Below are 72,089 nucleotides of genomic sequence, written 5' to 3' on the forward strand. Positions count from 1 at the left end.
ACACAGTCTGTCCAAAGGTTCCGAGACTGGTTTTATTCGTCGCGTACCAGCGACATCAGCACGGTAACATCGGTGGCAGCTTCAACTAACAGTTGTGAACAATGCACATGCATTCAACAATCAGTTGCGAGCAGGTAGTATTAAGTAGTGGACGTGAGGCCCTTGTGTGTCAACGTTATCGCGTCACAAATCCAATGGAAAAACATCTCTAGGTCAAGCGTTCGTGTCATTCTCCAGAATGTTTTGAACATTAATTTAATTTAATATCAATTTTCTTTGTTTTTTACTAGCTTACCGGCCGCTACTTCGCTCTTGTAGGCTATATGGCTTGCAGAGATATGTTTTTTTTTTATTTAATCGAATTTTTATGTTGTCAATAAATTGAAACATCTTATCTTTTCACACTAACTAAGGCCATTATGCATCGCCTTTTCCGAATGAATTTGGGATGAAAAAGCCATTCTGCTGCCTGAAGTCAAAAGTTATTGTTAATATTCCTTTTGCGTTCTTGTGGAGATATATCCACAGCAACTTTCATCCCCTGAACTATATTTCCTTATATTTAACGGCGAAGCGAAGAACCAGTTTTCACAAATGTAGCTTTAAAATTATTTAATGTGACTTAATAATTTCTTAAAAATTTCCATCCACTATTGTACTCCTTTAGAGGTTCAAATTCCAGATACACTGAAATGCGTATTCTTTTATTTCTACCCGAGAAGTCAAATACCAGTTGTCGTAGATGTACCTGTAGTAGTTCTTATTTTCAAAACAAAATTCACCCACTAGTTCATCTCCTTCGTGGGCATTCCAAAAATGCTGATACAAGTGCTTCTCATTTCCTGGCTGAGTAACCGAGCGAGGTGGCGCTGGGCAATGTTGAGTCAACGAATACGTGTGACCCTATTTCACCCGCTTAAGGGCTGAATTTCTACTAACTCTGAAACACTTAGTTTTTCATCCCCAACCGAGGAGCCGAACACAAGTTTTCAAAGATTTAGCTTCAAAAATACTTTCGCTGTGAAATATTTTCATGAAAAGTTGCATCCCCTATTTCACCTCCTTACGGGATGAATATCCAAAGACGGTGGCATACGTATGTTTTATTTCTAGCAGGGGAGTCAAATGTTAATTTTCATGGATTTAGTTTCAAAACTGCTTGCACAATGAAATATTTCGGTAAAAACTTTCGACCACCATTTTACCCTCATATGGGCTGAATTTCCAAAAACTGTGAAATACCTATCTCTTTATCTGTAACTGAAAAGCCAAATTTAGATTTTCATACATTTAGCATCAAAAATGCTTTCATAGTAGAATATTTTTGTAAGAAATCTCATCCCCTATTTCACTCCCTTAGGGGTTCAATTTCCAAAAACGCTGAAACATATACTTTTTCATTTGTAAGTTAAATACCAATGTTCATAGATGTGGCTTAAAACATACTTTAGTAGTTCTTTAGTGATGACATATTTTTAAAAAAAGTTTCACCCACTATTTCATCGCAATAGGGTCAAATTACCAAAATTGCTGAAAAACGTACTTCTTCTGACCGAGAAACCAAATACAAATTTTCATATGTCTAGCTTCGAAATTGCCTTAACAGCGACATTAAAACAAAAACAAAAAATCTTTCATCCTCTATTTCACCTCTTTAGGGTTAGAAATTCGAAAAGACCCTTATTAAACAACAACTGCACCTTGTCCTTATTTCAGGCTACTATCCGCAGCTGTTTAGGCTGGGGGCATGATGAGTCAGTAAGTCAGTTAGTGAGGACATTGCCTTTTAAATGGAGATTACTCCAGACTCCTATTTTTTGGACTAGCGGGATTCTGCGCTTTCTGTCATCGCGTAGATACCGTAGATGTTTTTTATAGGTACACTGTAGGCTTGCTAGAGCTACGGCTGAAGCAAATTTGGGAGCTGGTTACTTATTCTTTGCTATTTGACTGTAACTGTCCACTTTAAAATGTTGCACAATGGTGACTGGGGAAGAAAATGGTTTACGAAAATTTTGTGTACATCGCAGAGAAAACTTCGAGTGGACCTCACTTTCCGGTGGCAGTTCAAATTATTTACAATTCTAATTTCTGTTGCGGTACCTGTGGCCTTACTCTTTTCTCTGAGAGGGTATCCATTTATTTTAGCATTGTATTACTCTCTCTACAGTTATCGGCAATACTAAGAAAAATTTAGCATTGGATTTGGATGAAAACTATGTAGATATACGAACCTGACCAAACGAACATCACTGAAACGTGTTCATGTTTGCTATTTATGTATTTCTCAAGTTCGACGTCAATGGAAAACTACAGAGCTGTGAGACACCGACCGAATAACCTCCAAGAAACTCAAGGTGTCGCAAGGAACCTTCCACTGGTGTAAGTTAATTTTATTGCACAGTCACAGCCCATAGAATGCCCGTACGACACATTTTCTTTCAAATAGGCAACTACCAACTGGCACTCTCGTAGTGCTGTACTAAGCAGTTGTTTCGATACTTGAATTCTTTTATGTCGCATAATTCTGTCAGCAACGTTAATACACTGGTTCACAAATATAACATTAAGACAACAGGTCAGTGCTGTGAGAAGATGCAGCATATGCACAAGAATGATATTACACGTCGTCTGAGAATCGAACTTGTGGAAAGACAGTAATGCATCTGGAAAAGTTTTAAGTAACAGAAGATGTCACGAAGTTTGAAATGTTGCAGGTGTTTTGTTGGAAAGTCTGCCTTTTAAAATGACTTAATGGAGCGAACATTTGGATGGGTTGTGAGTATGTAGTGGAAGTCCAGCAAGAAATCTTATAAAGTGATGTTATCTCAGCTGCAAGGAGTGTAACACGCTGAGTTTCTTCAGTCGGGAAAGTCATAGAAAGACGCACCTGCTGCTCTATGAATGGAGCCAGGAACACCCAGTTACGTACCGTCACGGACAGCTGCCACGTATAGTGAGCTGGGGCACACACAACTTACCGGGGTACGGCTAAGGATTATCTGTACGGGTTGTAAAAAATAGTTAACTTAAGATTCCAAGGTACCAACAGTGAGATGGAAATTCCGCTCAGATAACACACGAAACACCCCAGAGTTAAAGATCTGTCCGCTTCCGTAGCGTAGCGGTAGCGTTACCGCCTACCACGCAGGGGGCGCGGGTTCGATTTCCAGCAGGGGACTGGGTGTTGTTTGTCCTTCATCATCATTTCCATCGTCATTAACTCATAAGTTGCCGATGTGGCGTCACCTGAAAAGGACTTGCAATACGGCGGCCGAACTCCCCCGAATGGGGCCTCCCGGCCAACAATGCCACACGACCATTTCATTTATTTCTTTACCTTTAACCCACAAACCTTATGTCAAAGGAAGGTCTGCCCAGAATTCTTGCGCAAATATCTAACTAGTTCTGAAATAAGGAAATGGTACAGAGGAAAATATGCCCAATAGTATCTCGCATAGCACCTCAGTAAAACTGATAATCTGTACTTCCCAGCTACTTGACTTACCAGTTATGAAAAGACTGACGCTGCGATGACACAAACCATTAATTTAAAATGACGTTACAAAGAATTAAATCCTTGTGTCTTGTATAACATCGTATTAAAGTGGTTTCAGCACGCTATACAGGGTGGTCCATTGATAGTGACCAGGTCAAATATCTCACGTAATAAGAATCAAACGCAAAAACTACAAAGAACGAAACTTGTCTAGCTTGAAGAGGGAAACCAGATGGCGCTATGGTTGGCCCACTAGATGGCGCTGCCATAGGTCAAAGGGATATCAACTGCGTTTCTTTAATAATGATCCCCCATTTTCATTACATATTCGTGTAGTACGTAAAGAAATATGAATGTTTTAGTTGGACCACTTTTTCCGCTTGGTGATAAATGGTGCTGTATTAGTCACAAACATAATATAGCTCACATTTTTAGACGAGCAGTTGGTAACAGGTAGGTTTTTTAAGTTAAAATACAGAAAGTAGGTACGTTTGAACATTTTATTTCGTTTGTTTCAATGTGACATATGTACCTTTATGAACTTATCATTTCTGAAAACGCATGCTGTTACAGCGTGATTACCTATAAATACCACATTTATGCAATAAATACTCAAAATGATGTACATCAACCTCAATGCATTTGGCAATACGTGTAACGACATTCCTCTCAACAGCGAGCAGTTCGCCTTCCGTAATGTTCGCACATGCATTGACAATGCGCTGACGCATGTCGTCAGGCGCTGTCGGTGGATCATAATAGCAAACATCCTTCAACTTTCCCCACAGAAAGAAATCCGGATACGTCAGATCCAATACACCTGTCATGTAATATGCTATTCAATACCGCTTCAACCGCACGGGTGCTATGTGCCGGACATTCATCATGTTGGAAGTACATCGCCATTCTGTCATGCAGTGAAACATGTTGTCGTAACATCGGTAGAACATTACGTAGGAAATCAGCATACATTGCAATCAATGAAATGGGGGCCAATTACCCTTCCTCCGATAATGCCGCACCATACATTAACCCGCCACGGTCGGTGATGCTCCACTTGTCGCAGCCATCGTGGATTTTCCGTTGCCCAAGAGTGCATATTATGCCGGTTTACGTTACCGCTGTTGGTGAATGACGCTTCGTCGCTAAATAGAACGCGTGCAAAAATACTGTCATCGTCGCGTAATTTTTCTTGTGCCCAGTGGCAGAACTGTACACGACGGTCAAAGTCGTCGCCATGCAGTTCCTGGTGCATAGAAATATGGTACGGGTGCAGTCGATGTTGATGTAGCATTCTCAACACCGACGTTTTTGAGATTCCAGATTCTCGCACAACTTGTCTGCTACTGATGTGCGGATTAGCCGCGACAGCAGCTAAAACATCTACCTGGGCATCATCACCTGTTGCAGGTCGTGGTTGACGTTTCACATGTGGCTGAACACTTCCTATTTCCTTAAATAACGTAAATATCCGGCGAATGGTCCGGACCCTTGGATGATGTCGTCCAGGATACCGAGCAGCATACATAGCACACGCCCGTCGGCCATTTTGATCACAATAGCTATACATCAACACGATATCGACCTTTTCCGCATTGGTAAACAACCCATTTTAACACGGGTAACGTATCACGAAGCAAATACCGTCCGCACTGGCGGAATGTTAAGTGATACCACGTCCTTGTACGTTAGTGAGTATTACAGTGCCATCTAGGCCAATCACAATACGAAAAAAGTGGTCGAACTAAATCATTCATATTTCTTTACGTACTACACGAATATGTAATAAAAAGGGGGTTCCAATTTAAAAAAAAAAACGCAGTTGATATCCGTTTGACCTGTGGCAGCGCCATCTAGCGGGCCAACCATAGCGCCATCTGGTTTCCCCATTCAAGCTAGACGAGTTTCGTTCTTAGTAGTTTTTTCATTTGATGCTTATTTCGTGAGATATTTGGCCCGGTCACTATCAATGGACCACCTTGTATATACAAAATTATGACCACCTTTCTAATAGCCGGTACGTCCACTCTCGGCAGGGATAGGAGCGGTGACGCGTCGTGGCCTGGAACGAACGCGGCCTTAGGCCGTTGGAGCGAATTGGCAACACACTTGCACACAAAAGTCACATAATTCCCGTAAATTCCGCTGAGAGGGCGATGAGTGTAGACGCCATTTTCAGTCACATCCAAGATGTGTTCGATCGGATTCAGATCTGGTGAGTTGGGGGGGGGGGGGAGGGAGTTCGCACATCAGTTGAAACTCGCCACTGTGTTCCTCGAATCACTCCATCATACTCCTGGCTTTATGAAATGGCACATGATCTTGTTGATAAATGCCACATCCTTCAGGAAACATGATCGCCGTGTAGGGCTGTACATGGTCTGGATTCAGTGTACGATAGCCCTTGGCAGTCATGGTGCTTTTTACGAGCTCCACTGAACCCACAGATGCCAACGTGAATGTTCACCAGCGCATCAGGAGACGCCGCCAGCCGGTCTCCGTCCCGCGCCGCAGGTGTCAAGGAGCTGTTGCCCTGGAAGACGGTGGATTCGCGCCCTCCCATCAGCTTGATGAAGGAGGTATCGGAATTTTATTAGCCCATTCAATGCTCTGTCCCTGCGCCAACGTTCAGTGCCGGTGGTCAAGTATTCAGCCGTAGTTACTGATGTTGTGGTGTTAACATTCGCACATGCATGGATCGTTGGCTGCGGAGGCCCATCTTTAAGAGTGTTCGGCGAGCCGTGTGTTCTGACACACTTGTACTATGTTCACCATTAAATATCGATGCTACTTCCGATACAGTCCGCCACTAACGACGTCCGACATCGGTTACAAGGGGTGGTCGCCCGATCCGACGACATCTGGACGTAGTTGCACCTTGGTTTCGCCACGTGTTGAAGGCACTCACCGCAGGACACCAGGAACACCCAATAAGTTATGCAGTTACCGAAATGCTCATGACTAGCCTCCGGGCCATTACAGTCTGCCATCGGTAAAACTCAGATAGATCGTTCGGCTTCCCCATTCTACACACGGACAGCACGCTCGCTGTTACTGCATGCACCGTGCGGGTGTCTGACCAGCATTCATTCAATGCCGGGTGAAGCTGTTATCGCCTGGACGTCTTTAAATCGATGGTAGGTTGGTGCTCAGTACATGATGGTATTAGGGTAAATTGCCCAACGGGCTCTAAAATTGTCATTAGGGACAGAGCGGATGGAGAAAAGACAGTGAAAGTGACAGCCAGAAATTGATTAGGTAGTTGTGGTATTGAGGAGACACACAGGAAAGAAGGGTTGAACGAAAGTTATGGTTTGGGTGATGGGAAGAGATACTTCATGCTAGTAGATGGTTGACTGAAGACATAGTGTAGGGATACACCACTGGCAAGTTGGACGCCTTAGCGTTTGTGTTGTAAACAGCTGTACAGCGTAAAGCTTCAAATATTACTGGAGAATTCTGTGTAGGACTTACATAGTTTTGCAAAGCATTTTGTGATCGAACGTTACGAATGAAATGATAGGCGCAGAAAATAAACCTTGTTCTTTATTCTGTGAAATATTAGAAAACTACAAACTTCTTTTATTTAAAACTGTAAACTACTGTGTCGTCTAGTATAATCAACCATATCGACTCCACCTGTTACATTCATTTTTAGCTGTCGTAAACAATCTCTGGAAATAAACTGTATGAATTATAATTTACAGAATGAAACTATTTTGTATCGCTTCGCAGCTGCCACTAAGTCGTTATTTCTGGGCCACAGACATTATATCAAACCCGAACGTGAGGTCCGGCCGGTTCTCCATCCAGGTGTCAAGTCACAAATGAATGTATATAACAGACAGTGTTTAACTATAGATATACTAACGTGTATTCTAAATCGCGTACTAGCAAACTAGGTGGTGGTGGGGGGGGGGGGGGGGGGGGGAGAGAGGAGGCTTATTTATCTCCACCACTAAGAAATAGAACAAAGTGGCGTTAATTGCTGTTAACTTTTATGAACAACATGCTTTTGGAACAGGTGTTGATATGTATAAGGAGCGTCCTGAATCTGAAACATCACTTAGGACTACCTTAACAATAACAAGATACTTTTTGTAATGTGCACACCGTGGGGAAGGGTACTATACGGCAAAAACTTCTAATTTCGTTAATTGTCGCTGAATTTTATTCATAATATACTATTTAAAGATATGCAGATCTGTAAGAAGCGTCCTGAAACTGAGAATATGAATATTGTATCTGTTTCGAAAAGTCACATTTTTTGAGTTACGTTTCACTAATAAGTTCAAAACAATTACGGAATTTAGCATAAGAAATCACTGAAAACAATAAATACTTTTGCAAATTTTAAAATGAGAAGCACATGACTAGATTAAAATATTTGGAAAAAGTGGGCACGAAGCAGTCGCGTGTTTGCATCGTATTATTTCTGTGGAGAACTAAGGGGGGAAAAATGGATGGAAATATTGGTAGCGTAGAACATCTCACGTCACATATGTATGGGCTGTATCTCGTAACCTCAATCGAAGTATATTGGTTAGCTGCAGTACGGGAAGCCGGCCGAAGTGGCCGTGCGGTTAAAGGCGCTGCAGTCTGGAACCGCGAGACCGCTACGGTCGCAGGTTCGAATCCTGCCTCGGGCATGGATGTTTGTGATGTCCTTAGGTTAGTTAGGTTTAACTAGTTCTAAGTTCTAGGGGACTAATGACCTCAGCAGTTGAGTCCCATAGTGCTCAGAGCCATTTGAACCATTTTGCAGTACGGGATACAAATTTAACGTACGTCGATTTCTTCGTTGTCGTTCGGATTAATATCCCGTTGTTCAGTTGAACTATTTAGGTCAACTGAAACATGGGATGCAAATTTTATATGTGTTGTTTCTTTCGCCTCCGCTACCACTAATAGCCTGTTCTTACGTATATAATAGTACTACCGATGGCAGAAGGAGCTACGTGCGTAATATTTGTATTCCATGCAATCGTTGATCCATACATATGTACATGCAAACGAAAACGTGGAAATGGACGTACGTTACATTTGCAACTTGTACCTCAGTTGAACTACGCGAAGAGGCAACAAGATGACACATATACAATTTGTATACCGTGCTTCACTATGGGGTACAGTTCTTTTGCCTTCAATGCAAATAGCATCGACTGAAAGTTATAGTTTTGACCACAGCAGTGACAATAGTATCCCAATCTTTAGTTGAGCTATATAGCTATACTCAATAATTGTATCCTGCTCTCCAGTTGACATATATAGGTAAATCTCATCAATGTTACATACGTCGTTCTTTTCGAAGAGATAATGTCAGTGTAAAGGCCATCTGAAGGACGGGATACAAATTTTAGTTGTGTCGGGCATTTCGCCTTCAAGATTGCTGGTATAAATTCGAAAAAATCGTACTGATACTAGTGGTAGAAAACATCAGAAGAACGACAGCTGTGAAATTTCTATTACGTACTGGAGTACACGAAGACATACGTAATGGTGTAATGAAATACGCAAAAATAGTCAAATGCAGTAAAAGAAAAAAATGGAAAATTAACTTACCACACGGGAACTTCTTAGCTCGTCTAGAAAGACATCAACAAAACTCACATACCCACATACACAACAAACAAAACATTACCAAAACACACACACACACACACACACACACACACACACGTACACGCACAGACACACACATTCATTCCCCCCCCCCCCCCCCCCAATCCTAACGTGAAATTAGCTAACATATTTCGGACGTTTAACAAAACATTTAAACGGGCAATATGTTTGGGGAATGCTACGCCTCCATGACTATTCGTCTAGGTGACTTTGAAGTGTGGAAATCCGGCGTTTCCCTTTACCTACAAGAGATTTCACAGCCGACAAATAACCCCCTCTAAGCTATTTGTGCAATCCCCTGTGGATAATGATCTGAACTCAATATTGTGATTAACTACGAGACTGCTGATAACCCCTTTCCCCTAATTCCCTATTTGAAGAAAAACCATCTGAAGTTGCCCTCTGTAACGTGATCTTCAATTAAGCTGACCAAAACTTCCTTCCATCGATTGGGTACTGTAATGATACTTTGACTACCGCGCCTCCGCCAATACAAAGGTATAATTTACGATCGCGCATGTGGAAGAGCGCTGCGCCAGCGTCCGATTTTTATAAATAATTTTGATCTTTTTTTACTTTTGCATAAGTGTTTGTTTTTAACAACTAATTGATCAATCTCTCTCTCTTGTATTCATACGAAATACATGTATTTTTCGGCGCTGTGTTGATTGTGCTTTTGGGTAGAAATTAAAATTATATTACAAAGCGAGGTGGTTTCAATAGGTGGTTATCGCCCAATTTGTAAACTGATCATGACAGTGACAACTTGAAGAAGGTTTCAACAGACGGAGAAAAGTGAAAGACGAGTTGTCCTACAAGAGAATTAGGAGGACAGCCATGAAGACTATATTATAATTAATACTACGTTTCTAACAAAATTACAAGGTAAATTTCCACTAGTTTCTGATGCTATTTCCGTACAGTTGCTTTTTGTAGTGTTGCCGACCCGGTCTGCCATGCACGGTCAAATTACAGCACTATCTCAATCAATAATACGAAGTCCTCCTTATCCGTAACTTATTCCATCAAAATTCAAAACCCAATCAGATTTTCTATTTTATATTTTTCACGGCAGAACCCCGAGACAAGGAAACACTACAGTACTACTTGACCTGTACTACAGCCCCCCAAACCCATAATCCCACCACAGGTTTCCCCCTTCTAACAACCCTACCACAACAAAGGCCAATAATTATGGTTGTAGTGTTGCTCTCGCTGCTAAATACTGCATTTTCGGGCAACAACAAAGTTATTATGTGGCAGGTGTCATTAGAGCACAGTTAATAAAGTCATTTCACGTAATAATGAATAAACTAGGCACTCATCTTTCCGTGTTTCCCACGCTGGTCTCGTTGTAAAATCATGGCTCAATTGTCGAAAATCTAGGTGGTGATGATTCCAAGCTCGGATGCAAAGAGGCCTAGGTTATACTCTGCTATATTGAAAAGTTTTGTAGATGCGCTTCACAAACCATTCTTGAAGATTAAACCTTTCAAAGTTAGCACAATGGTGATGTAAAAAAATAATCAGAACTCCAAATTTAAGTTACAATTATTTTTCATTGCTTTTGTTGCGATAGCACGTAACACACAAAACATCACTCCACAATACAAAACATACATGAAAACATCTTCCTGACATTTTATAAGCCAACTACAATATGCGTCTTTCCAACATGACGTCCAAGACTTGACCCTCTCAAGGTCCGACTCTCTAACAACTAACTAACTAGTAATGATCGCTTAAGCTCCCAAAAATCAGAGTTACAAGTACGTCAAAGATCTTAGTGACAAAAGAAAGACTACATGTAAGAATAATATCATTGGAAAATAAACATATCGATGTATCAAAAAATGAAATCAAATCTGAATGTTGTCTCAGAAATATGTTAACTACTTTACAGTAACACAGTAAAATAATGCTGGTATCGAGAGGTTCAGGTGAGCTGCCGTAATGGTTACGTAACTAAAGTACCATTACACCCTGTCGTACTTCCTTTCGCCTAAATGCGACTTGTCAATTTCGACCAAAACACCCCCCCCCCCCCCCAACGGCCCCCTATGCTTCATGTATTCCCCACAAACGTCCCTACAAAAAGAGTAGCAATCCACAACTGTACGCTTACTCACACAACATTTATGGACACACAGCCACACAGGATAACTCAAACATCGACAGCAGGTGATTTTCACAATGTCTCTCAAAGCGAGCTTAGAGTTTTCGAACCACGTTCCTCGTCTAATGGACCGCCACAACTGATCTTTGCTGCAGCGCCACCGAATGACTTGCCAACAACAAATTATTTAAATAAATGCACACGAAGAATATTTTGAACAATATATAGCGATCTCTTTCAAAATCACAATTACTTTAACTCTTTTAAAATCGCAGTTACTTTAATGTGCAATGATAGCGCTTATCCGGAACACAGGACTGTTTCATTACCCATGGCTGCAAGTGAAGACATTATTATCTATGAGTAATGTATGACATCATTGTCAAAGGCGACGGGTTTTATCCCCTGCTTCACTGGATTCGCTATAGCGAGCGCGACGAAGTCTGCTCAGCGAACGAGTTAGCAGAAGACATACCGTCAAAAGTTTCTTCCCCGATATACGTTGACGTTCCGTGTCGAGACACGACAATCTGTTGACGATCTGTGTGAAAGCAGCCGTTTGAAACGCATTGTGGAATATTTTGGCGTGACGTGACGTGACGTGAAGCCAATGTGAGTTGGCCTTAACCAAAGAGCTTTGGCCTGAGATTCAGCTTAACGTTGGTAACATGCGCGGATTACAATGCTCATTCCAGAGATACTCTTTCCCAAAAAGTAGTTGTCAAAACGATGGACTAAATAAGAGCGTACAATCTTCGAACGAGTCGAACAGGGGCACGCCGAATGATGCAATGCAGATTCTTTCCAAATTCAGACTCAACAATTATTTGGTTCTGGAAATAGTATATTTCTAGGACTTTTCTTCTAGTCTGGGCCAGAACAAACGTGAATCATTGCGTATTAGTATTACATTGTTTGGCATTCGGGGTTTTCTTACTTCTAATCATCGGAAACATGGTTAGTGGGGAGGGAGGGTTGAATATTGTATTTTGTTTTCTGTCAGATTTACGAGTGCATATGCTTTGTTAGACTTTTGGCTCTCTTTAAGACTATTCGAGGTGTCCCTGTGTGTTGTTCTGTTCTGTGCGCTAAACAGAAAGTTTCTCTTTAAACCTTTTCTTTCTTGATTCTGTCTTTTCGCTTAGGGTTTTGTTCGGTTGTATGAGACACTGTATATAGAGCTGAATTTCTCACAGACTAATCATTTTTGTAACCTCTGATGGATTCTAAGATCAGTCTGTATGTCTACTGTGGAGTATTTCTTTCTTCAAGTAACATTATTAATTGATTGTACGTCACTTTTACTGCCGTGCTGGTATCATTTCGCTCGAACCTTTGTGTGTAATCCCGTTTCTTAGAAGGAGAAATTTTTCATTTCTTACAGCAACTCCTTTTCCAGTCAAAAGAGACTTTTCCAGTGCAAGATAAATTTTAATGTAGGTCTGGTAAAATTATAATGTTCATGTGAAAGTATGTCGCTGTCGCTTTCGATTAATAATACACGCATATCGTAGCTGTCAATTAACAATAACGAAACTTAGGGCTATCTCGTCCTTGTTTACTTTGTCCTCGTGAGTTCCATTAATACACGATTGCTGATTTGCAATTTAAAGCTGAAATTACGTATTCGACATGTGCCGGACACGTATTGTCATCACTGGGCCCATTCCCACGCAAGTAATTTTACGACTTTGCAGCGGTCTAGTCCCGTGGTAACATCAGCTTATGTCACGAGAAAATCCTCGTGTATTACTAACGCTCTGTGACAGTAGTTGTTCTTGTGTGATCTTTATCCTGTAATTCAGTTGGTTTGCTAATCGACGAAAAGGATTGTTTTGCAATAACTTAGGACACCAAAAAGGAGCCGATCATTACCAAAATAATTTACTTGTAACATATTACGAAGTATTGCTCAAAATAATATAGTCATGTAACTATAATACGTACTACACTTCTCATTTTTTTGGACAAGTTAGAATACAGCAAATAAACAAGCGATTTAAAGCTAACCAACGAAGCAGGGATAAATGGGCGTTATTCAAGGATTGTACATTATACGTATATACCACGTTGTTGTACTTAAAGTAAAGCTGCCCGCAGAGTTCAAGTGTTGATTGTAGTTACCGTATGACAGTGACACTTGGTAGATATTCTAATGTGTTAAGGAGAAACCGATTTACGGTGGAAAAAAAACTAGATCAATTTCTCACCACCATGGGGCAAATCTGGCGCTGTGAATGTAAGAAAGAAGTATAGATATATTGACCAGGAACGGCAAAAGAAAAGGTGAAGCAAGTGAGAATGGCATTATGTTCATTTTGCTATAAATGGCAGCTTACACAGTTTGTTCAATATGAGCGCTGGAGGACACGTCGACGAGATGCTGCATCCTCAAAACGATGTTTTTTTTTTTCCTATGATTTTCCGAGAGTAAATCTCACACAGATTCAGATCAGGTGACCATGCAGGCCGGTCATGTGGAAGAAACCCCAGGAGATAGCACGTTGATCGGAGGATGATTTACGTAGAGCTTTCACTGAGCGAGTGACGTGAGAAGTGCCCCGTCTTTCAGGGAAACAGTGGTTTTCACACAGTTGCGGTGTTCCAAGCGAGGGCAGCATGCTTTACAAGAAGGTCTCGATGATATGTAGACGTCACGGTACAAATTCATTCTTTTGTAGTTCCATTCTCTCTTGAGTTAGGCAGCAGAAAAGATACAGTTGTCAATAACAAAATGAAGATACTCTAGTAATACGGTTAGTGCGCCTCAGCCCCATTCTTGTGTGAACTTATAAAAGCAGAACTTGACATCTAGTGAAAGTGAAATCTCATAGAGCCGGTTGTAGCAAGTTTGGTCTTCTCCGCTGCTGGCGGATAAGATAAAAAAGAAGCTAACGTACCCTCAAATAATGTGGTGACTTTAAGATACTGAATTTCTAGATTATTCATTGGTAGTGCAACACCGAGGACGATACGGTTTCTTCTGTTATCGATGGCAAATGTTCCACAAATGTAGATCTTTTAGATGTATGTCTCCAATCGCCAAAATTCCTAAAAGTTCTAAATATTCCTCCTGGTCTTCAGAATTAGAGGTTGAACCAAAATATGTAAACAATGAGAAATGCTTGCTTCAACGTAAATGCATATTCTAACTAAGTATGCAGCTTGCGCTACTGTACCTGACCACGAACTGCTCCTGTGCGGTGTCCCCATTACGTTGCTAGCGTCAGTCGAGCTCAGAACAGTATTCTGTGTAGTCGCGCGTTCATTGCGTAGGATGTTAGTGCATTCGAACATGGGCTAATTGTACGGCGGATGCTCCCTTAACCAACGTAACCGAAGAGTTTTGTGAATCAAGAGGTACCCAATCGAAGATCTGCGCCGCATGGAAAGAAAGTAGTTCAAAATTGTCCACCACGTCAAACCGGGTACGAAATGTGTGTTAAGTGATTGTCACAGATGGTTACTGAAGGGGGCTGTGACGAAAAATAAGGAGACAACAGCTGCAAAAGTTATTACCGAACTGAATGTCGGAATTGCGAACCACGTCAACACCAAAAGAACACAAAGGGGGTTCCATGACCAGGAAAGTTCCTGGGAAACTGGAGTTCCAAATCATTAATCAGTGATTCAAATGCTCTTTGTAGGAAATCGAAGGGCGGAAGCCATAAAATTTTGGTCTATGGGGAAATGAAAGTAAGTTATCTCACTGGATCATTCTTATTTCACACGTCTCCAGCTTCTGGTCGAGTTTATGACCCGACCGTGAATTATTGCTGGGTTCGGTAATGATTTCAGCAGCGATACCGTGAAATTCCATGGGCCCGATGGGCGCTCTATAATGTCGCATTACCGCCAAGGTCAATAGGAACATTTTGGCTGATCAGGTCCATCTCGTAGTATAGTGTTAGTTCCTCAATAATGATGCTGTGTTGCAAGACGATAGGGCCCCCTTTCACTCACTTTGCATAGTCCCGGATTCATGAGCATGCGGATGAACTGTCGCTACTACCCTGGCCACCACAGTCTTCGCCTCTCAGTATTACTGAGTCATTGTCGTTTACTTAAGAGAGAAGGGTTTTGACAAGTAAGAAGCCGAAAGGTCTCCGGCGGAAGCTACAGCATATCATCCAGTTAAAGAACTCCGACCAATTGTGCGGTTACTAGCTTCAGAATCTTGATAAAGTCTGACATTACAAAGAATCTTCCTCTGATCGCAAAAACGCAAAAGGTTATTTGCCGCTTCGGCCCTGGAACTCGTGAGGCTGTGTCCCAGATTGAGCCAATTTGGGGGAGGAAGAATATAACCCCTAACACAGATTGTGAAAATGCTAACTCAGATGCAGGAATACCAACGTGGAAATCGCCTCTGTATTATCTGTCTAGGCAACAACGGCAACGACTGTAAATTCCATGCCGCCAGCAATCATATCTTCATTGGCATAGCCGAAGAAAGATGGACTAGTACTCCATCTCATGAGTCTTCGGTGCTACCGCTAGTGGTGCAAGCTTTGATTTTAAAGGAGATTCTCTTGAGGACATCGCTACGGTCGCAGGTTCGAGTCCTGCCTCGGACATGGATGTGTGTGATGTCCTTAGGTTAGTTAGGTTTAAGCAGTTCTAAGTTCCCGGGGACTGATGACCTCAGATGTTAAGTCCCATAATGCTCTGAGCCATTTGAACCATGCGGACATCAACACTATAAATCTGAAGGGCTTTAACAGATACACACTCGTCATGTGGCCTAGCATCGCTCTGAATCTCCTTCGATGGTCTCGGAGTCTGAGAGGTACAATTAATATTGACTTGTATAGATCACGTGATCAAGCCAATGTTCCATGGAATATCAGTTTATATCAGACTACTGTCATTCTAGACTGCCAGGAAAGCCTCCATATCACCGAGCACTGTCACCTAATTAAGAAAATACTTGCATATGGGCAACATGAGATATAACGATTCGATTAAACACTTGACTGTGGAGAGAACCAAAATGCCGGAGTAACGTATTAGGTACATAGGTGACAGCGACTGTAACCCAACGAATCACCTTACAGACGACGCAATTGTGTAGTGAGAAGTGACGTCAGCAGAAACATGTTATGATCTAGAGAGGGTCACGTACGTCACGGAATCAGTGACAGTCTTGAGATATCTTGAAATATCAGTTTGGAGATTCTTAAAGTTGGTCAACCGCGTCAACCTAGCTATAGGAATGGCTGATGACAAATTGAGATTTATTGGTATGATATGAAGTAAATGTGAGTCTTGAGCAAAAATGTCTCTAACAATAAAAGATGTCTCTTGCAAAAGCTTCGTTTGAAAAATTTGTGAAGCGTTCTCGACTCATACCATTTTGGATTAACGGGAGAGAGACAAAAGTTTTAAAAAAGATCCGCATAATTGTTCACTGATAAGTTAGCTTGAATGTACCCTATAAATATTCGCCGTGAGAGGCATTACAAGAAAAACGAGCTGAGAGCTGTACTCACTAAATACCAAGAGCCCACGCTCAAATACGCAAAAAGAATAGAAAAATATGCCGTCTGACAAAAAAAAAAAAAAACATAAACTACCTCATCAAAACTTTCCGAACCCCTGTTACTGGGGTATGACCACCCTACGCCTAGGATTGACCTCTGCAGGGGACACTTTCAGTGAGGTGTCAGAATATCTGTGGAGGAATAACAGCCTATCTGTTCTACCTTAAGAGAACCGGAGAAGGTAGTGGTGTTAGATTATGGAGTCTGGAGGGAAGCCGAGGTCCCGACTCATCCCAAATGAGTTCCACTGAACAGGGCTCTGAGCATGCTAGTCTATTTCAGAAATAGTTTTGTTCCTTTACGACGGTGCATTGTCATGCTGGTACATTCATCGTTTTCGCACTATTTCTGTAATGAACGCAATACACAATGCAATGAAATGTGTTCATATCCAACAGCATTATGCATTTTCTTAAGTGCAATAATGGTACCACATTTGTTGTTGCGGTCTTCAGTCCAGAGACTGATTTGATGCAGCTCTCCGTGCTGCTCTATCCTACGCAAGCTTCGTTCACCTCCGAGTATCCATTGCAACCTATATCCTTCTGAATCTGCTTATTGTATTCATCTCTTCGTCTCCCTCTACAATTTTTACCCTCCACGCTTCCCTGCAAAATAACGTTGTGATCCACTGATGCCTCAGAATGTATCCTGCCAACAGATGCCTTGTTCTAGTGAAGTTGTGCCAAAAATTCCTCTTCTCCCCAATTCTGTTCAGTACCTCCTCATTAGTTACGCGATCTACCTGTCTTATCTTTAGCATTCATCTGTAGCACCACGTTTCGAAAGCTGCTATTCTCGTCTTGTCTAAAGTACTTATCGTCCATGTTTCACCTCCATACATGGGTACCCTCCATTGAAATACTTTCAGAAAAAACTTCCTGACAATAAAATCTATACTCGATGTTAACGAATTTCTCGTCGTAATAAACGCTTTCCTTGCAATAGCCAGTGCACATTTTATATCCTCTCTAATTTCACCATCATCATTTACTTTGCTCCCCAAATAGCAAGACTCATTTTCTATTTTAAATGTCTCATTTCCTAATCTAATTCCCTCGGCATCCCAAGATTTAATTCGCTTACATTCCATTATCCTCGTTTTGCTTTTGTTGATGTTCATATTATATTCTCCTTTCAAGACACTACCGATTCCATTCAACTGCTCTTCCATTTATTTTGCTGTTTTTAACAGAATTACAGTGTCATCTCCGAACTTCAATGTTTTTATTTCTTCTCTATGGATATTAATACCTACTCCGAATTTGCCTTTTGTTTCCTTTGCTGCTTACTCAGTATACAGATTGAATAACTCCGGGGAGAGGCTACAACCGTGTCTCACTCCCTTCCCAACCAGTGCTTTCATTTCATGGTCCTCGACTCTTATAAGTGTCATCTGGTTGAAAGTAGCCTTAGCCTCCCTGTATTTGACCCCAGCCAACTTTAGAATTCGAAAGAGACTATTCCAGTCAACTTAGTCAAAAGCTTTCTCCAAGTCTACAAGTGCTAGAAACGTAGGTCTGCCTCTCCTTAATCTATCTTCTAAGATAAGTCGTAGGGTCAGTATTGCGTCGCGTGTTCTCATATTTCTACGGAATCCAAACTGATCTTCCCAGAGGTCGGTATTCTACCAATTTTTCCATTCGCCTATAAAGAATCCGACTTAGTATTTTGCAGCCGCGACCTGCTAAACTAACAGTTCGGTAATTTTCAAACATGTCAGTACCTCCTTTCTATGGGATTGGAATTACCATATTCTTCCTGAAGGCTGAGGATATTTCACCTGCCTCATACATCTTGCTCACCAGATGATAGAGTTTTTATTTGGCTGGCTCACGCAAGGCTACTAGTGATTTTAACGGAATGTCGTCTACTCTCGAGGCCTTGTTTCGGCTTAGATCTGACAGTGCTCTGTCAAATTCTTCACGCAGTATCATGTCTTCCGTTTCACCTTCATCTAAGTCCTCTTCCATTTCCACCATTTTGCAATCAATTACATCTCCCTTCCACAGACCCTCTGTATACTCCTTCCATCCTTCCGCTTTCCGTTCTTCGCTTAGGACTGGTTTTACGTCTGAGCTGTTGACATTCATTCTCTTTTCTCCAAAGGACTCATTAACTTTTCTGTTGTCAGTATCTATCACTACGTGATCAAAAGTATCCGGATATCCCCAAAAACATACGTTCTTCGTATCAGATGCATTGTGCTGCCAGCTACTGCCTGGTACTCCATTTCAGCGACCTTTGTAGTCGTTCGAGATCGTGAGAGAGCAGAATGGAGCGCTCCGTGTAACTCACGGTCATCGAACGTGGTCAGGTGATTTGGGTGTCACGTGTGTCATACCAATGTACGCGAGATTTCCACACTCCTAAACATCCCTAGGTCCACTGACTACGATGTGATAGTGAAGTGGAAACGTGAAGGGACACGTACAGCACAAAACGTACAGGCCAGCCTCATCTGTTGACTGATATAGACCGCCGACAGTTGGTCATAATGTGTAGTAGGCAGACATCTACACTATTACACAGGAAATCCAAACTGCATCAGGAGCCACTGCAAATGCTGCGGCAGTTAGGCGGGAGGTGAGAAAACTTGAATTTCATGATCGAGCGGCTGCTCCTATGCCACACATCAAGCCGGTAAACGACAATCGACGACTCACTTGGCGTAAGGAGCGTAAACTTTCGACGATTGATCAGTGGATAAACGTTGTACGGAGTGATGAATCACGGTACACGACGTGGTGATCCGATGGCACGGTGTGGGTATGGCGAATGCCAGGTGAACGTCATCTGGCAGCGTGTGTAGTGCCAACAGCAAAATTCGGAGGCGGTGGAGTTATGGTGTGGTCGTCTTTTTCATGAAGAGGGCTTGCATCTCTTGTTGTTTTGCGTGGTACTATCTCGGCACAGGCCTACATTGATGTTTTAGACACCTTCTCGCTTCCCACTGTTGAAAAGCAATTCGAGGATGGCTATTGCATCTTTGAACGCGATCGAGCACCTGTTCATAATGCACGGCATGTGGCGGAGTGCCTACACGGCAATAACATCCCTGCAATGGTCTGGCCTGCACGGAGTCCTGACCTGAATTGGAATGTTTTGGAACACGGACTTCGTGCCAGACCTCACCTACCGACATTGATACCTCTCCTCAGTGCAGCACTCCGTGAACAATGGCCTGCAATTCCCCAAGAAATCTTGCAGCACCTGACTGAACGTATGCCTGCCAGAGTGGAAGCTGTCATCAAGACTAAGGGTGGGCCAACACCATAATGAATTCCAGCATTACCGATGAAGGGCACCACGAACTTGTAAGTCATTTTCAGCCGGGTGTCCGGCTACTTTTGATCACATGGTGTATCTGATCCTTATTGATATATGCTTCTACATAATTACATTTGTCCTGTAGCCATTCCCGCTTAGCCATTTTGCACTTCCAGAAAATCTCATTTTTTAGAAGTTTGTGTTTCGTTTAGTCTGGTTAATTTATTGCATTTTTATGTTTCCTGTTTCATCAATAAAATTCAGTATCTCTTGTGTTACCCAACGATTTCTATGGGCCCTCGTCTTTTACCTGCTAGATCCTCTCTGCCTTCACTATTTCATCTTTCAAAGCTACCCATTCTTCTTTTACCATATTTCTTTCCCCTGTTCTTGTCAGTCGTTCCCTAATGCTCTCTCTGAAACTTCCGGTTCTTTCAATTTATCCAGGTCTCATCTCCTTAAACTCAAACCTTTCTACAATTTGTTCAGTTTTAATGTACTGTTCATAAACAATTAATTGTGGTCAGAGCCCACATGTGCCCGTGTAAACGTCATACAAATTAGAACCCGGTCCTAAACCTCTGCCTTACCATTATATAATCTATGTGAGGCCTTCAAGTGTCTCCAGGCCTCTTCAATGTATACAATGTAGAGGTTAATAAAAAAGAAAAAGAGAAGAAAAGAAAAGGTTGAAAATGTGGGAAGAAATGGTGAATAAAAAGGGTGTTTTAAAATCGTTAATGACCGTGAAAAAGGGAAAGAATGAAATGCAAATCGGACTTCGTATTACAGAAAAGTTATCGGATTTCGTGATTCAGAAAATCGATTGTTGGGGTGGTCCTTGTGGCGTTTCTGAGCAAAAGTCAAACCAATTTCCACTACAAAAATTATTGAAAGAGAACAGAGAATAACAAAATGGGATTAACAGGGGGAAAGGGCGTAGATAAGAGTTCATCCTTTGCCATGTTAACATGTCTTCTCTCGTTCGGCGTCCGGGTCTTCAAAAATCTCCTACTTCATTTCTATGTGAAATGTAGTAGCTGCTCCGAAATCTTGCAGTCGTCGAGGAATCACTAATTTATACAAATCAAAATCATCTTGATACTGAATGCAACTTATTTTACGTTGCTACTTCCATCCTTCGAATTTCATACCAATTTCCACTATACGTCTGCACATCAATAAGGTATTTTTCGTCTTAATCAGACCAAGACTAGCTAATAAGTTTTTACGTTTGCATTAAGGTTCCGCTCACGAAAGACAAAATACGGATAGAAAACAAAAAGCGTTACAATTTTAGTACCTTCATTTTCTTATACATTTTCTCTGCCGTCGAGCGCTCATACAGCTGCAACGGTATGATTTATATCTGACGGAACGAGTGTAGAGCGACGATTTTCAAAGTCCCGCTACAACAGTCTGCGATTAAGTTGTCCTCTGTGAAAAATTCTACCAGACGTCTTCCTCTTTCATTCGTTATCAACAGTCCATATTCACCTACTACTTCTTCTCTTCCTTTTCCTATTATCAAGTTCCTGTCCCCCATCAATATTAAATTTTCGTTTCACTTAACTATCCGAATAATTCTTTTTATCGCATCACACATTTCTTCAATCTCTTCGTCATCTGCGGAGCTAGTTGACATATAAACTTGTGCTACTGTGGTAGAGGTGGGCTTTATTTTTTTATACATTATGAAACCTACTCCTGCATTTGATTTTGTATTTATAACTCTGTATTCACCTGACCAGAAGTCTTGTTCCTCCTGCCGCCGAACTTCACTAATTTCCACTATATCTAACAATAACCTATCAATTTCTATTTTTAAATTTTATAACCCACCTGACCAATTAAGCAATCTGACATTCCACGCCGCGCTCTGTAGAACGCTTGTTTTGATTTACCTCATAACGGCGTCCTCCTTAGTAGAGCCTGCCCTGGAATCCGAATGGGGGACTATTTTACCTGCGCAATATTTTACCTAAGAGGACACCATCATCATTTAACCAAGCAGTAAAGCTGCATGCCCCCGCGAAGAATTACGGCTGTAGTTTCCTCTTTCTTTCAGCCGTTCGCAGTACCTGCACAGCAAAGCCGTTTTGGTTAATGTTACAGGGTCGATTAGTCAATCATTCACACTGTTGCCACTGCAACTACTGAAAAGGCTTCTGAAACCACACGTTGTGGCTGCACCTACAGTACGGCTATCTTTATCGCTAAGGCATGCAAGCCTCCCACCAACGACAAGGTCCATGGTTCATGGTTCTGGGACCACAAACTGACAACGAAAAACGCCCCCACACGGTGACATATCCAACCACCGTACTTTATTCTTGGAACTACACATGACGGCAGGTAAAGGTCTCCAGACTTGTCAAACTCAAACCCTACCATCTGACTACTACAGGGAGTACCGTGGTTCATCACTCCACTCGTTTCCTCTCATCCATTTCCAGTCATCGACTGCCCAGTAGTGCCGCTCTTTACAATAGCTCAAGCGTCTCTCAGACTAGACAAATGTGTGCCTGCTCCAACATTGTAATCCATTCTTTTGAACTCCTTGCGCGCATTCATTTTGGTAGCAGGATTGCTGGTAGTCCTTTGTAACTTACAGGTGATCCTTTCTTCTGAGCTCATGCGATTTTTACAACCATTTTTTGCCTTGCCTGAAGGTGGCTTTCCGTCAGTACATGATATCTGCCTGGTATTTTATTTGGCTGTAGCTCTTCGCTAACGTTTCCACTACACAGTCACGCCACCAACCCCTGATTTGGGCAGCTTTAGAATGGTTGAAATGTCACTGATGGATTTGTTACTCAGGTAACATACAGTGAATAGTATACATTTGAAAAACTAATCCCTCCTGACCGACCAATCTTGATGTTACTGCTTCTTTGCTGACAACACAATACTACCCCGCTTCTTTTTATACTGGCCGATCCGCCTCTCGCAATATCAAGATGTCTGTTCCGCATTACACAGGTGTGTCAGAATAGTTTTGATTACGTGCTCTACAACTCTCTTCAATTTCTGAAATTAAAAAACAGGAAAATATTCATTTCTTACAGCAGACTACCAAGGATGTTTCTTCCTGCCTCCATTATGGCTTTATGGTGATGAAAATGATGCACTGTGATACGCCTTGCTAAAAGCACAGGACAGGATAGGTAGTTTAAATTGTGGGAAGGGGCCAAAACAAGCAGCTGTCAGTTATACTCGAACATGCAACTTTCTTTATCTGACCAAACATTACTAGTGCCAAGAAGATTAAAAAAAAACAACAACACAGCATTAATTTACTGGTTGAATGCGACATACAGTCTCATGCCACTTTAATTTAAACTCGGCTGAAGGAAATAACTTAAGACTCAAACCAAAATCAGAATTTTTAAAGGGAAAAGGCTTTATTTTAAAGCAGTTCTTTAATTAGGCTGAAGGCGCAAAATATCTGATACCTTAGGAGCAAAACCACTTTAATTTAAAAATCTGCTGAAGGCCCATCACTCAATTTTTGAAAGGCCAAAGGCGTGATCTTAAAACAGTTCTTTTATTAGGCTGAAGGCCGAAACAGTCTGACACCCTAAGAGCAAAACAACTTTAATTTTCGAGTCGGTTAGAAGCCATACAAATACAAACAACAAGAACAAATAAGAAAAGGCAGTACACCCTACGGCGCTCAGAAGTTTCCGATAGTCGGCCTGGAATTCAAACACTAATGCACGCTTGGGTGAAACAGGCAGTCGGCCCAACCATTCTAGATCCGACGACAACCCAACCGACAGACAATCAACGGACCCACCGACAAGTTAACTTCTGCTCCATCCGACCAGCACACAACAGGGAGCTCAATGGAACAACGTAGAGGACACTGGCGCCCACAACCAATTATACATTGAGCTGTCAAACTACACACCGTGTCGGACAGCGACAACCCGATGAGGAAAATACTTGCCTGAATTTACGTCAACGGGCAGGGCAGGTAACCGGAACGTTAACGGCCATAAGGCAGAAGATTCCGATGTTGCACTTCAATTCAAAATAACCAAGTACAGTTAAACTCCACCGGAGGGTGGCTAAGATTTGCCAACTTGAAAACACACGTTGTTGCTCGTGGAAATGTCCCAAAAGCCGACAACGAAAGCCAAACAACACAATGTGAACAGTCATGACTTGCTGGTAGATTAACTCAAAAGTCAACTTTCGTGTCCAGGATCGGTGAGACACGGACCTCGTAGCAATGGGAACAGCACCTCACACTCCGACAGCGCGTGGACGCCGACAGCGGCCTCGGCCAAACTATGCGCCGAGGAGATTTCTTCGCTGCTCCACGCCAACCGACCAACTGCCAGGCCCAGAAACGGTGAAAGGACCAAATCTACGTCGGACGATGAGACGACCAGAACGACCAACCAACGGTCGTCCCGCTCCAATCTCCCTCCGTCGGACAGTTCATGTGTGTCGCCAGCGGTCGACGAGCACTGGCTGTCGGCGCCTCACTTGCGCTCCTTCCCCGACTTCACTGCTGCTGCGTCCCGACTGCACTGCTGGTGCGTCCCGAACTGACTGCCAGACACACGACGACCCGGAAATACTATCGGTCGCTCCAGAGATGGTACGACAGTGCACTTATCGATACGCGCTGCTGCTGCCGCTTAGGGGCAAGTAAGGCAGGAAGTTAGCGACGCCAGGAAATGGAATAAGAAAAGGAGGCGGCAGCACAGTAATAGAAGATGACCAACAATAAATGCACGGCTCACACTGCTGGGGAAACGTTAGGTATGAACGAAACCATTCCACAGCACTTGGCAAGAAATTTTGATTGCTAAGTTTGGCAAGAAAACGTCAAAGTCGACAGCGTCGAAAGCTTTGCTGAAGTCAGCGAAGAACATGATAGGTGCAGCTTGTGGATCAACGGCAGGCTTAAGGTAATCAGTTGCCTTTATTCAAGGACATGTGCTGCGATGTTTACGAAATCCTGTTTGATATTCGTCTAGAATGTTGCTTACATTTAGATACTTTCTTAGCTAGCAGTTGACTGCATATTCTAAGGCCTCGATGAAGAATTCAAATAGGTCACTGATCAGAGGCTACTGTGGCAAAGTCCTTTTTAGGTATTTAGGTAGTGTCTTAAGCAATACCTATTTCCAGGCCTCAGGGGAAACGTAGGTTCAGAGTGGCAGTAGTGGGTCAATAACGAGCTTCATTATTTGGACTGTGATACCGTTGTATCCAGAACGTGCTGATCTGATACGTACGATGGCTTTTCTGACGGTGTTGCGAATATCATGCTACAGGTGGAATTTTTCATGGCTACTGTTGTTTATCCCCTTGAAATAATCACTGAGCCTCTGTTTTGTTTACGGTTCAGTGTGACTGCACGTAATGTGAAGTACCGGTTCAGAACTTCGGCTGAGACAGCAGCGAATCCCCGATGATTGAGATATCACCTTGCCTGTGCCGTGCATTACACCTGTGCAGGCCAGCCTTGCCCATCTTGCCATATATCAATATCGTTGTCGCGTTAGTCCAAATGATCACACATCGTGATCGCCTAATACTGGTAGTTACTGCAACATGCTATGGCACCTGCTCTCAGATTTTGCCCTTAAAATGGTAGCAGCGTTAATGACTTTGGAATGATTCAAAAATGGTTCTAACCACAATGGGACTTAAAATCTGCGGTCATCAGTCCCCTAGAGTTAGAACTACTTACACCTAACTAACCTAAGGAAATCACACACATCCATGCCCGAGGCAGGATTCGAATTTGCGACCGTAGCAGCAGAGCGGTTCCGGACTGAAGCGCCTAGAACCGTTCGGCCACAGCGGCCGGCAACTTTGGAATTAGCAATCAAAACTCATATCTCATCACCGTATTCCTTCCCAGTCGTGTTTGTTGGACCCCAAAAAGAGAACAATGTGGGCATGAGCTCTGAAACATTAAATATTCTAATTCATTATTAACAATGATCATGACGTCCTCTTCCTCTATGCACATATGCCTGTATGCACAGTGTATGTTTAATTGAGACCTAATGTCGTTATCCGTTGGGTAGCTAATTTAAATCCATTTTATTTATTAATTTATTTGGGTTGTTTATTCCATCTGCATTTTTTCAATTACATTGACAGGCATACAAAGGTACCGACATGAAGCGCATGAGCGAGACGTAGCAACAGCACTGAATAAATATCAAAGTTAAAAATAAGAATTGGTGTACCGAGAAAAAATCGAGTTCACATTACACAAAATTTGTGCTCCTGGAGTGTGTACGCTGCTCATTATTTTTTTCACCTCACGTCAGTCAATGAAATCATTCACACAGATGCGCAAGAATATGTCACAGGTATGATAGGAACTATGGTGCCCCGAAACCAAGAACTCGAGTAATTTTTACTAGTTTCACGCCAAAATAGGCCGAAACCTCGTCAACAAAGCCGCTTTGCCAATCAGATCACATTTGATGAAGACCCGACTGGTGAGATTGGGGGTCTCTCTCTTGTGTTCCGAACTGCCGCCTAGAGGAGATGCTAAATGGCTTAGTCCGTCTATGAAACTTCCCTTTCCATTCGAGACGATTCTGAGATTACTGGAGTTCTTTTCTCTCGCCATCATATCAATTCGCGCCATGTAATCTCTCACCTCCCTCCCTCGCTCCCTCCCTCCCTCCATGACCAAATAAACCGATACTGTTTCTTTATCTAAACCTCAGCACAGTGTATTAACCATTTCACACACGCTACCTATAACTATGTACATTAACTATTACTGTGTCTCAACTACAACCTAAACATTTTTCCCAAGCGTAAACCTGAGGTGCAATTTGTGAATATTCAACTTTTTTCATCATGTGCAGTTACTGCCAGCTGTTGGGCATCACTATAAAAATACCGTCAAGTCAAAGTAGCTGTGTGCAGCGGCTCATGACCACCAGAATGCACCGATGTTGTTGGTTCGCCATATTTCACTGTATATTTGAATACTGTCTTTGCTATTTTGCATGGTAATTAATGAATAACTATTTTACTATTTATTATAATAGAGAATATTTCGTAATTTACTATTTTAGTCCATAAAATGAAGCCAAATATAGAAATCATGTTTCGAAGAGCGGTACGTATGTTTGTATAAATCTGGCATCTAAAACCATTAAAAATCGCCTAAGAGAATTACCGCATAAACAAAACTTTTCCTTCCTGCAGAAAAAAGTCAGGTCTGAGAGGATCCATTATAAGCCCACACCGCTTTCCAGTTATGATTAAACCGCCGAGGGGCTGTACAAACATGCGTTAGTCTCTGTTACACGGGGTTGTCCGGCAGCGAGCTGTGACGCAACAGACGAAGTGTACACATTCCGCTTTATCGTGCCAATGGTTACCTGTTCGCCAGGTAAGGAAATGACACATTGTATAAAGAGTAGGACAGACTGCTTTACTCCCATGTCGGCCGAGCTATGGCCAACTCATACAAGCAACTGGAGTGTTGCTTGTCTGCCAGTCTTCCCGCTGTGCTCCGCTACGTAGCAGTTTATTCTGTACTCGTTCGTGCAGTGTTATGTGAAGGGTGCGAGAGTTGATGAACAAACCCGATTATAGCATGACGATGGTTAAAGAAATATACACTGATTTTGCGTCATTGTAGGCAAGAGAACAGTGGATTTTATTTATCTGTGTTTGACTCTTCGGCCGGCCGAAGTGGCCGTGCGGTTAAAGGCGCTGCAGTCTGGAATCGCAAGACCGCTACGGTCGCAGGTTCGAATCCTGCCTCGGGCATGGATGTTTGTGGTGTCCTTAGGTTAGTTAGGTTTAACTAGTTCTAAGTTCTAGGGGACTAATGACGTCAGCAGTTGAGTCCCACAGTGCTCAGAGCCATTTTTCCTCTTCCGCTAATTTTGAGCTAATTTATTTATTTCTATATGAACCCTTTTCTGTGCAACTCCACCATCTTTCGACTAGTAATGGCTATTCTCAACTGGAACTGTCAACAGGCAATCTCTAACACACTACTGGCCATTAAAATTGCCACACTACGTAGATGACGTGCTACAGACGCTAAATTTAACCGACAGAACGAAGATACTTTGGTATGCAAATGATTAGCTTTTCAGAGCATTCACACAAGGTTGGCGCCGGTGGCGACACCTACAACGTGCTGACATTAGGAAAGTTTCCAACCGATTTCTCATACACAAACAGCAGTTGACCGGAATTGTCTGGTGAACCGTTGTTGTGATGTCACGTGTAAAGAGGAGAAATGCGTACCATCACGTTTTCGACTTTGATAAAGATCGGATTGTAGCCTACCACGATTGCGGTTTATCGCATCGCGACATTGCTACTCGCGATGGTAGAGATCCTATGACTGTTGGCAGAATATGGAATCAGTGGGTTCAGGAGGGTAATACGGAACGCCGTGCTGGAACCAAACGGCCTCGCAACACTAGCAGTCGAGATGACAGGCATCTTATCCACATGTCTGTAACGGATCGTGCAGCCACGTCTCGATCCCTGATTCAACAGATGGGAACGTTTGAAAGACAACAACAATTTTTACGAACAGTTCGACGACATTTGCAGCAACATGGACTATCAGCTCGGAGACCATGGCTGCCGTTACCCTTGACGCTGCATCACACACAGGAGCGCCTGCGATGGTGTACTCAACGATTAACCTGCGTGCACGAATGGCAAAACGTCATTTTTTCGGATGAATCCAGGTTCTGTTTACAGCATCATGACGGTCGCATCCGTGTTTGGCGACATCGCAGTGAACGCACATTGGAAGCGTGTATTCGTCATTGCCATACTGGCGTATCACCTGGCGTGATGGTATGGAGTACCATTGCTTACACGTCTCGGTTGCTTCTTGTTCGCATTGACGGCACGTTGAACGGTGGACGTTACAGTTCAGATGTGTTACGACCTGTGGCTCTACCCTTCATTTGATCTCTGGGAGACCCTACATTTCAGCAGGATAATGTACGACCGCATATTGCATGTCCTATAAGGGCCTTTCTGGATACAGAAAATGTTTGACTGCTGCCCTGGCCAGCACATTCTCCAGATCTCTCACCAATTGAAAACGCATGGTCAATAGTGGCCGAGCAACTGGCTCGTCACAATACGCCAGTCACTACTCTTGATGAACGGTGGTATCGTGTTGTAGCTGCATGGGCAGCTGTACCCGTACACGCCACCCAAGCTCTGTTTGACTCAATGCATAGGCGTATCAAGGCCGTTATGACGGCCAGAGGTAGTTGTTCTGGGTAGTGATTTCTCATGATCTATGCACCCAAATTGCGTGAAAATGTAATCACATGTCAGTTCTAGTATAATATATTTGTCCAATGCATACCCTTTTATCATCTGCTTTTCCTCTTAGTGTAGCAGTTTTAATGGCCAAGAGTGTACAAGTTTTCTGTAGTTATTTTAAACATTTTTGAAAGTCGAGTCCTTCGCGCCTACTATCCTGAAGATGACCTCAACTAAAATAAGGTTTTCGTAGACTAGTTTCTATAACCTTAGTGTCTTCCAGTCAAATATGACCAGAGTTACATAGATTTTAATTACTTTTTCCAGGAAGTGCATTGCGTGTTCGAAGAATTCATTCTAAGTGGCCAAACTAGTTCGTTCAAAATTTTCCAAATGCCTTTTAGCGAACACAGAGTTCGTTTTACATATATGTTAATCTAAAGGGTATATGCCTGAAAGAAGAAGCTCTCTTCTCGTACTAAGCTTTTTGCATATTACTTTTCTTACCACCAGAATGTGGTCTTTAATATCCACTAAGCCATATTGTTTTTCATCTTTCAATCAATGTTTGCTTTAATATAAAGCCTATATACTGCTAGATGTCCTGCCTGCGGCATACTTTTCCAAACACTTTTTGAAATTATTTATAAAGTGAGGACTCTGCTTAAAAAATTTGCAAACGGGTCGTAACATAGTCAAGGCTCCTGAAAGAGTGTTTAGTAACTTTTTATGTTATTTGCATTGCGAGAGTCCGACCGATTTATATGAAGCTGCCTGATAACTACACGGTAGCCTTTCCCCTGCTGTACTTGGGCTTTGTTGCGTGAATGTTATACATTACCCAGTTTTTAATTTCTCCTCAGTCCCCCTTAAGTATCCCCTTGTTCGGTTTGCTGCAGTGAAACTACCGACACAAACATATACAAGGCTGCTCACGTCGAACTGATAACGCAACTTGTTGTGAGGAGCAGCAAGCAGAACGGGTTCTGTGAAACTTGCTAGGCTAGTGGAAACCCAGGGTCTCCTGCTTTGACAACTCTGATACAATACACATACACGATGTGATCAAAAGTATACGGACACCGCAAAAAAACATACGTTTTTCATATTAAGGGCACTGTGAAGCCACCTACTGACAGGTACTTCTTGTCAGCAACCTCAATAGTCAGACATCGTGAGAGACCAGAATGGAGCGTTCCGCGGTACTCAAGGACTTCGAACGCGGTCAGGTGATTGAATGTCACTTGTGTCATACGTCTGTAAGGGGGATTTCTACATTCTTAAACATCACTAGGTCCACTGTTTCCGATGTGATAGTGAAGTGGAAACGTGAAGGGACACGTACAGCACAAAAGCGTACAGGCCGACCTCGTCTGTTGACTGACAGAGAGCACGGACAGCTGAAGAGGGTCGTAATGTGTAATAAGCAGACGTCTATCCAGACCATCACACAGGAATTCCAAACTGCTTCAGGATCCGCTGAAATTACTATGACGAGAGGTGAGAAAACTTGAATTTCATTGTCGAGCGGCTGCTCATAAGCCACAAATCACGCCAGTAAATGCTAAACGACGCCTCACTTGGTGTAAGGAGCGTAAACATTGGATGATTGAACAGTAGAATGACGTTGTGTGCAGTGTTGAATCACGGTATATAGTCTGGCGATCCGATGGCTGGGTGTGGGTATGGCGAATGCCGGTGAAAGTCATCTGCCAGGGTGTGTAGTGCCAACTGCAAAACTCGGAGGTGGTGGTGTTATAGTGTGGTCGTGATTTTCATCGCCGGGGATTGCACCCCTTGTTGTTTTGCGTGGCTTTATCACAGCACAAGCCTACATTGATGTTTTAAGCACCTTCTTGCTTCCCACTGTTGAAGAGCAATTCGAGGATGGCGACTGCATCTGTCAACACGATCGAGCACCTGTTCATAATGCACGGCCTGTGGCGGAGTGGTTACACGATAATAACATCCCTGTAACGGACTGGCCTGCACAGTGTCCTAACCTGAATCGTACAGTACACCTTTGGGATGTTTTGGAACGCCGACTCCGTGCCACGCCTCGCCGACTGACATCGATACCTCTCCCCAGTGCAGCACTCCGTGAAGAATGGCCTGCCATTCGCCAAGAAACCTTCCAGCACCTGACTGAACGTATGCCAGCGAGAGTGGAACCTGTCATCGAGGCTAAGGTTGGGCAAACACCACATTGAATTCCAGAATTACCGATGGAAGGCGCCACGAACTTCTAACTCACTTTCAGCTAGGTGTCCAGATACCTTTGATCGCATAGTGTACCTGTATACTCTTGTGTCTCCGGTGCGACAGGCTGAGCTGTTTGTAGATAAGTTGGAGAGACCCAATTGTTCAAGAACAGTCTTAATCGCATTTATTATTATTATACCGCCAACCGGTTTCAACCAGACGTAGGGGTCATCTTCTGGGCGTTTACACCATTGGTCGACTGCTGTTGGTGTCACTCCTGCCGTTATTTAGACAGGACTGACACCACCAGCTGCCGACCAATGGTGTAAACGCCCAGAAGATGACCCATACGTCTGGTTGAAATCGGTTGGCGGTATAATAATAATAAATGCGATTAAGACTGTTTTTGAATAATTGATTAATCATACTCACCTCCACAACCATGTTGTCCAAAAAGTTGGAGCTACGTTCAGGCTTGCGGGAAAGAGAATTTGTACACCTCTACCCCTGTTACCGCATTCTTTCCGGGCTGTCTACTGCAGTCTACCCAGAGTATCCGCCACTGCAGCCGCCGCCACTGCTACTGCGCGGGCCCAACCGAGCTCGCCCTTCCCCCTGTTGCCTTCTGACAAGGCCACGTCTCGGGTACGATGACCCAGCGCCACCCCGACGCCGGGCGTCGCTGTCGTGTCGATGCCCGATGTTGCCACGCCGTTCGTCGATCAATGAATACAAGCCTTGAGCTTCGCTTTTAGGAAGAAGACGCCACCGGGGTCAGATGCAGCCCCGAAAGTCCCCGAGAGCTGTTGCCGAAAACATTTCTTTGTTTCGATGCCTACGACCAGGTCACATGGACGGATGGAGATGGATCTTAGCAAGTTAGTAAGGCTTGAGGGTGGAGAACGAGGATCTGCAAAGCAGCCTTAACCCTAGGATGCATATTCAGGGCCTCCGAGGCCCTTGTATGTCTTCATTTTTTAAATAAATCTGTAATTTTTTGTTTGATTTCAAAATGCTTTCTAGTACTCTTTCACTAACACTGTGACATTCCTCCTATCAAGTCAGAACGAGATACCTTTTTAAGTTTTTTGTATAATTCAATGCGTTTACCTATACACCGTGAATGCATAAGCAGGGCTTCAGAAGCCCTGACACATTTATAAATGTTCTTTAGACTGTATTGTCTTCCACATTTGTTTGGGACCAATTATTAATTCAACAATAACTGTAGTGGTATTTCCAGCAACAGGAGTGCCAACAGCAGCAGTAGCCGTAGTAGCAGTAGTATAACTAAAAAACAATACACACTACTTTCACATATTGGCGATGTCGGTGTATTATTTATCTTTTTGCTATCAAATGTTTTATTATTGCATAGTATTGTTATCCTGTGCTGCTCTTGCCAGCCCCATTGTTACTGTAGTTTGTTTGTTGCTGCAAGGCCCATATTGTTACGAGCATGACTCGTTTAGTGCTCCACAAGCTGCTGTTCGAGAGACACGCCTTTTGCTATGGCTTCGACACGCAAAGCAAGAGAGTCAGTACGTGCAAATGCAGCTAATTTTGAAAGTGTTGTGGCTCAGTGGTTTGAAGAAGATGATTCTTGCGAGGAAGGAAATATTTTTGAAGATGCAAGTAGTGAAGAATCAGTGAATGAACCTGCAGATGTGAATAATGAGGCAGATGACAGCCCTTCCGATAATATTACTTCATGAGAGTCTGCAAATGAAGAACCACCACAAAAAGGTATAGAAGACCACACATACATTAGTCGGAAGGGAACGATTTGGAAATTAGATCCTCCTGCAACTTTTCGTACACCTGTCCATAATATCGTAAAGAAGGCACCTGGTCCAGCGTGTGGTTTGAAAACCTCTAAACCTAAGGATTTATGGGACTATTTCATCTCCAAGGAAATACTAGAGGAAATCATCAACTGCACAAATATTGTAGGCAGAAGAGTCGCTGCTTTACGTGGTAAAATGTGGAAAAAACGTTTTGCTTGCTGAAATTGAGGGTTTTCTTGGTCTTTTACTGCTTTCTTGTGTTGAGAAGAGTTGGGATGTCCCTATTAGAGAATAATTCTTGGATGAAAGGGCAAATCCTACATATAAGGCCACCATGTCAGTAAATAGATTCGAGGATATAAGGAGAATGATTAGATTTGATGACAGGTGAAGCTCGATCTGCAGATGACAAACTTGCAGCTGTTTGATATGTATGGGAACTATTTATTGACATGTGTAGAAATAGAATGATTCCCAATGATTCGCTCACAGTTGACGAACAGCTAGTCCCATTACGTGGAAGATGCAGCTTCACCCAGTATATGCGCTCTAAACCAGCCACATATGGCATAAAAATTTATTGGTTATGTGATGCTACATCAGCATATGCTTTAGACAGAATGGTTTACACGGGAAGGGAGCCTCATGAACCTATTCAGAAAAATATTTGATTGAATGTGGTGAAAGATCTTGCTAAAAGCATTGAAGGATCATCAAAAAATATTACTGTTGACAACTTCTTTACTATTGTGCAGCTGGCAGAAGGGATGCTTCAGAAGAAAATTACAGTGGTGGGAACAATCAAACAAAATAAACCAGAAATTTATAACGAGATGAAACCATCTGCCTCAAGAGCGATTCATTCCTCTTTGTTTGCATTTAGAGGTGACATTACAATGGTGAGTTATGCTCCCAAAAAGAAAAAGTCTGTAATTCTCATTAGCACAATGCATCACGACAGAAACATTGATGAAACTAATGCAAAAAAGAAACCAGATATAATAAAGTTTTATAACGCTACGAAGGGTGGAGTAGATCAAATGGACCAGAAAATTCTTTATTACACTAGCAAGAGACAGACAAGAAGATGGTCGTTTGCATTATGGATGAATATTATGGACATCGCAGCAATGAACAGTGACAATTTATTTTCCGCCCAACATCTGACATACCACAGTAGAAGAAGTGATAAAAGGCGTTTGTGCCTAAGAGATGTAGCAGAGGAAATGGTAAGACCACTAATGGAACTTCGTATTTAGACCCCTAATCTTCCAAAGAAAACGGTTGATGCCATGCAAAGATGTGGTGATCAAAAAAATGTCATAATGCCGAACAAACTACCTGTTTCAGGAAAAAGAAGAAGATGCAATTATTGTCCATATAATAAACACAGGAAAAGTGCTTCGACATGCATGAAGTGTAAAACTAACATTTGTAATGAACATAGTGGCATTCTTTGTACTTCTTGTTTGTCACACGTTGAAAACTAAGGACCATGCAATTTTATGTGAACAATGAATAATAACTTTTTGTCAAAATATTGCCTATATAAATAATATTGTGAATAATGAGTATGTTTTAATTGAAGAAATTGGATGTAATGAATGATATAAAATGTAAACTGCAACTTATAAGTGAATTAATAAAATTATTTGTATATGTTGTATGTAAATGAATGTAACTAATAAAAATTCACTCTTAGAGTTTTCTCAAAAAAATTAATAAAATGTTATCAGGCCCAACAGATCCTGTTACTGTATCTCAGGAATCTTTCAATATGACAATAAATTTGACAGAAATAAATTTAACTCCAAAGAATGATCATATGAAAAGAGGAAAATTTTAAATTAGGGCAGGGCCTTGGAGGCCCTGCATATGCATTCATATGTGTTTTCGGCACCATGCATCCTAGGGTTAAAGAGGCATTAGAATATTCTGCCCCGCGAAGCAATAACTGTGGCCACTTCCCCATTTCCATGGTTCCCACAGCTGGTTCCATCCCGACCTCTAATTGTTGCAGTGGGTTCGCTGGTTTCCACCTTCCTGGACAAACCAGAAGAAAACGTCCACACTGTCATGCAAAGTATAATAGGTGCCGAGAAAATGTAAAAAGGGAGTGATGAAGTGTTGGTGGATATCGCCAACCTGAAGTTGCACGTGTGACTCTACAACGCAGTCCTTGCTATGAATTTTTTCGCCTACTTAACACCTGAAACTGCGTGTATACGATGTATTGTCTAGTGTAAATATGTATTGTAAATACTATGTTTAAATTATGTAATATTTAACACTGGCAAGTCAGGGCATATTTGGTTAACGTTGAAGTCAGATTGTTTTGTCGTGACGCTGGGCGCGGGAGCGCGCCAGCGGGTAGTAGTAGCAGTGATGCCGTGCTCGGAGTAAGGGCCAGACCAGACAGAATGCGGCCTGGCCGTCTGGCCTGTGGCCTTGAACTGCAGCCAGCAGGCCGCACTGTTGAATCGCTCGTTACCGTATGGCGGCGGTCACACAGAGTGCGGCCTTGACACACCGGCATACGGCCTGCCGCACCGGCCGCCGCCGGGTTGTCACAGATTAAGGCCTGGCCAGACAGAATCCGGCCTGCCGCTGCGACGGACGGCGCAGCGGTGGGCGGGACCAGTCAGCTGCCAGGGACGCCACACAGGCAACGGCCAGCCACAGCGACTCCTGATGCGTCAGCTGTGTTACGCTGTGGAAGGGGCCGAAACCCATTATTATGCTTGCATGCGTAGTGCGATTGTCTTGCGTTAGACGATTTGGAATCTTCACGTGGGACACGTTATCTTTGTGCGAGTTTTTTTTAATTTTTATTTTTTTTTTATTGCAGAAATGAGTAGCTTACACTAGCGATACGAAATGGCACCAAGAAGAGGAGATGTTGGGTGCACGACATTGATAACAAGAGAGAAAGCTTAGGAGAATACCGTCGTCTGTGTATTGATCGAGAGTCTGACGAAGATAGGTTCTTCAAATATTTTCGTATGTCACGAGAATGTTTCTAGGAAATGCATCACCTGATAAAAAGGTAGCACCGAGAAGCACACAACGAACTGGAGAAAGCCAATGGATACAAGGCACAGACAAGCCGTTTGTTTGAGGTAAGTTTCACCGTTTGCGGCCTCTTTGTGCTTGAAATAGAAGTCATATAAATTATTCCATTTCAGTTTTGCTGTATCATATGAAAGGTTCGGCGGAAGAAAGTGCTAACCCACAACGTAGTTACGAGTGGAGTAATAAATTTACCTGCAGTGTTTACGAATACAGCAAACGATTGTAACATCTAGTTCCGTATGTCCCGCTAGAGAGAACTTTCTACTTAATAGATTGTTTTGTTTCATTGTATTCATAACATTGTCATTGAATTTAAACAAACATATCTTTGGTCGTTAACTTATCTATTCGTTCTATCGGCATAACTGATTTTAATCTTTTCCAGATACTTGACTACAGGCGACAGTCACCAAACCATAGCTTTTTCTTTTCGGTTAGAACGTTCAACACTCTCAGATATTGTGAAACAAGTGTGCCAGACAATAAGGACTGTTCTACAGCCCAAGTATTTTCCTACTTCTACAACAGAGATGTGGAAGAAATCTGAAGAAGAATTTACAGAACTGGGGTTTTCCGAACTGCCTTGGAAGCATAGACGGAAAGGCGGTCAGGTTAAAATGCCCGAAGGATAATGGATCCCAGTTCTTCTGTTACAACAGTTCTTTTCGCTAGTTCTCCTGGCGATCGTTGATCCATACCACCGAGTTTACAGCAGTTGATATTGGATGTTATGGACGTCACAGTGACAACACTATTCAGCTTTCTATCAAGAGTATATCGAGGACAAATGTATTCTACCTCCAAATCAGGATCGCGTGTATCATACAAAAAGTTGTACTCTCTCACCTGCTCTGCAAGTCTTTCTGTGTGCATGCACTACGAGCTGCAAGACAAAATCCGCCTCACGCCGCTGCTTCTAGTGTGACCACACAGCAGTTGAGTGCGCCAACAGAGGCAGGCAGCCGCTCCGGCTTGCGGCGAATCTGCAATCTGTGACAACCCGGCGGCGGCCGGTGCGGCAGGCCGGCTGCCGGTGCGTCAAAGCCGCACTCTGTGTGACTGCCGCCATACAGTAACGAGCGATTCAACAGTGCGGCCTGCCGGCTGCGGTTCAAGGCCACAGGCCGGACGGCCAGGCCGCATTCTGTCTGGCCAGGCCTTTACAGATTCGCCGCAAGCCGGAGCGGCTGCTTGCCTCTGTTGGCGCACTCAACTGCTCTGCTGTCACACTGGAAGCAGCGGCGTGAGGCGGTTTTTGTCTTGCAGCTCGTAGTGCACGCATCATGGACACAGAAAGACTTGTAGAGGAGGTGAGAGAACAACTTTTTGTATGATACACGCGATCCTGATTTGTAGGTACAATACATTTGCCCTCGACATACTCTTGATAGACAGCTGAATTCCCAGAATTAGTGTTGTCACAGTGACATCCATAATTTCCAATGTCATTTACTGTAAACACGTAGTATGGATCAACGATTGCCAGGAGAACTAGCGAATACAATCGTTTGTAACAGAAGAACTAAGATCCACTATCCTTAGGGCATTTTAACCTGATATGCTTTCCGTCTATGCTTCCAAGGCAGTTCGGAAACCCCCAAAGTTCTAGAAATCCTTCTTCAGATTTCTTCCACATCTCTGTTGTAGAAGTAGGTAAATACTTGGGTTGTAGAACAGTCCATATTGCCTGGCACACTTGTTTTACAATTTCTGAGACTGTTGAACGTCGTAACCGAAAAGAAAAAGTTATGGTTTGGTGACTGTCGCCTGTAGTCAAGTATCTGGAAAAGATTAAAATAAACTATGCCGATAGAACGAAGAGATAAGTTAACGACCAAAGATATGTTTGTTTAAATTCAATGGCAATGTTATGAATACAATGAAACAAACAATCTATGAAGTAGAAAGTTCCCTCTAGCTGGACATACGGAAGTAGATGTTACAATCGTTTGCTGTATTCGTAAACAGTGCAGGTAAATTTATCACTCCACTCGTAACTACGTTGTGGGATAGCACTTTCTTCCGCCGAATCTTTCATATGATATAGCAAAACAGAAATGGAATAAATTATATGACTTCTGTTTGAAGCACGAAGTGGCCACAAATGGTCAAACGTATCTCAAACAAATAGCTAGTATGTTCCTTGTATCAATTGGATTTCTCCAGTTGGTTGTGTACTTCTTGGTGCTACCTTTTTATCAGGCGATGCAGTTCCTCGAAGCATTCTCGCGACATACGAAAATATTTGCCAACCTATCTTCGTCAGACTCTAGATCAATAAACAGACGATGGTATTCTCCTAAGCTTTCTCTCTTGCTATTAATGTCGTGCACCCAACATCTCTTCTTGGTGCCATTTCGTATCGCATGTGAGAGCTACTCATGTCTTCGCACAAAGATAACGTGTCCCGCGTGAAGCTTCGAAGTCGTCTAACGCCAAGACAATCGCGCTACGCATGCAACTTAATAATGGGGTTCGGCCCTTTCCACAGTGTTAACAGCTGACGCATCAAGAGTCGCTGCAGCCGGCCGTTGCCGTTGCCTGTGTGTGTCCCTGGCCACTGACTGACCCGGCCTCCCGTTGCGCCGTCCGTCTCAGCGGCAGGCCGCATTCTGTCTGGCCAGGCCTTAAGACGTACGGTCGAGTGCTGCTAGTCGTAGCTGTGTTACATCTAACGACTGGTGTGTGGGTCTAAGTACGACGAGAAAGTAATGGTCGGCATATCTGGAAGCATGGCCGGACAAGTTATTATGGCTTAATGGGCATAGTGCTGAAGTAACAAGGACTTAAATGTGAAGCGCACTGTGGGCCCAATTCGCAACAGTAAAAGCCCGCTGCCACATTGTGTCGCTGCCGTAGACTTCCGTCGATCCACCGACTACGAGGGAAGTAAGATGTACGTAATTTTCGTAGGATAAAATTGTAGAAGGCTTGCCAGTTGAACAAATAATAACAAGCACTTTATAATCGAAGTGTTGCAGTTACATTCCACCCGACAATAACACCAAGTTGGCTCCTTCCGATCCTTACCTTATTGAACCGAGTGTGTCACGCCATTATCAAGAGAAAATATGTTAATCATCAAATTATTTGCACAGACGGTGAAGAGTAAATTTCAGACTGGTTTTCGTACTTAATTGTTGCACTTAATAAGCTTACGCCAACCGTAGTAACTTAATAATAGACTGAAGTAATAAATTTAATTATTAAGATTTATTTCAATGCATATTCAGCTGATGTTAGTTCAAGGATATTACATGAAACTATAAAGCTTATTCCACCTGGCAATCCCCCAATTAATGAATTATTACCATTCAAAACATATTCAATCAATGATTGGCAGTATATTTCATTATCAGTAGATTAAACTGTGCAAAACACCTAATTTTAAAGACAGAATGACAGTCCATTATTCAAAAACTCGATAGATAATTATCGGTGTTGTCAGCATTGCATTTAGCTGACAAATTATTAACAAAATAATTATCAAAATACTTATTGACAGTTAACCAAATGGTTCATATTGCTCTGAGCACTATGGGACTTAACATCTATGGTCATTAGTCCCCTAGAACTTAGAACTACTTAAACCTAACTAACCGTCGGCCGGTGTGACCGAGCGGTTCTAGGCGCTTCAATCTGGAACCGCACGACCGCTACGGTCGCAGGTTCGAATCCTGCCTCGGGCATGGGTGTGTGTGGTGTCCTTAGGTTAGTTAAGTTTAAGTAGTTCTAAGTTCTAGGGGACTGATGACCTCAGATGTTAAGTCCCATAGTGCTCAGAGCCATTTGAACCTAACTAACGTAAGGACAGCACACAACACCCAGTCATCACGAGGCAGAGAAAATCCCTGACCCCTGAAAGTTAACCATTAAAGTTTAAGTGTAGTTAGAGTTGGTTGGTTGGTTGGGGGAAGGAGACCAGACAGCGTGGTCATCGGTCTCATCGGGTTAGGGAAGGATGGGGAAGGAAGTCGGCCGTGCCCTTTCAGAGGAACCATCCCGGCATTTGCCTGGATTGATTTAGGGAAATCACGGAAAACCTAAATCAGGATGGCCGGACGCGGGATTAAACCGTCGTCCTTCCGAATGCGAGTCCAGTGTCTAACCACTGCGCCACCTCGCTCGGTGTGTAGTTAGATTGTTATGACATTGTTTTATGTGACTACTGAGCCTGACACAGCACTTACGTAAAAGTTCCCGTTCCACCTGATGGGCTACAAATAGGTGAACTTTATTTTTGACACAATTATTCACGTACTTAACAGTACTGTCGCTCATCAGTTGAGCTAGCAACCGATTTTTTAATTGCTTTTACAACTTAATCATTTCTTTCGGCAAAATTTCCATTCGCAAAATTTATTTCCATATTATTTCCATTATTTCATTTACCGATCGTTATTGAATGAAATTACTCATTCAATAACGATCAAGTTATAACGTCTCCTGTTTCCCGCGGAATAATCATTATTTACTTCGGATTCGGATGCCTTATCCCGACGTGGGTCAAAATTCATAATTCACGGTCATTGTCAACTAGTAATTTCGCAAATCTCGGGAAGCAGGGGGGTGGTATACACGCACTTATTTAAACGACTTGGATGACTCAAAAGTACCATGTCATCTGACGTCCTTCAAAATGTGTAGTGGGTGTAAACTGAGATAAGCCTTTGCTGGTATAGTTACCAACATCCACTCTGCCCCAACATTTCGGAGAGGATTCAGGGCACATTGCTGACAGAATAAAAGATATGTAATGTCGTTACATGTACTAGGGGAGCGTAATGAAAAGAATGAGGTACTACTCAGTTGAGTAGTTTTGTTTGTTAGCGGCATTGACCGACACGAAGGTGTTGAGGTAAAATGTGCTTGGCTTAGAGTATTAAAGAAGGCCGTACGACTCGCATTTTTGAGCTATGAGTGTCGGCAAGTCGTCCAGTCTTCCACCAGGGTAGACTCCGCAGGACATAACTTCATTGCGGAGGACTTCTGCACCCGTTGTAAACGTCCAGCTCAGCAAGCTCCTGAGAGTTTTGATCCGGCATTCACCTGCTGTAGAAAGATCGGAAACATGAGGGCAAACTGTCGGTCTTTACGGCATCGCTCAGCTAACCAAATCGGTTACGTACATTTAGAAAGATACGGGGAAGATGCACCGGTATGATTCCGCCACTACCCCCTCTCCCCTCTCCCTTTCGGCAAGCGATCCCAGTAAGATGGGCAGGACCCGCAGAGGTGGGAAACGTATCTTTGAAAGGCAAAATCAACAGATAGTCCACTTTTAACATTAGTACAGGCGCACAAGTAAGTGTTTTATCCGTTAAATGTTCTTGCTATCGGCAATTAAAACCGTTGAGTTATAGAGTGAGTTGACTGAAAAGGAAATTTAATTCACCCAATATGATCACAAAATGTGGAACTGGACATAGGTGCCAGGAAGTATCAGTTCAAATTCGAAATGGTTTCGAAGCATGACCATCATTTTCATCCCATTTTAGGCGACCATTTCCTGCGCCTTTTTCAAGGCATAGTTAACTTCTGAATACCAGGAGTCCACACTACGGAAATGTCAACCATTTTGGACGTGTTCCCGCTATAAGGACAAAGGGGAGACGAGAGAAAATGCCTTGTTCTAACAACAAACTAAACCACATACCATAGCGGTGTAATTAAATAAATCCGAGAAAATATCGGGGGGTACGAGGAACGTCGTTTGGACAGAAGTGAAGGACGATTTTTTTTTTTAAAGAGGAGATGTTTTCTTACAGGGCCCGTTAAGAAGAAATGAAGTTCTAGACGGTAAACAGACGCATGTGAAGTGCAGTTTATCCCGAATGAATACGCCAGAAGACGGTACAATTCCGGTAATGAGCATATGTAATTATTGACGCAGAGACTTTAAGATTACCCTGCCTACAATACTCGCCGAAGTTCAAGAAGTAAATACTACTGAGATTATAGCACACCAAGGAAACGAACAGCATGAAAGAACAGTTTACACAAGCCTTAACTCAGTTACGTCACCCGTAAAAGTGGAAATTGAAAAGAAACTTTAACAACTGTGTAAGGCAGATCGGGATGTATTGTATCCAGTTCTAACCACATTTGTTCTAAACGAATTTCCAACTTTGTTTGAGGAAAAGAAAAAACTTCCAGAACCGTTCTGCACAAAAGCCAATGTGTACTAAGCCTGCTATTCAGCAACCGACGAGTTCACGTTGCTATATGTTCCGTCCCTCCGTGCCGTTTTATCGTACGTTTTAGGAAAGAGTAGAGTTGGTATTTTCTGTGTGAATTTATTATTTAGCCATGTTGACGATCCTGTGGTGTTTTCGCCCCAATCAGGTCTAGCGGCGAGGCGTCAGTTATTCGTAACTGTAAGCGCTTTAAAAAAATTGTTAACAGTAACAGTATTGTTGTAATAATTATTACCAATATCGTCATCGTATTATTATTATGATACTGTTTACGATTATCTAAGTAACAGTATTATTATTATTATTGTTATTATTCGCTCAGGAAGTTGATATGAGATGTGTAGTAGTTGGAATACAATGATAAACTTTTAAGATGTGAAATAATTTTACTGAAAACATATTCCGTTTACAGTACCTGTTTATATACAACGTTCTTCATTTTGTTATCCAGGATTAATATCTAAAATTTTCTACTCTAGAGCAAGCTACGTATAAATGATCGTGAGAGAAGCATGAGACTTTGATGATGATACCGCAATATTTTAATGTTCGTCTTTGCGCTTTGTTAATTGTAAAACTGTAGGATAATTTGAGTTTGTTAAACTTAAATGAGAGTTCAGCGGAGATCAGTGGTATTCTAGGGATAAATAGTGTGTGTCCTTTGCACTTTCCAGACATTAGTTCGGCTTCGTTGATGTTATTCGATAGCTGTTTGGCGATCATCCTTGTTCAATTACATAGTTATGTGAGTTGAGATGTCTGAGTAATATGATCGGAGATCCAGTTTTAAGTCTAAGGCAGAGTGTTGGCACTCTTGGTACTTGCAAACAGATTAGAAATTCTGGAGGGAAGTTCACACTTCCTTCAACGTTTACCATCGTGTGGATCGATTTGTATATTCTCTCTTCACCGTGAATTTACTTATGAACATTAAAATTGATATCGTCGACAATGGGAAAACTTATAATCCGCCATGCTGTTTCCTTACTGTTGATCTTTCTTTCCATTTCATACATGACGATCTCGTCGTTTCTGTTTTGTTGTTCGCTGTCTTTGACTATTAGAAATACTGTTATGTCACTGCCTTTGTTCGCATACTTACAGACATATTTCATAGATTTCGCTGAATTGCAGTATTAGTGCTTGGAATATTTTGGAAAGTTGTGTGTAATATGGTGTAGCCCACTGATTACCTATTTACAGTTAGTCGCTGCCTTGCATTCTTATTTTTGCTGCAAATGGGCCGTTTTTGGGTGAAAGTTTTCTGTATTTGGGGTAGCCATCAGCTCCAGTTTGTGTTTCGTCCAAGTTCGGTTTTGGATTTATTTATTTATTATTTTTACATTTTCCATCACTCGCACTCGGCGAATTGAAGTTTAACGGCCCGCATGGTCCGTGGTTCATGTTTTTCACTACTGTGTCTCCAAAAGAATTCTGTCGTGTAGCCATATGAGAATGTGTGTGTGAAGCATTTGTCGTTTTTGCCATTTCAGCATCTAACGGTTCCAAAGATGTGGTATTTTGTGATGATTTCAATCGGCGTGATTTGTTTTTGTTGGAAAACTCGGACTACTGGGTGGTTATTTAACTGTTATAACACGCAATCTAATTACCTTACAAGTACCTAACTTGCAGAGTACGGAGTGCATGAATTTCGTGCCTCACATCGCCACCGTCCTGTTCCATCTATTGCCACCACGTGCCATGATCAGTCATCGTGGTTCATAATCCCGCACACCTGATCAGTTGCAGTGCACTTGTTGACAAGTCAACATCAGCTTGGACAAAAGGAGCTTGGCATTATTGGTAAAGGTCTATTATTAAAACAAACTAATGCTGGAGCTCCACTTCGAGAATATCGCCAGTTGAAAGGATTACGGAAGGGTGCTCTTTCTCCACCGGCTGTTCGGAGTATGAAGTAGTTCTAATCAACTGGAGAACTGGGCGTCGCTCCGCGAACAGGCAGATGACCATTTGCACCACAGCTGGTTGATGAAATCGCTGTTGCTATGGCAGAAACAGCTGCGCGCAATTCCAGATCGTCAGGCAGTGCGCCTGCTATGTCACGACAGTTAAACATCTCATGGTGCACCGTACGGAAGGTGTTCCGAACCAATCTCAAATGGTATCCGTATAAGATCCATATCGCATAGCACGTTGCACCACGGAACGCACAACGACGTATTGAATTCGCTCTCCAACTTCCCGTCAGGACGAAAGCTAGCCGTCGACCATCCTATGGACAGACGAAGCCCATTCTTCTATGACGGGAGAGGTGAACACACATAGTTACTAGTGTGGGGCTGTTCACCTCTAGTCAGTGTTCATGAAGTTTCTGTGTATGGGGAACGTGTCACCGTATGGTATGGCTTCACGGCTAGTCATCGTTGACTCATTGTGTTTTGAACAGGCTGGCGCTCACGGACTAAAGATGTGTAGTGTGACTGGTCAAGATTACGTCAACATGCTTCGCTAGCGTGTCATACCTGCCCTAGTGGAGAGGCATGCTTTGACTTGGAACTCAACGGTTCTCATGAAAGATGGGTCCCCACTGCACATCCGTCTTGAAGTACACTTGCTTCTCCGAAACACATTTGGAAACGAGCGAATTATCAGCCGATCGTTTCCAGTTGCTTGGTCAACACAGTTACCAGTTCTCACTCCATGTGATTTCTGGTTGTGGGGCTACCTGAAGAACAGGGTTTACCAGGGGAACATTCACACATGTGCTGATCTGAATCGCACCATATCAAGAGAGGTTGCCAGCATACCTACGGGCACGCTTCGTTCTGCTGTGCAGAATGCAATCCTGCGCTATATTATTCATCTGCACAATGATGGGCGCCGCATCGTAGGGGTAATAGTACTGGTATGTACTGGCGCCGCATCGTAGGGGTAATAGTACTGGTATGTACTGGTATGATGGTACCGTAGCAACACATTGAAAGTGTTTCACTTGAACTGAGTCTGCATTATTTCTCTTCCCCATGTCCTTGACATTAATGCTACCAAGTTTGGTACTCCCACGGTAACTAGTTCCGTGTTATTACGTGTTAAATAGGAGAAGTTTAATTAAAACCACCTGGTATTATGTCGTGTCGATGAATGACCGCTTTTGCTTATCTTAGTTGTTCTTCGATTTGTTGCCACGACGCGTTTCATGTGAATGTAATGAGATATTGGGTCGACCATATAGTCCTATGTAGGTCATGGTATCCTGAGTGTACTTCCTATGCATGATGAGGATAAGATTACCATTGCTCCAGTGTCATCATTGTTGGCATCATTTATGATTGCCTCTCGAGGGTGGATGTATTCTTCCATGCATAGTTTCTCCTGATTTAGTCTTATGTAGAGCATCCCTTCCGCTTCTCGTTTTGGATACATATCAACCAGGAATTGTTGGAATAAAGGGCGAGTGTCGAAAATGTGATTGCATGTTTCATTGTCTCTGATCATTAGAGACCGGATTATATGAACCATAAAAACCTTAAAATTTGCTTGAAAATATGTATTAAAATGCTTTAAAATGCATGAAAAGTGTCGAAATATGCAAGATCAAATAATAAGAAAAGCTTGGTAGTTACTTCGTGCATTATATCTCAAAGTGGAAACTGTGCATACCACTTAAGAGGTGCGCAGGCCACCCAAGGAACCGGTACATTTACAACGCTGATATCATTTTCTGAATACTTTCTGGTAGAATTTAGGAAGGGAGCCTTTCTGAGGTTATTTTACAAAAATTAGGAAAATGGGGAGGCATACCGTGTTTCGAGAATTGCTCTTCCTCTGTTATTGTTGTCGGTAACAAACAGACGATGCGAGTGATCCGCAGCGAAAAAATTTGTATGTACAGGTCCAACTTCGAGATATATCGCGTGCAGATCGGCAAGTTCAAAATCACCGTAACATTTTACTTAAAAAACAACATTCCATCATGAATGTTCTGAGCAACATTAACTTTGAACTAACACTATTGGATTGAAGCATCATTTAAAATTTATTTTACATTTTTCTGCTATTGTAAACACTAACAGCCAAATACTGTTCCAAATTTTCGGTAGTAACATAGTGTCTTCGATCACTCAAAACATTTCTGTAAGCAGGAAACGACCGTACTACGCCAACTGAGGTAACTGGACCGAATTTGAATTTGGATGCAATGTTTGCACTTTTTGTTTCTGGTAAAAGTTCACCTGTCACATTAATGAAACTATCAATTTGGTACTAAGGTTCAAAGCTTCGGTTTTTCTTTAAAACGTTTTCAAACTTTTCTTTAAGTTGTTTTGGGAATAATTTTATTCATTAACTGAATACATTTATTCAACGCCAAACCTTAAGTTTCAAGCTTTTTAATACTTGCAAGTACGTGGGAAAAATGAATGCTAATCACAGCAGCGTATTTTTTTAATACTGGAATCATTAAAAACTTCCTTGCACTAGCAAACTACTATAGCCTCTGCACTATCTAAGTCGTCTATTACCCCTCTAATGGCCTCGATATATTCATTATAAAACACAGATTCGACTCGCTAATGCCAACGAGTTACCACTGGTTCGGGAGGTAAAAGCACGTTCGGTAGTTTTACTTTGTAGTTCCTGATGCAAGCGGGAGCCTTTACAAACACTTTCTTTGTGGGTGAAATCAGTTTATTTTCATTCACAAACGTGGAACGTACTTCTTCAGCAAGGCGATGTACTCCATGAGCAAAGCACATCACATGAATCAAATTGGGATAAATTGTTGGGAGGGATTTTCTAGCCTTGATCATATAGGGAGAGCATCTGAAATAAAAATATACCCTTTCAGCAGCAAAATATTCAGAAAACATTTCTCTAACACCCTCATTCACAAATTTGGCGATCATAGAATGATTTACTTTTTCAAATTCTTTGCAGGCCCCTAAATACGAAGAAGAAGGCTCTTTTTTTGAAGCATCAGCAATTAAATTTGCAATGTAATGGCCCCAAGTGTCTGTAGTCTCGTCAGCTGAAATCCAGATAATGCTGCCCTTGAGTTCGCTGCGTATTTCCTCCAGAATTGCACACAACATCCTTAACTACCAAGCTACTGTCATCAGCAAACAGAAGTATTTTAGAGTTACCCATAATACTAGACGGCAAACCATTTATATTAATAAGGTACAGGATTGGCCCCAAGACTGATCCCTCGGCCACCCCTCACCCCCAATTGACCTTACCTGACTCAGATCCCACTTTACAACCATTATCAACACGGTGAATAATGGCTTTTTGCTGTATGCTGCTATAGTAAGAGGTGAACCAACTGTGAGCTACTCCCCGTATTCCGTAATGGTACAACCTCTGGAGTAATATTTTGTGATCAACACAATCAAACGCCTTAGTTAAATCAAAATATATGTCTAGCATTCGAAACCTTTTGTTTAGCACATCCAGTACCTCACAGAGCAAAGAGAATATAGCATTTTCAGTTGCTAAACCACTGCTAAAGCCGAACTGTACGTCTGACAGCAAATCATGTCGTATAAAATTATCAATTATCCTTACATGCACAATCTTTTCAATGACTTTAGCAAACACTGATGGCATACAATTAGATATCAAATTGTCTACATAATCTCTTTCTCTCTTTTTATAAAGCGGCTTTACTACTGAGTACCTTAACCGTTCAGGAAATTGGCCATTACTATAGAAAAAATTACAAATAGGGGTAAGTACAGAACTAACATGTGCAGCGCAGTACTTCAAAATTCTGCTAGGCACTCCATCATATCCATGAGAGTCCTTAGTCTTCAGTGATTTAATTATTGTCTCAATCTTCTCCTAATCTTCATCAGAGGAGTATCTCAGACATCAGTCTGGGATAGGCATTTGCCAAGAGTGTTATATGATTCCCTCTAGAAACTAAATTTTTTTGTAACTCACCAGCAATGCTCAGAAAATGATTGTTAAATACTGTACATATATCTGATTTATCAGTAACATCAATATTTTTACTACGAACTAATTTTATAACGTCGACCTTGTGCAACTGACAAGACATTTCCTTCACAACTAACCATATGGTTTTATTTTTGTCCTGTGAATTAGCTATTCTATTTGCATACCACATGTTCTTTGCCTTCCTAATAACATTTTTATACACCTTACAGTACTGTTTGTAATGGGCTACTGTAGCTTCATTGTGACTAGTTTTAACATTTTGATATAATTCCCGTTTTGTTCTGCATGACACTCTTATCCCACTAGTCAGCCACCCACGCTGCCTTTTACTGCTTGTACCCCGTTTAGAACGTTCTAATGGAAAACGGCACTATAAACATCCTGCCACTCTTGTTCCTTGTCAAGGTTTAAAAATCTCTCTATTGGTGTTGGGTTAAGTTTCCTACATAGATTGTAACTATAAGTGTCATTTGTTTGACTGCCAAATCCTTTTGGTGTTAAAATTTGTGTATCATTCATCGTTTTAGTAACAAAATGCCCGTTTAGTAGTGAAGAATGAATAAAAATGTTGTCTATGGCCGTGCTACTGTTCCTCTGAACCCTAGTTTCAAAAAACACAGTCTGTATCAGATCATATGAATTTAGGAGATCTACCAATATCCTTTATCTTGCACCATCATACAAAAAAATTTTACATTGAAGCCACCACATATAACTGATTTCTGGTACTGCCTGTAAAGTGAATCAAGAACCCTCTGTAGATTAAGCAGGAATGTACTGAAGTCAGAGTTAGGGAACCTATAAACAACAACGATTATAAGTTTAGTTTCACTAAATTCAACTACCCAGCACAATATTCAAATATCTGTTCAGTGCAGTGCCGTGATACGTCCATGGACTCTAATGAATTACGGTTTTTTTTTACGTACATGCCCACTTCCCCCATCCTGCAAGGAACTCCATGAAAGACAACCAGCTGATCTGTATCCTGGTAAAGGAAGCCTCTGAATTCTCAAATTTCTTAAGTGGTGTTCCGATATAGCAATAATTTCAGAGTCAACATCTATAAGCAGTTCACTAAGTTTATTACCTCTTATATTTTGATGAAATTCCTTCTCTACTTTGAAATATGACTTCCCCTGAAGGTGAACACTTAGTTACAGTGACTTTCCTTAAGCAGGTATACATATCAGCTGACTTCAATCTAAAAATGGTGTAGCTCTAACACCAACTGCTACAGGAATTTTTCCTTGAGTGATCCGACCACCACCCACTACACTGTCACCTATAAGCTTTGCCAGCCTCCCCTTCCCATACCTACTGATGTGCAGGTCATGCCTAGTGAAACTCGATCTACTGTTAGACTCAACTGGCACCACTGAGATGTGATCCATGCCCTCTGCCATCAGTGCCTTCTCCAGCCTCAGGTTAACGCGCCTAACAGCCACATTAAGATGAGGCCTATAATGAAGCTGAAACAGTTGCACGAAATGACACCAGTGCCACCAGTGGGAGTAGCTATCTTTACCAGGTTACCACATGCATCATATTCTCCGTCACTATCAAAACTATTCCCTGCTCCACCCACTGTTACTATCTGATTCTCCTTCGTAAAATTCCTACATAACTCCCTTATGCTGTCAGTCACTTGTGTAACCCTCAGGATTACACTGGTATATTCTCGATACAATAGTGGTTTTCCTATATTAAATAAGACCTATATTAAATAATTGGAGGGAAGTGCTACAAAGCCATTGAAACCAACTGTTTTGCCTTCGCTGACGATCTCGCCTGTTTAGCTTACACACAAAAAGACACAATAAGACAAATAGAATTATTTAAAGAAACTGCTAAAAAAGCAGGCTTGCAAATTTCATTTGAAAAGACAGAAATCATTACAAATATCAAAAATCCACCAAAGAAAATAACTACGAAATACGGGAAAATACAGGTATCTAAACATTTTAAATATCTTGGTGAACTAATTCAGCCTGTGGCAAAAGGTCATCCAGCCTGCAGGGCTAGAATACAAAAACTAGATACAGCAACTCACTACTGCAGACAAATGTATTCAAAAAAATGTATATCCAAAAACATTAAACTCAGACACTACCAGATTGTCATTAGACCGCAGATACTATATGTATCAGAAACACTGGCAAATTTTACATACGCAGAACAGATAGAAAATCGTTAAAGAAGAATTGTGAGAACAATTCTTGGACACAGGAAAATAACAGATGATCAAGGCAAGCCTGTATACAGACTAAAAAGCAACAAAGAAGTGTATACGAAGTGCAGCAAAATTACAGACGAAATTAGAAAAAGAAGATGCTCCTTTTATGCTCACATCATGAGGATGAACCCGAATAGACTTACAAAACAAATATTTTCGTAGATCGCAAATCTAAAAAATAAAAATTTATGGTTTATCAACACAGAAAGAGATCTAAAAGAAATGGACATAGATCAGGAAACAATATTTAACAGAAACCTTTTTAGAAAAAAAATTCATTCACGGGTTTCGGGGTGAAAATTAAGAAGACTTGTAGAACTAAATGGTCTGAAGAGAGAACAGCCGCCTTCAGCGCAAGAATGAAAGAAGTGTGGACTGAGAGAAAGAAGACTTCCCAGAAGCGCAAGAAATAACTGTTTTCACGGTCTTTAACGGCCAAATTTGTATAATAATAATAATAATAATAATAATAATAAGACCACGTCATTTCTTCTTATTCCATTGCATCGATGACCACAGAACTGGCTCTAGGCGCAACCATGTCTATCCCTCCAATACCTATCGCGATTACTACACTCATGTCTCTGTTATATCCGCTAGAATAGCTCTGTCATAATTTCCCCTTTCTTGACTCCTGCTATGTCTCCGTTCAACATGTATTCGTCTATAACATATTTTCAATAGAACTGGTAAATTCCTCCATAGAATCAATTGGATTATGAATGAATTCCCACTTACAGATTTCGGTAGCCTTCTTCTTAGAGTGAAGAATTCAGTCAGCCTACCCAGTGGCCTATCTAAATGAATCAGCTTACTCAGCTCCTTAACAACAAATTCCTTCCCAATTCCCTTTCCACTTCTGTATCCACTTCCATATTAAAAGAATCATTTTTTAATCTAAGACACTTAGCCTGCTCACAATTCTTGCATAAAAACATCGTTACAATCTGCTAAGTATGTGATTAGTCCAGCTTTGAGCTCCTATTCTAATTGCAGTTTCACATATTCGATTTTGTCAGTATCACTCTTACTAACTAAAAAGTATCTTTCTAAGCATCCAAGAAGTTCGCTAATGGTGTACATCTCTCAATTAAAACAGTTATTATTAAATACCCCCCCCCCCTTAGGAAACACAAACGTCATATTACAGTGACCAGCTACGTAATTACCTATCTATTTATTTTATTTTTCAGGTTTTCTTCTTCTTATTATTTATTCCTGTATTCAATACGTAAACGTCTACTTCAGTAGATCTGAATTCCGCGTCTGTTTCCATTTCATACAGATTTCATTTCTGTTCTTATGCCGGAATCTGCTTCACGAGATCACTTAGCGTAGCTTCCGCTCTAGTAAGTAACCCTCCCCCTATCTCATTACCCCTGTGATTAAGTCCTTGTAAAAAACTGGCATTTATTTCAATTTCCTTTCCAGTTTCTGTGAATCTGAGTTTTAACGGATCAAACTTCCCATTGAGAGCAGCTATTTTTTCGCCAACTGTTTATTCTAAACTTTTAAACTGGTTCTCAAACTCTGATTTCACTTCCCCAACATTAGTCTCAGTTTTCAGTTTTAGACTTTAAAAGTTACTCCCAGACCTTGAATCCCTATTCTCTCTTTTTCAATGCACACCGTCAAGCTTTAATTTCTTTACTTATAAATAGTCTTCGTACCATTTAAAAGTAATGAGAATTGATAACGTGCCACCCTTGACCACATCTGTTAACACTTTTCCTATCTGACTTTTAGGTCTTCTGCGTCGCTAACTGACTCCTCCCTTGGCGATTTCTTATTTTCGTTGGCCATGGCTGACCATCTGAAACACAAAGATTAAAATTAAAACTGCTGTGGTCAGTTACCTCAAAATTTGGTACTTAGCGACGTGTTGTGGACGGAGGCTACAGGAATTACCGTCTGCGGGGAGGTGGAATTGGGGGAAACGCTGTGGTTGTAGCGACGACGTGAAGACGCTGAAGCATAGAAGCATAGGCAACAGAGATGCTACAGCTTCGAGGCGGCTGTAAGGAGACAGTGTGGCGCGACCATTAGTGGCGTGGATGAAGCGGCTGAGTAACGGGTGGATCAAAAACCAGCTGCGGTATGGACAGGATTTGGCACGGACAGGGACAAAGACTATGGCACAGATAAGGTGCAGCAAGGGGCTGGCGGCTGCGGAGATGCTGCGGCATGGTGGAGGCACAGCACGGAAGGACCACAGCATGGAAGCCGGTGGCAAAGCGACCCTGTGGTTTGATGACAGTGATCAACAGATGATGGGCGCGATAGTAGTGGTGTAAATCCGAAGTTGCAGGGGGGCTGCAGCAAGCATGACCTGCAGCACAGAGGTAGCAATCAGGAGAGCCTGCAGCGGAATGATGCACCGCAAAGTCAGCGTGCAGAGAATGTGCAAGCGTGGACGTCCACGATGGCTGCAGTGCGGTCAGGCATCGATGGGACGACCGCGGCGACCCAACGACGAAAACTGTGCCACTGGCAGGCAGCGTGTGATCAGCAGCATCCTTGCCCATCTGCAAGGGTTGACAGAATGAGGCACGAACGAGGCACTCCGGCAATGAAAACTGTGAATCCGACAAGCAGTGGTGTGGCTAGCACAGACATTTGACTGGCAGAGATAAGCGGTAGCACGGACATGGCAGGCTGATGAAGAAACTCCTGCACTGGCAGGCAGCAGTGGTCTCAGCAGCATCATGCAAGTATTGCAAAGTGTTGAGTTCGCGGAACAGAGGTAGCATGAATATACAGAGACATTTACTTGTGATGCAAAGACTGTGGAACAGGGTGGGGGCACGAAAATGGCGTATATCCATGCGATAACGTGTATACTGCGGCCTATTGCTAACCCAAATCTGCACCTGCATACAACAGCACCATTGTTACTAGTACTCGTACTACTGCTATTGCACTGACTACAGGTCAGAACGCCCACATTAACTGTCTGCAGGTCTAAACAGTTTGTTCGGATACACAGTCCTCAAGTAAACCTAAGAAAGGAATGCTCATTACAGTCCTTTCCTGGATGAGTCAACCCAATTAAAACTTGACAGACTACAACTGATCAATCCTGGAGCAGACAACTGCAATATGCTTGGGTGGTTTATGATGACAAAACTCTCAAGTTAAACTAATCACCATATGAACTAATTTTTTACTTTCCAACTAGCGGATGTGTAGGCAACCAACCATATGCTAATGTAATGACTCGACTAATAACTGTGGCTATGCACTGCTGCACTGAGTTCCAATTAAATCATCTAAATTATAAAATCACACACAAAGATACAACAAATGAATAAATGGCAGACCAAAAATACTAAGTAACATAACATTGGAACAGTCCGTTATAACAAGAATTTATCATGACAACAGTATGATATTCAATCTTGATTTGTTTCTGTTCATTAAAACAACTTATATTGAATAGTCATCGAAATGTGGCCTCACATACTCTAATATTATACACAATGAAACATACGTAATAATATAAATAGCAGCGCCTTCAAAACAAGCAGAGTATACACACGCAACGTTTAACATGTGCCGTACATCGTGCAATACACAAGACGTTTAATCTGAACAAATTTAACTTATATATATATATATATATATATATATATATATATATATATATATATATATATATGCAGGGTGAGTCACCTAACGTTACCGGATATATTTCGTAAACCACATCAAATACTGACGAACCGATTCCACAGACCGAACGTGAGGAGTGGGGCTAGTGTAATTGTTTAATACAAACCACGCAAAAATGCACGTAAGTATGTTCTTTAACACAAACCTAGGTTTTTTTTTAAATGGAACCACGTTAGTTTTGTTAGCACATCTGAACATATAAACAAATACGCAATCAGTGCCGTTTGTTGCATTGTAAAATCTTCATTACATCCGGAGATATTGTAACCTAAAGTTGACGCTTGAAACCTCCGACGTTCAGTTGCGTGTTGTAACAAACAGCTGCAACATACATCGCGTTTCTACAGAATGATCTGCCAACGTTGCTCGAAAATGTCCTACTGGAAACGCGTCGACGTATGTGGTATCAGCATGATTGTGCACCTGCACATTCCGCAATTAACACTAGGCTGACCCTTGACAGGATGTTCGACGGGCGTTTCATACGACGTGGAGGACGCATAAATTGGCCAGGCCATTCTCTTGATCTTACACCTCTGGACTTCTTTCTGTGGGGTACGTTAATGAAGAAAGTATACCGTGATGTGTCTACAATCCCAGAGGATATGAAACAACGTATTGTGGCAGCCTGCGGCGACATTACGCCACATGTACTGCGGCGTGTACGACATTCATTACGCCAGAGATTGCAATTGTGTGCAGCAAATGATGGCCACCACATTGAACATCTATTGGCCTGACATGTCGGGACACACTCTATTCCACTTCGTAATTGAAAACGGAAACCACGTGTGTACGTGTACCTCACCCCTCGTGGTAATGTACATGTGCGTCAGTGAAAAATACCAATAAAAAGGTGTTAGCATGTGGACGTGATGTGCTGTTCCAGTCTCTTCTGTACCTAAGGTCCATCACCGTTCCCTTTGGATCCGTACGTAATTCGGTGCTCTCCGATACACACGATCGAACGGCGGAGGACTGGTACTCAAGCGTCAACTTTAAGTTGCAATATCTCCCGATGTAATTAACATTTTACAATGCAACAAACGGCAATGTTTACGTATTTTCTTTATATGTTTAGATGAGCTAACAAAAGTAACGGGGTTCCATTTAAAAAAACGTAGGTTTGTGTTAAAAAACATACTTCCGTGCATTTTTGTGTGGTTTGTATAAACCAATTACACTAGCCCCTCTCCTCACGTTCGGTCTGTGGAATCGATGAATCGATTCGTCAGTATTTGATGTTGTTTACGAAATATATCCAGCGGTAATGTTAGGTGACTCACCCTATATATATATATATATATATATACTCCTGGAAATGGAAAAAAGAACACATTGACACCGGTGTGTCAGACCCACCATACTTGCTCCGGACACTGCGAGAGGGCTGTACAAGCAATGATCACACGCACGGCACAGCGGACACACCAGGAACCGCGGTGTTGGCCGTCGAATGGCGCTAGCTGCGCAGCATTTGTGCACCGCCGCCGTCAGTGTCAGCCAGTTTGCCGTGGCATACGGAGCTCCATCGCATTCTTTAACACTGGTAGCATGCCGCGACAGCGTGGACGTGAACCGTATGCGCACTTGACGGACTTTGAGCGAGGGCGTATAGTGGGCATGCGGGAGGCCGGGTGGACGTACCGCCGAATTGCTCAACACGTGGGGCGTGAGGTCTCCACAGTACATCGATGTTGTCGCCAGTGGTCGGCGGAAGGTGCACGTGCCCGTCGACCTGGGACCGGACCGCAGCGACGCACGGATGCACGCCAAGACCGTAGGATCCTACGCAGTGCCGTAGGGGACCGCACCGCCACTTCCCAGCAAATTAGGGACACTGTTGCTCCTGGGGTATCGGCGAGGACCATTCGCAACCGTCTCCATGAAGCTGGGCTACGGTCCCGCACACCATTAGGCCGTCTTCCGCTCACGCCCCAACATCGTGCAGCCCGCCTCCAGTGGTGTCGCGACAGGCGTGAATGGAGGGACGAATGGAGACGTGTCGTCTTCAGCGATGAGAGTCGCTTCTGCCTTGGTGCCAATGATGATCGTATGCGTGTTTGGCGCCGTGCAGGTGAGCGCCACAATCAGGACTGCATACGACCGAGGCACACAGGCCAACACCCAGCATCATGGTGTGGGGAGCGATCTCCTACACTGGCCGTACACCACTGGTGATCGTCGAGGGGATACTGAATAGTGCACGGTACGTCCAAACCGTCATCGAACCCATCGTTCTACCATTCCTAGACCGGCAAGGGAACTTGCTGTTCCAACAGGACAATGCACGTCCGCATGTATCCTGTGCCACCCAACGTGCTCTAGAAGGTGTAAGTCAACTACCCTGGCCAGCAAGATCTCCGGATCTGTCCCCCATTGAGCATGTTTGGGACTGGATGAAGCGTCGTCTCACGCGGTCTGCACGTCCAGCACGAACGCTGGTCCAAGTGAGGCGCCAGGTGGAAATGGCATGGCAAGCCGTTCCACAGGACTACATCTCTACGATCGTCTCCATGGGAGAATAGCAGCCTGCATTGCTGCGAAAGGTGGATATACACTGTACTAGTGCCGACATTGTGCATGCTCTGTTGCCTGTGTCTATGTGCCTGTGGTTCTGTCAGTGTGATCATGTGATGTATCTGACCCCAGGAATGTGTCAATAAAGTTTCCCCTTCCTGGGACAATGAATTCACGGTGTTCTTATTTCAATTTCCAGAAGTGTATATATATATAAAACTATTTGCATACCAGTTCACCAGTAACAACGTTCGGTATCGAGAGAGCACTGACTCATAATGAAGACACATTATCAAGCTGTAAACTGATGCACTAGAATGACTATCTCCACGAGTCTATACTACTAAATGAATATCATTTATTTCTTGATACACACATGAGGAATAAAGTTTTCAGCAAGACATTTTGAAAGATGCAGGACATTAAACTAGTGACATCGAGGAATAGACGTTTGGAGAGCTACTATAATTGAAATACTAACATCCCAAAGCAACATAATTTTCAAATAAACTCCACTTGCCATTGAGCTGTACGGACTGAATGCAGTCTTTGATAAACATATTATAGTTGGAGAGGCAATTCTGGAAGTATCGAAGATACTCCATTTCGATTTCCGTTACCGGTATATGTTGAACGATTTCCTGCCAATCCGTGTAAAACTGTGCTAAATATATTCTTACAGCCACTTATACCATATCAGAACACCCACTGTCTATGAGGATATTAGGAGTGGAGTTCACAAACGGTTCCATACTTCGGGATTCCCAGCGAATAGCAAATACAATATTCAAGCTGGTGTATAAAAATGTGGTTGCCCTGGTGAAGGACTAACTAAATTGGGATCCTATTGCAGAATTTGTTACTTAACATGCAAATATGTACTTCCTTGAGACCGTCTGTGGGCGGGTACTGCTCAGAGCTAAAGATGTAAAACAGTATTTTGCTAATATCTTCACCACTGGTAATTGTAATCAATGTATCCTGGATTCAGAAGTAATAACAACCGCGCATTTTTTCTTCCAATTAGAATCAGCATTTAGTTTCGACTATTAAACAATATTAAACACACTTTATGAAAATTTGTGATTGATTTCATTGTACAAAGTGTAAATACCTGTGCAAAGTAAAAAATATAAACTGCAAAAATGTAAATAATGTAAACTGCAGATTGTAACAACAGGTGAATATCAATTTCTTCTGAGTGTGAAAAAGTAATTAGTGTGAGTAATATAAGTAATGCATACTGTTGTGAATACCAACATTTTCGGATAGAAAAATAGTACTGTGTGCCATAGCAATTTGACTTTATTCTAAATATCGGCAAAATGTGTCTACTTTTCAACAGAAGTTAAAGGGTCCATTGTAAATGCATTGTAAATACAATACAGTGCATGTAAATTATCCACTTTTTCGAAGAAAATTCAGTCATCCATTGTAAATGCTCACATAGTGAAAAAATTTATGAAAAAAATTGTGTAAAAAGATATTTATAATTAATTTTATATCTGTTATATTTTGTGAGTCAGGTTCTCTTTCTCATCCTTCCTACTTCATCTGTAATTTGTTTGAATCATGCGCAAAACACACACACACACACACACACACACACACACACACACACACACACAAAAGGCACACACAGATAGTATTTGTCTTAACAGTGTCTCAGCTGGACAACATCTTATCAGCATAGCTGAGGCGGTTTTCTCTGTCGCATAACAAGAAGAGTGCGCTGCACTGAAATGTGTGTACTATCGATGTGTCTGAGTGACAGACAAAATAGTTGGAGAGGCTGATGCATTTATACTTTTCTTTTGAACATGGCACAAAGATGTGAGATTTTTTAAAATTATTCTAAGAGACGGAGGCACAAGTGTGTTCAAGAATTACAGTAGATGATGAATGAATACAGAGATATCTTTATGAGAGAGAAGAAATAATAAGGTTTTTGTGAGAGACCACATGTGTTTAAGGATTACAGTATGTTTGACATATGAAATACGGAGATAAGAGAGAGAGAGAGAGAGAGAGAGAGAGAGAGAGAGAGAGAGAGAGAGAGAGGAGAGAGAGAGAGGGAGAGGGGGAGAGAAGAAATGGTTAATTTCTGCAGAACAAATTACAAGGCTGTGTAATGTGACAAACTAAATGTGTGTGTACTCCATTTTACATGTATAATGAATGTTTTCGACCTTGGAATGCTTTTAATATTACGAGAGAGATATGTATGTGTAGGTACATACTGTACTGTGAAACCATTTTTAAACACCACTTTCATATAACTGCAAAAGGTATGAATGTATTATAAATAAAGTAATATGTTACAATTTTTAAGCCATAAGTATTTTTTTAGAAAATAATATCTCTGAGCTGTTTCCCTGCTTATCTGGTGCTATTTTCCCACCTCATTTTAATACTACTCTGTGATTGGTTGGAGATACAAGAAGCCATTTCTACACATTATTTTAGTACTATGCTGCAAATGGATGGAAACAGGAGGAGTGTGGGGTGTAAACCACATTAGTCTATTCCTATCATCCTGATTAGTTCTCATGCTGCGTTATGACTGGCTGGAGATAAGGGGGTGAAGATGGGAGGGGGAGGGGCGTAAGTGTTTTTAATTTTCCATTTACACAATTTGGTTATTTCTGTTATGTCCAACTCCTTTCATTGGTTCTTTCAATTTTAGTAATATGATTCGCGAGAGACAGGGCAAAGATTGGATGGGGGCGAGGGCATTGCCTGGCTCCTCACTGACAATATGATGCCAGTGATAATAGTGATGAATGACTGCCGGCCGGTGTGGCCGTGCGGTTCTAGGCGCTTAAGTCTGAGACCGCGTGACCGCTACGGTCGCAGGTTCGAATCCTGCCTCGGGCATGGATGTATGTGATGTCCTTAGGTTAGTTAGGTTTAAGTAGTTCTAAGTTCTAGGGGGCTGATGACCACAGATGTTAAGTCCCATAGTGCTCAGAGCCATTTGGAGCATTTTTTTAAATGAATGACTGGCAAATGATGCTGCCACTGTCTTTGCCCCTGTGTTTAGGCAACGTCAATCCAAAGGTCAAACTGGATAAGGCAGATGGTAAATAAGCTGTTATTACGATCCGGTCTTATGCTGACCAATTTCTCGTCATGCGTGAGTGGCATACATGCACTCCAGATGAAGGATAGTGCTGGAACGCAGAGCGTGCACACTCTGACAGAAGAAGAAAATGCCAATAGGCTTTGCTAAAATCATAGCTTACTCTTTGACAAAGATAAAAACACCAATCGTTCCCTAAAATTTTACTATTATTATCTCTCAGTGTAGTAATGATTTAAATAGAACTACGAAGGCATTATCCGCTCAGGACGGTAATTGGTAGATGTAATGTACACGTACAGACAAATTATTACAGTTTCAGAAAATCTTGATGATCATTCAATAGGAAGTGCTTCACAGTTTGAGCAAGTCAATTACGGCTTGGTCTACCTCTAGGACTTCTGTTTAGCATTCATTGACAGAGTTGTTGGACGTCTTCCTCGGTGATCAGTGCCAAATTCCGTCCAATTTTCTCGTTAAAACGTCAGAATCGCTAGTTGGTTTGAAAGCTCTGCCCGTAGTTCTCTACACGTGATAGCTGAACCTTATGCGCAGCATGGCTTGCCGTGCAGGGTAGCAAAACGGGGAGTAAAATATCGTCGATGTGCCGCTGTGCTCTATGGGGGCCGCAGATGACAACCAAAGGGTCCTACTACTAAAAGAACTGGCATCCCATAGTTCCTGACATTGGACCATACTGCGGGGGACAGACAAATTAGTAACTTACCGCTGTTCAGGTAGTCTGCAGAGACGTCTTCGCCCTGGTATCTCATTGACTGGGGCAGTACTCTCTTCAGTGAAGAGTACCGCTTCGATTTGAGCCACGATGACCTGAGAAGATTTGTCTGGAGACGCAAGGAGAGGGACTAGATACCATTGTGATGATCTCGGATGCCATTCCTTCTCATATCATGATGGCTTTGATTGTCATTCATCGCACCCTTACAGCACAGCGGTGCGTCGACGATATTTTACTCCCCGATATGTGGCCCTTCGTGGCAAACAATCCTGGGCTTATACTTCAACTAGACAATGGTCGCCAGCAAACTGGCGAAAATTTGTTGAGACGTAATTGTAGAGAAAACTGCATAAAATGGAATGGACCGAAAGAGTGACGAATGGAAAAGCATTTCTAAGAATATGAGAGAATAAAAATGATGAAATATTGCTTGGTATACACACTAGGGAGAAATTGCATGTAACGAATGGTCGTCGAGGGAAAGATTATAGGGAAGAGGAGGATGATATTGAAAATCACATAGTCACCTGGAGGTTGAGCAAGAGCTACAGGACTTAGATTTACCTTCGACGATTTAGCCTTTGTAAAAACGACTTTTTGTATCCGCTCGAAGGCCTTTATCCAATTGGAAAACTGTTGTTGTATTGTGTAACATTGTACGTTGTCCAGAGTGTGGCACTGCAACATTGTACCCCATGCTCTCAGAGAGCCAAAGAGCAAGGCACTGTTCTGTGCACCATTACCTATGCTATCTGATCAAAATAATCCGGAAACCCTTACATACTGAGGAACTTAGCCCCACGTAATGAGGAACTCACTGGAAACGAGTGGGTTGGAGTGATGCATCACGCTATAACCTGTTGCAATCCGATTGAAGGGTTTGGTTCTGGAGAATGCACGAGAGGTGGAACCACAAATACAGGGTGATTGTAAAGTCACTATACATTTTGTACTTAAACAAATTTTATTAACCAATATGTAATGGCACTGTAACTTATGTTACAATACGACATAGTTTCAGTACATTTCAATGTTACCACCTTGCATGTCTAGGTGCAACCCCCCAGCGCTCCACTGTACACCGAGAACCCAGAAACCTGCCCAAGCATATCTAGAGTAATGTCAGCAGCTGCGGCTCGAATCTGCTGTGTTAAGTGTTCAGTGCTGCTGATCTTCGCCTGGTATACCTTAGACTTGATAAACTCCCATGCAAAAAAAGTCTAAGGGTGTCAAGTTAGGAGAGCGGGGCGCCCACATCCGTGGAGAGGCATGACCAGTCCATCTGCCGAGAAATGTGTGATGCAGATAACCCCGAACAACGAGGGCTAATTGAGGTGGTGCACCATCCTGTTAAATAACAACAGTATCCATAATCCCATCAGATATCAACTGGGGCTCCAAAAACTGTTCCAACATATCTAGGTATGTGGTTACAGTAACGGTTTGTTCTGCGAAGAAGAAGGGACAGTACACTGTTGACCTCGTTATCCCTAACCACACATTCACTTTTGCTGTGTCCCATTGCCACTTCTAAAGCACACTTCGATGAACGTCTGCCCAGATCCTGCAGCTGTGTTTGTTCACATGTCCAACGGTATCAAATGTAGCTTTATCACTGAACAAGATATTTTGGATCAAATTATCATTTTCCACAGCTTCTAGCAGGTCATGACGCATAGCTTGTCTGGCTGCGTAGTCCTCCGCTTCAAGCTTATGTACAATCATTACAATTAGAAATAGGTTCGGCATCATACTTGGTTATATATATCAAAGCTCTTTTCCTACTCCTACATTTTTGGACATCAGACACACCACTTATGGTACGCTCCTTTGTGCAGCTTGTAACGAAGAACTCTCCATACAGTGGTTTGAGGAATACCAAGCTCCCTACTAAGTCTTCAGGTAGATGCGGAAGGGCTACGTGTGATCGCATCCAGCATACATTGCACGGTGTCAGGCGTTATGGTCGGCCTCCCTGGACGTTCGTCATCTGCAACAATACCAGTGCGCTGGAATTTATTGCCTAAGGTCGTGATAGCAAGCCTGGTGGGGCCTGTTTACTGGAATCGACGGCAAGTCTACCCGCACCTGTTCACACGTCATTCAACGAAGACGGGCAGAAACCACAGCGATTCGTTCTTCTTTGGTTAGCATTCTGTCGAAGTACCTGCAAGAAACAAATATTCCTTTACTATATCACTGAAATGTATAGTTACTTACTAAATCACTGAAATGTATAGTGACATCAGAATCACCCTGTATAAAAGAAGGGGGGGGGGGGGGTATTATGTGGTTAGAAGAGGAGCAGTGACAGCATATTGGATCAATCGGGAGAGCTCAGTGATTAGTCATTGAATGTCACCTGTGTAGCAAATCCATCAGGGCCATTTCAACCCATCTAAAGCAACCAAAGTCGACTGTTGATGATGCTATTGTCAAGTGGAAACACAAAGGAATATAAACAGCTAAACCAAAATCAAGCGGACCTTATTTACTATCTTACAGGAGCCGTCTAGCACTGAGTAGGGTGGTTGTAAGACGTCGCATGAAATCTGCGGAAGGAAGGGGTCGTGAACAGCAAAATGCTGCCAGCAGTCTAACTAGCACAGTGGCTGTGCGTAGACAATTAAAGAGAATGGAGCACAGTAGTCCAGTAACTTCTCAAAGGCACAGATTCTTTTAGCCTGTTCTAAGCGACGCTTGAGGTGGCGTAAAGAGTAACGCCCATGGACAGTGGATGTCTGGAAACGAGGCAGTTGGAGTGATGGTTAACGCTATAACCTGCTGCAATCCGATGGAAGGGTTTGGTTTTGTCGAATGCATGAAGAACGTCATCTGCCATCATGTGCAGTGCAGAGGAAGCGGTTTACGGTGCGCGGACTGTTTTTGTGGTTAGGGTTGGTCCTCTTATCGCACATAAGAAAACAGTGGATGCGAGGGGATATGTACACATCTTGCAGCATTATGTCCGTACTGTGAACAGTATAGGATGAATGCGGAGAAGATGACTGTTTGTGTCAGCTTGATAATGCACACTGTCATGAAGCAGCATACGTGCGGCAATAATTCGTGGCGAAAAAGTTTCCTGAAATGGATTAACCTTAATCCAGTGGACACTTTTGATATGATTTATGACGTTCACTTCTCTTGAGATCCCAGAGTGCATCATCAATACCTTCTACCGGTTTTTGTGGAAGAATGGGCTGCTATTCCTCCTTAGACATTCGAACACTTCCTTGAAAGCATCCCCAGCAGAGTTCAAGTTGTAAAGGCGAAGAATTGACTCGCCGTACGTTATTCTCTAACAGCTGTCAGACGCATTTAGTCAGTTATTACACGTCTTTCCAGAGCTCTTGGGCAAAATAATAGATGAATAATTTAACAAGAAGTTTGCTTATGAAGTGCTTGCCGAGACAGAGTGGATTTCCTTTCAACAAAACATCGTAAAAAGCCAGTTTAAACTGGTTTTCATGATCATCCATCAGAATGATCTCATCAGTATAGGCCTGTGAATATGTGCATGTGTGCGACGATTCTTCTTGAACACAGAAAAATGTGCGAGACCTGCTTCCATTTGTTTGAAATCATTTGTTGCTGCATCGGACTAATGAAAACTGCAGAACACAGATAGAAAGTCAATTACGTTTAAGTATGTAGCCATAACGAGGAGTGCACTGCAGAAAAAGTTTCAATGAAGAACGTAATAGGGTAGCAAAAATCGTAAGGTTTTATCACTTAATCTGATTTCAGAAAATATTGCAGCCTTTCTGTCGTCTGTCGTAATTTATTTGTCGGCCTATTTTCGAAAACAAAATTGCCTTCACAGCCATATTAATGGATTTTGCATTTGCTCCCATGCGAAATGGGAACTCGTTAACTTTCCGTTTCAGTTGCCGAATACCTGTAATAGCATTCAAAAGCTTTGAGGAATCTCATCAGCGCCCCTCCTTCGTTGCATTTCAAACAGAATAAATTATGGTCCACTGCAAATATTGTACTGTTTCATGACAAACGGAGATGACAGAGTTTTAATACTGGTGACAGTAACCTTTAGATTTCGTGAACATGCACTTTACGAATTAACAGTCATGCATTTCGGACACGTTCGATAATTCAAGACTGATAATTGAAAAGTTGAACAGCGAAGAGCGATTGTAAATTCTACCGAAATGTGTTTGATAAACTTAAGAAATAAGTCAAAACAACCAGAGTAATAACTATCTCTGATGCTTTGTAATTTTCTGAGTGACTCTTCCTGTATAATCTTCCTCTATAATGTTTAGTGGATATACTGTTCCGATTCACGGCTCTGTAAAATGTCGATAGCTCACTAAAATTTAAGCAATTCTGGCTCTTCACACCAACTGATATATTGAACTTACGTTCATTGTCAGACATCTTAGAATATTTCGCACTATCCCACGTTGCAACATGCTGATATTTCCATCTGAGGCCGCTTTATAAAAATTTGCATACATTTTCGCCTCGCTTTTCACTCCAGGGGCTCCACACATCGACGGCTAGCTACCGGCTCCCTGAAGTCTTTCCGGCGCTCAAGACTTCGCGCCATCATGTGTTTCTTTTGCGTATGGAAGGAATTCCCGCCACCATTTCTTTCCTAATCAACAATACAGATGCGCTATGCATAAATCAGCGAAGTGACAATCTGTTAATTTTTTTTTACGTTTGAATTATAAAATGAGTATACTTGATAATGTGATCAGGGAGAGAAATATTTACGTTTGCCAACAGACGATATTAAAATACGTTAATGTTTACTTAGATGGTACAAAAATGTTACTGTTACAACGTCAGTGATAGGAAGTATCGATGTTGTTACTCGTCTGTTATGAAAGACCCACGGACGCTGCCAGTTCAATTATCAAATGTATCAGTCATATACACAATGGGTGACAGAAAAAGGAAAGCACCCGGAATGTGATGAGAACACGAGATTTCGCGTGTTCGTAGGGTGTTTGACGCTATTTCAGTGACTACATACTCCAGTGAACTTAACAAAGAATTTAGCAGTGTGGCCCTATTAACAGTAAGACATAGAACAGCTCTCTCTTGGTTGCACGAGCTTATGGATTGGTAACGGCCTCATAAAGCCATTGTATCCTCTCCTGCGGCAAGCTACACCAAAACTTTTGTAAGAGGCCCCTGATATCCTGAACTCTTGCACTCGGTCGGGGTTGGCGTCTGAACTAGTCCCATGTATGTCCAATCGGTAACATATCTTGGGATCTTGCTGGTCACAGGAGTATCTCAGCATCATGCAGACAGTTCATAGAGACAGGTGCCGAGCGTGGACTAGCATCGTCCCTGTATCACACGAGGACACAGTGTGTCCATGTCCTACTATTGTGTACCGCGCGACCTCTACGGTCGCAGGTTCGAATTCTGCCTCGGGCATGGATGTGTGTGATGTCCTTAGGTTAGTTAGCTTTAAGTAGTCCTAAGTTCTAGGGGACTGAAGACCTCAGAAGTTAAGTCCCATAATGCTCAGAGCCATTTTCGAGCCTACCATAGTGTCGTCAGAGTTCCCACTCTCATCACCTGGTGTGACCCGATGGGGTCCCACCATGCAGCCAGGACTACAACGGCTGTGTCTCTCGAAAATATTGGAACAATGCGATCTCTTCAGAAGTCGCCGCGATAATTTTCGTCTGGGGTATAGCGGAATCACGATTCCACGTGGAAATAGTGCGAGGCAATTCAATAGCAATCATTTGCTTCCGGCCCACGTCACCGTTACAGATACAGCAGTTTGTGTAGTGAAGTCAACGGCGACCGATGCAATGGTAATTCCCCAGTCCAGCTCCTATTAGTCTATGAGCAATGGTCTGAATAACATAGAACGTTACAGGGAGTCAATTACGCCATCTCGGTTGGCAGACACAGATGTGAATGGTTATTGATGTGCTCGGTGCACAATACAGAGATCCTGCATTGTGGTAGTCCGACGTTGTCGACTGACCCGTTAACGAAGAGTATGCCTGACCTTACGTTCCCATGCAGTCCAGTATCGGGCCTCTGTCACATCCGAATGCCCACAAAAATTAGGATACAGTACGTTTCGACGAGCTGGACAAATAGAGACCCTGTACTGGGCATTTCCGAACTCCGGTGCCGATAATGCTGTCGCACACGAGTGTCTGGCAACCCTGTCTCCTTCACAGTGGTCACTCATCATCTGATGATGTCAAACACGAACAACACTAAAACACTCTCGTGGCCTTTCTACCTTTCACAATGATTTGCAACTTCAGTCACTCATACCCGCCGTTGGTGTGTAGGAAGTTACACTGCCATTCGACCGTATCTCCTTGGTGCTCCACTGGCTCAGTGTACATTCGGTCAGGGAAAATGCCTTAGGACCGACAAGGAAAACCAATGAGATGTAAGTTTTGGACGCAGATTAAGAGTAACAAGAAGCTGATCGTTTCAAAGAAGTACTAGCTAGTTTTAGTAAACATGAGTTATTCATACAATTGCGTAGGCTTCCGCGGCCAGAGTCAGTCGACATAGAAGTATCTGGGTGTGGCACCGCGTCTTAATGTATAAAACCACTGCTGATGGAGAAAAACTAACGTTTCGGCCACGGTTGCAGCGGCCTTTTTCTGGGTCTACTGGTTATAGTACAGATGGGTAATATTTGGTTCGTATTGATCTTCACTGTACCCCAGTAAGGAATAATTAAACTCTGAACGCTCAGAATGCAACATTGATTGAACACCCCGACTGGCAGCATGGAGATTGACTTCTCGCTGTCTCTTTGGCCTCTTACTTTCGGAGCTTACAGCCGCAGTATTGTTTGTTGTTGTGGTCTTCAGTCCTGAGACTAGTTTGATGCACCTCTCCATGCTACTCTAACCTGTGCAAGTTTCTTCATCTCCCAGTATCCATTGCAACCTACATTCTTCTGAATCTGCTTGGTGTATTCTTCTCTTGGTCTCCCTCTACGATTTTTACCCTCCACGCTGCCCTCCAATACTAAATTGGCGAGCCCTTGATGCCTCAGAACATGTCCTACCAACCGATCCCTTCTTCTAGTCAAGTTGTGCCACAAACTTCTATTCTCCCCAATCCTATTCAATACCTCCTCATTAGTTATGTGATCAACACATCTCAACTTCTGCATTCTTCTGTAGCAACATATTTCGAAAGCTTCTATTCTCGTCTTGTCCAAACTATTTACCGTCCATGTTTCACTTCCATACATGGTCACACTCCATACAAAAAGTTTCAGAAACGACTTCCTGACACTCAAATTTATACTTGATGCTAACAAATTTCTCTTCTTCAGAAACACTTTCCTTGCCATTGCCAATCTACATTTTATATCCTCTCTACTTCGACCGTTATCAGTTATTTGGCTTCCCAAAAAGCAAAACTTCTTTCCTACTTTAAGCGTCTCATTTCCGAATCAAATTCCCACAGAATCACTCAATTTAATTCGACTACATTCCATTATCATCATTTTGCTTTTGTTGATGTTCATCTTATATCCTCCTTTCGAGACACTATCAATTCCGTTCAACTGCTTTCCAAAGTCCTTTGGGGTCTCTGACAGAATCACAATGTCATCGGCGAACCTCAAACTATTTATTTCTTCTTCATGGATTTTAATACCTACTCAAAATGTTTCTGTCGTTTCATTCACTGCTTGCTCAATATACAGATTGAATAACGTCGGAGAGAGGCTACAGCCCTGTCTCACTCCCTTCCCAACCACTGCTTCCCTTTCATGTCCTTCGACTTTTGTAACTGCCATCTCGTTTCTGTACAAATTGTAAATAGTCTTTCACTTCCTGGACTTTACCTCCGCCACCTTCAGAATTTTAAAGAAAGTATGTCAGCAACATTGTCAAAAGTTTTCCCTAAGTCTATGAATGATAGAAATGTAGGTTTTCCTTTCTTTAATCTAGCTTCTAAGACAAGTCGTAGGGTCAGTATTGCCTCACATGTTCCAATATTTCTACGGAACTGATATTCCCCGAGGTTGTCTTTTACTAGTTTTTCCATTCGTCTGTAAAGAATTCGCGTTAGGATTTTGCAGCCGTGACTTATTAAATTTATAGTTCGGTAATTTTCGCATCTGTCAACACTTACTTTCTTTGGGATTTGAATTATTATATTCTGCTTGCAGTCTGAGGGTATTTCGCCTGTCTCTTATATCTTGCTCACCAGATGGTATAGTTTTGTCATGACTGGCTCTCCCAAGGCCATCAGTAGTTCTAATGGAATGTTGTCTACTCCCGGGGCCTTGTTTCGACACAAGTCTATAAGTGCTCTGTCAAACTCTTCACGCAGTATCATAACCCCCATTTCATCTTCATCTACATCCCATTCCATTTCCATAAATCGCCCTTGTATAGACTCCCCTTCTTTGCTTAGAACTGGCTTTAAATCTGAGCTCATGATATTCATACAAGTGGTTCTCTTTTCTCCAAAGGTCTCTTTAATTTTCCTGTAGGTAGTATCTATCTTACCCCTGGTGAGATAAGTCTCTACATCCTTACATTTGCCCTCTAGCCATCCTTGCTTTAACGTTTTGCACTTCCTGTCGATCTCATTTTTGAGACGTTTGTATTCCTTTTTGCCTGCTTCATTTACTGCATTTTTATATTTTCTCCTTTCATCAATTAAATTCAATATTTCTTCTGTTACCCAAGGATTTCCAGTAGCCCTCGTCTTTTTACCTACTTGATCCTCTGCTGCCTTCACTACTTCATCCCTCAAAGCTACCCATTCTTCTTCTACTGTATTTCTTTCTCCCATTCCTGTCAGTTGTTCCATTATGCTCTCCCTGAAACTCTGTACAACCTCTGATTTAGTCAGTTTGTCGAGATCCCATGTCCTTAAATTCCTACCTTTTTGCAGATTCTTCAGGTTTAATCTACATTTCATAACCGATAGATTGAGCTCAGAGTCCGCATCTGTCCCTGGAAATGTCTTACAATTTAAAACCTGGTTCCTAAATCTCTGTCTTACCATTCTATAATCTATCTGAAACCTGTCAGTATCTGCAGCATTCTTCCACGTATACAACCTTCTTTCATGATTCTTGTACCAAGTGTTAGCTGTGATTAAGTTGTGCTCTGAGCCAAATACCACCAGACGGCTTCCTCTTGCAGTTCTTTCCCCCCAATTCATATTCATCTACTACGTTGCCTTCTCTCTGTAACGCCAGAAATGCATATCCTCCAATTTCCATCTACTGCACTGCATAATTTTTTCCTTATTTTGTTACCTGAAGATGTAACATTTCTGTGTCTTTGTATATTGTAATTGTTTTACTATTTGTATATACAATATATGCATTTATATCAATGTATAATTGGTTTGTTTTGTGAATATTATTTGTATTTATATGCTGGGTGTGGCGTAGGGAAAACTATGCTATGGAACGAATACATTGATAGGTCGTGTGGAGAACCAAAGTGTTTAGGATCTTTGGTAGTGTTAACTCTGTCACGTGGAGCGCGGGCAGAGCAGAGTCCGGCTGGAGTAGTACAGTGGAGCAGGTGTGTTGTGTGACGCTCCCGCGAGTTGCCGCGCTTTCGGGATTTGGCAGCATGTAATTGCGCTCGAATTGCTATGTTCGTTTCTGACACGGTGTCGCGGACGGGAAGCATTAGCTGGCGCACATCAAGAGCCCGTTTCGCCTGGTGACCGTGTCGAGAAGAAGGCGCGCCAACATCCAGCTTCTGCAACAGCGACGGCCGACAATGAGTGACTGTCGCCACCTCCTCGATCGACGGCTTCCAACCTTCAATCAACCAACGAGGAATACTGGAAGCACGTAAAGTTTTAGAACTGTATGGCAGGCCTCAGCTTTTCAAACTGTTCCATTTTCGTAACTATAATTACAGCAACTTAGCATGAACGTTTGTTGCTCATTGTCCCAATTGCATTACCAAGCAGGGTCCCTTCCTTTTCTGAAATGAAACCGAGTGTCGTTGAAATTCAGACGCAAGCATTAAAGAAATATCATTCCATTTCACTGCTTTAATTTCAAAGTTCAGTGAAGGTATTCATAGTTGGCTACAATATTTAGATTACACAAGCACAAATTAAGAGTGCGAGTTTTGTTAGCATATTTTAGCTTACCTGTGACTGCAGCTCAGCTTGGTATGTACTACATGTTACTATTGTTAATTGTTCAGAATGATTTAATTCAAGTTCAAAGTTAAATCTCTTCTTTCTAAATTGCGTAGATTCAAGTAGCTTTTGAAATGATTGTTGAGGTAGCCCAAGACTAACGTTATATTATTGAATTTCGTACTGCTTCAGAAACAAAATTCACTATTAAATTCATTCACTAAATTAACTTTCAGTATTCCAATTTTATTTATTCCTGTGCTAAATTAAGTCAGAGTGTAGCGAAATTTATTACTTCTGACAAACTTTCAGTTTTCCCACAACACGTATCAACCTTCAGTTGCCATGCTTTTAGTGCTAATTATATGTGCAATAACCTTTCTTTTTCAATTATTATAGTAGTTGACCATAGGACTGGCGACCGTAATTTTCCCCAAATCACTGATATATAATTAACGCCAATTAATTGTTAACGTGAAGACCGCACATTCAGTATCTTTATTAATTTTACCCTTTTCTCAAAATTAATTTCCACCAATTTCATTTGTATTTTTCCTTTCATTTCGATGTAATCCTTTCCTCTCTCTTTACCAACAGATTAACTTCGGTGATGATAATTTTTTTCCCAAATGTCCATTAGATACACGCAGTTTAATTTTTCACTGTCATTTAAGTCGGTAAGTGAGGGGGAGGTTACGCGTGGCGACCTGGTGACAGGACAATCTTCGGATTTGAGGTTGTTCTGGACACGAATTTTGCATTGTGCAAATCTCGTAACAAAGCACTTGTTACGAACAGATAGTTTGTCAGCGAGAATAAGTAGTGGGAGGAATCCTAATTAGATTTGAGCTTTGGCATTAATATTGAAAATTATTAAAATGAGTGTAGGCAACAATTACCAAAATTTGGTAGATTTGGATACGGAACAATCGGTCGAACAGTGGGAAACACGCACCGCGGATCCCATTGATCAGGTACAGGCGGCTAGCATAAAAGACGCGACCGCCGAAACGCAGCAAAGAGCAGAAATGGAATTCCAAACTTTAGAAAATGTTTCCGAAACGGAAGACAAAATCAAATCTGTACCCCTTGATGACCAATACCGGGGAAGATATATAGAGGAACCAGCTACGGAAGTAAAACCGGTAGTTTCCGGGAATTTAACTGATTTATTGAATGTTTTGACTAACGAAATCAAGAGTCAGTCGGCAGAAATTAAAGCTCAGGCTGCCAAGCAAGAAGCTCAGTCCG

This window comes from Schistocerca piceifrons, chromosome 5, assembly GCF_021461385.2.
Source record: "Schistocerca piceifrons isolate TAMUIC-IGC-003096 chromosome 5, iqSchPice1.1, whole genome shotgun sequence".
Lineage (NCBI taxonomy): Eukaryota > Metazoa > Arthropoda > Insecta > Orthoptera > Acrididae > Schistocerca > Schistocerca piceifrons.